This window comes from Helianthus annuus, chromosome 8 (genome assembly GCF_002127325.2).
Source record: "Helianthus annuus cultivar XRQ/B chromosome 8, HanXRQr2.0-SUNRISE, whole genome shotgun sequence".
Classification (NCBI taxonomy): domain Eukaryota; kingdom Viridiplantae; phylum Streptophyta; class Magnoliopsida; order Asterales; family Asteraceae; genus Helianthus; species Helianthus annuus.
In genome coordinates, this window is record NC_035440.2 from 31,662,541 (window position 1) to 31,734,629 (window position 72,089).

At 36.1% G+C, this 72,089-nt stretch overlaps 2 protein-coding genes and 3 long non-coding RNA genes across 16 annotated transcripts; 3 read left to right on the forward strand and 2 right to left on the reverse strand.

Annotated features, from left to right (window-relative positions):
- Positions 1-4,390: 4,390 nt before the first annotated feature.
- Positions 4,391-7,130, reverse strand: LOC110872549. Its single transcript, XR_002554512.2, has 6 exons — positions 6,745-7,130; positions 6,504-6,649; positions 6,233-6,363; positions 5,752-5,878; positions 4,900-5,043; positions 4,391-4,827 (listed from the first exon to the last, which is right to left on the reverse strand). It is a non-coding gene; the product is annotated as an uncharacterized LOC110872549 (long non-coding RNA).
- A 12,850-nt stretch (positions 7,131-19,980) lies between these two features.
- LOC110872550 (ABC transporter B family member 6) lies at positions 19,981-33,923 on the forward strand. Its single transcript, XM_022121364.2, has 11 exons — positions 19,981-20,731; positions 25,202-25,256; positions 25,348-25,523; positions 25,764-25,964; positions 26,054-26,313; positions 27,117-27,427; positions 27,521-27,741; positions 28,656-28,996; positions 29,803-30,587; positions 31,387-31,628; positions 32,418-33,923. Exons 1-11 carry the CDS (start codon positions 20,357-20,359, stop codon positions 33,645-33,647), a joined length of 4,197 nt encoding a protein of 1,398 aa, XP_021977056.1. The 5' UTR covers positions 19,981-20,356; the 3' UTR covers positions 33,648-33,923.
- A 671-nt stretch (positions 33,924-34,594) lies between these two features.
- LOC110872551 (aquaporin TIP1-3) lies at positions 34,595-36,937 on the forward strand. Its single transcript, XM_022121365.2, has 3 exons — positions 34,595-35,079; positions 35,622-35,872; positions 36,432-36,937. Exons 1-3 carry the CDS (start codon positions 34,947-34,949, stop codon positions 36,798-36,800), a joined length of 753 nt encoding a protein of 250 aa, XP_021977057.1. The 5' UTR covers positions 34,595-34,946; the 3' UTR covers positions 36,801-36,937.
- Positions 36,938-39,821: 2,884 nt separating this feature from the next.
- LOC110872552 lies at positions 39,822-43,606 on the forward strand. 12 transcript variants are annotated; one of them, XR_002554520.2, is made up of 12 exons: positions 39,828-40,035; positions 40,211-40,282; positions 40,413-40,465; positions 40,822-40,847; positions 40,951-41,006; positions 41,087-41,127; positions 41,213-41,305; positions 41,511-41,750; positions 42,071-42,131; positions 42,205-42,272; positions 42,439-42,582; positions 42,984-43,606. It is a non-coding gene; the product is annotated as an uncharacterized LOC110872552 (long non-coding RNA). The 12 variants fall into 12 exon arrangements; XR_004864979.1 differs by having other exon boundaries at positions 39,822-40,035; positions 40,413-40,847; positions 41,511-41,760; XR_004864975.1 differs by having other exon boundaries at positions 39,822-40,035; positions 40,413-40,847; positions 42,981-43,606.
- A 26,907-nt stretch (positions 43,607-70,513) lies between these two features.
- On the reverse strand, positions 70,514-71,628 carry LOC110870995. Its single transcript, XR_002553412.2, has 5 exons — positions 71,476-71,628; positions 71,180-71,394; positions 71,016-71,103; positions 70,813-70,940; positions 70,514-70,547 (listed from the first exon to the last, which is right to left on the reverse strand). It is a non-coding gene; the product is annotated as an uncharacterized LOC110870995 (long non-coding RNA).
- Between the last annotated feature and the right edge of the window lie 461 nt (positions 71,629-72,089).

Below are 72,089 nucleotides of genomic sequence, written 5' to 3' on the forward strand. Positions count from 1 at the left end.
TCTATCTTTGTAATCGTTGTTGAAATTAAATTCAATCATTCGGTTCATTGTGTAAAAGATGTTTGATTAAAGTATTACTCTCATTTGATTGTATGCAAAGTTTGTTTCCATTTTAATTCCGCTGCACAACTCATCCATTTTCATCTTAACTTCAAACACAAAATACAATCAAAAAGAAACTCAGATCCAACAGTTTTCACAATTAAAACGAGGATGATTTAAATGATTTTAAACAAGTTAATGATTTGGAAACGAATTGAACATGTCACACCCCAACCGATGGCGGAAACATCGGGATGAGACGAACAAATTGCTCAAAACAACATAACACTATTGTGACAATATGAATTAAATTCATTTCATAAATTTCAAATGAGAATACATTGTTTTCAAGTACATCATAAATTCAAACATAATAAAATGCTATGCTAAAATGGGTTTCTAGTTCCATCCTAGCTTGATTTCTTTATTTCTTGAACATCAACCTGCAATATGTATTAAAATACAATCAACAAAAGCATGTTGGCGAGTATACAAGTTTTCATACATAGCATAATACGTGTTTAAAATGTTGCTCATATCCAAATGTGAAATACAATATCATATTGACAGTATATACTCGAAACGATGTTACTCTACGTGTCCAAACCAAAGTTTAACGCAATTAACGTGCCTACCCAAAAGAGTATGGGTGGTTTTAACATAGATTAACCTAACAATACCCGTTAATATAACGGGAGGGGCGTTTCTCAACCTATAGCGCTACCATTGTTAGGGGAGGCTTGTACGAAGTTAATGAACACATAGTCATGAATGTTTACATTAGCATAACATGTCTAACATGATTAAAATGTATCACATAGGGTAAGGATAGAGTGTGCGTAAAATGTTTGATGTGATTGTGATGTTTGATATAGAATACATATTGCACCCAAAAGTGGAAAATAGAAAATGGGTCATGTATACTCACCTTAGATTGCGTTGCGTTTCTTGGAAAAGAGATTAGGGAGTGAATTGGATCCAAGAGAGTTGTAACAAGCGCAAGAGATTTACCCTATTGTGATTGGGAATTCGTTAATTTAGGTTGGTAAAGTGATAATGGGAATTAATAACAATGTTTAGAATATTATTTTGTTAAATAATATTACTTGGTGTAACAATGGTAATAATAATAATAAAATTAAAAATAAGAATAGTAATAATCATAAAAATTTTAATTTAAAAACAATAAGATATAAATTCTGAATTTATAGTTATAATAATAATGATATTTCTTAATAATATCTTTGATTTAAAACAATGAAAATTCTGAATAATAATATGTATTATTAATAAATTTGATTAATAACATTTTATCTACTATCTTTATTAGTAATAATAAGGATAATATAACAATAATGATAATTCTGATTAGTATATATCTATATTAATAATAAAATTTTGATTGATATAATAATAATAATGGTAAAAATTCTGATTAATATATATATTAATAATAATAATAATTCTGTTAATAATAATTCTGATTATTGTAGATTAATAATAATAATAATCTGATTAATAATAATAATAATAATAATAATAAATCTGATTAATATATAATATTTCTGATTAATTAATATATATTAATAATAATAAAAATGCTGATATTAATAATAATCCTGATTAATAATAATAATAATAATAATAATAATAATAATAATAATATAATAAACAGAATATTTAAAATTTATAAAACAGAAATAAAAAAAATAACAAAGAAGCGGAATCGGAAAACGAGTCGGTACCGAATCGGGTCGTCTTCTCCGGCGACTCCGGCGAAGTTCCGGCGATGCAGTGATGTTTCCGGCGACTGGAGTGTTCTCCGGCGGTCTTCCGGCGATGTCTGCGAGAGAAGAAGAGGCAGTGGGATTCCGACGACAACGGGGTGAGAAAGAGTGGGTGTGGGTTCCAGTTTGTGTGAGTTTCGGGTGGAGAGGTGCCGGGTATTTATAGGAGTCGAAGGATGTCGAAATTCCGGCAACCGAATCATGTTTTATTGCATGATTGGCAATCAACAGCAAATATGGAAGTGATTGGGATGAGTAAACTTGGTAAACAATTCGGTTGTAAAAGGAAAGTCAACAACTGTTGTGGTCGATCCTGTTGGCGGTAAGATTCAAAAGAAAGGAGACAGAAATCGCGTATAAAATTAATGAGTTTCCTTATATGTTCGGATGTGGCATGCCCGGCCGAGTGGTTAAGCGTTCATTTGTTGAAGCGGAGGTTGCGGGTTCGAGACGTGCAAGGGGCCGGTTCCTTAAAGAGGAACCCCCTTTTTTGTTTCTTTTTGATACTAACTGCACTAACTGAGTTTTCTAACTCAGTTAGTTATTTCTTTTACAAAAACAAACCTAGTTAGCTCTAACTAGGTTAACTTGATTATACAATAGGGTTAACTAACCAAGCTAGGTATATACTAACTTTGTTAACCAAAACTATTTTTTTTATAATTATAAAATTTATTAAAATATTAGTCTATTTAATTGTTTAAAATACTAAATTATTTAATTAATAATAATAAATATTATAATTATTTGATTTAACCCAAATTTTGGGTATTTTACCGAATTACGTATAAATTCCCAATTTTTGTACGGTTTAGGGTAATCTCTTGGCAATACTTGCTTCGAGAGCCGAGATTAGGATATCTTTCAATTGTTTTTACGTGTTTGACATAGTTTAACATGCTTTCAAGTGTTTTAACGTAACATTGATTTTAAATAAGTATATGATCAAAACGATGCATTTTTCATTACGATTCAAGTCTCGAAGTAAAATTTGGGAATGATTAGGGTACAATGAGAGTACAACTGACTGAATTTGGAAAGTACAAAACATCATGCTATTATTAGAAAGATCAAAGATACGAGGCGTTACAGAACAAGTTAAACGAATTGGATAAACGATTGGTTTTTGGATAGTGTTTAGATAACGGGACGAGTGTAATGTGATGAAAGCATGGTGGATACGCCGCTGGTACTTCCTATATACAAGTGTTTTCAACGTATTACATACCGTGGCGTTATTTAGTTCACTTGAGTAAACGATTTTGAAACGATATCACACAACGATGTTTTTCTAAAAGATATACACCATACGAGTTTTTAACGAGTTTTTACAAGATGTTTTACGAGTTGGTTTACTAAAACAAATGTTTTTGGGGTTAAGAATCATGGCTACGAGATTTTATAAACTATGGGTATGTTTGGCAAAAGTAGCTGTAAGCTGGAAGCTGGTGGCTGGTGGCTGGTGGCTGGTAGCTAGTAACTGTAGTTTTTTAGATATATTTGGTGTTTGGTAGAGTAGCTGGAGCTTTTAATAAAATGTATAAAATGACCAAAATGGACATAACTAAAAATTTAGAAAGTTGGTGCATTAAAAAGTTCCTTATTTTTAGTGGTTAAAATAGTCATTTTATCCCTAAAAGCTTGTAGCTCCTTCTAAACGCTACTAGTAGTAGCGTTCAACCAAAAGCTTGAAGCTCCTAACCTAAAAGCTTAAAGCTCCTTCAACCAAACAAGACTTTTTATTGAGTATGAGCTTTTTCTTAAAAGCTTAAAGCTAGAAGCTCATAAAAGCTCCTAAAAGCTCCATGCCAAACATACCCTATAACCAATTTGATTTGAGTTGGTTAATTATGTTGCAATACACTTTTCAAAACAAGGTTTGTATTTTGACTCCTGTAGTCTAATAAAGTACTGCAACGTATAAACGAAGCCATGATTCCAATACTCTTATAAAACCTATGTACTCGCCAGCATTTCTTGCTGACTTTGTTTTTACTTATGTTTCAGGTGTTGTTGCTTGATTGATTTCTAGGATGCATGCGTCACATAGGATCTGGACGAGGCCTTAGTGACATAATAACAGTGATAGTCGATATGTAACTTGTTATGTTAAGACAATGTTAATGTTTAATATTATCAATAAAATGAAACACTTTTTGTATCCATGGTTGTGAAACAATAATTCTGTTACAACACTCCCCGACGTTTCCGCCACGATTTGTTGTTTTACGTGGTCGGGGTGTGACAAGTTGGACTCGGTTCAAGCCTACTTATATGAGTTCAATCTAGGCTCACAAGTAAACCCCAAAGCTCGAGCTTGGCTCTAGCTATTTTGATAAGAACCTCAAATGAGTTAAAAGCTCGGCTTGAGCTTGCTTCATTATCGCTTAAACGAGCCAAAGTTTGGCAAGGCTTGAGCTATTTTAAGAACAACCTCAAATGAGTTAAAAGCTCGGCTCGAGCTTGCTTCATTATCGCTTAAATGAGCCACTGTTTGGCTCGCCAATCATTCTTGTGGAGGCTTCAAATGAGAATAAGTTCTTACATAAAGAAATTTCAAACAATAAGAATGTTTTGTTTTAGCTTTATTTAATATTTGTATTTAACTAGAAAAGTGACCCGTGCGTTACGCTACGGGCAACGAAATTAGCCACAAAATGGCGTGCAATCAATCAGATTTAGACCACATCATTTTATCTAAATTTGACCCCTCTAGTTCCGCCGGTGGATTTAATTACCCGCCGCGCGTTGCGGCGGCGAAAACGTGCGAAAAACCTAAGTAATTCAATTGCGATTTGTTTTATTATACAACAACAACCAAAACTAAAATACCGTAGGCTCATGAATGTGTCAACAAAATACCCACAACTCGGTACAATAGGCTCAGAACTTGTGGTGCCCACCCATGAATAAAAAAAGCCCATTCCTTTTACTCGCGATTCGAACCCATTTTCATCCAACCATTGCCCTATTCCTTTTGTTCTACTACCACCTTTCACTACAAAAAAAAAAAAAAACCGGTTTAGGAAGCCTTACACAAGTAACACCGAATGAAGAATTGAAAACTAACAGTATCTTGATCAACTTCTTTGAGCATTTCGCGGATTAATACTGGTAGAGATGGTGTGGGTACACACCGTATCTCTGACCAGTGGCGTAGCTTCTGTGACCACCTTCTGCCAAGTTCAGATACGGATAGTAGCGGCGGCTGCACCTGCAACAGTAATCAATCATACCATCACCAGCAGTGCCAGCACTTGCTCCATAAAATGGATACTTTAAAATTACACTTTTAGCAACTTACAACCCATATGACTCGTTCATTTTTAACGTCTTTCTTTTAAATTCTTTTTACCCATTTGATCTGTTATAGACTTATAATAACCAAATTGGGTCATTCATTAGTAAATGAGTCAAAATTGTTACTTCTAATTCATGCACGATTGCGTTAAGAAAGCCTTAAAGGGAAGCTAGATGTGACACAAAGAGATAGAAGGAGCACTAAGTAGCTCGTCTTAATACTTGTTTCTTAATTCTTACTCTAATCCTCCATTGAAGCATCTATATCATGAATTCTTCCAAATCCTATAAAATTTCACTTATCTTCTACATGTTGAGCCTTCTACATTATATAATAATATAATATAGTATTATAAGATAGTCCTAGGTGAATATTTGTATGGTGTAAAATCAAACAGTAATGCAGCAGGTCATCAAAAAAGAATAGAATAACTAATAGGCAACCAAGTCTCATTAGCAGCAAAAAAAGAAGAGAGCCCAGATTAATGTTACACTTAGGTCAAACAATACAGAATATCAGATATGACCTAATACCTATGAACTCAGAAAATCATAGTTCATAAAAAAACTAAGACTACCAAATAGTCCAAATCCTCTATTTAAAAAAACACAAAAAAATTACCTTTAGCAGAAGCTTTCGCAGCTCGTTGAGGTTCCTGTAAAACACGCCTCTCAGCCTTAGTGGTTTTCGCTTTCAGTGGCTTTAAATTCTTTTGCGATGTCCCTTCGCCAACATCTCCACTTATTATCTGCATCACAAAAACACACGTTATGTTCATCAAAAAAGAAAAAAAAAACATTGCACACACACATGTACATATGTTTATGTACGCATACAAATACATTAACCAATAAACCATACACATACACACATGCACATAACAATAAAACCTATACTCCAAGACAACAAATGTATACAGAAGAGTTATAACTTATATCCTACTTCACCATAGTTTAAATAAGCCAGATTTTCACAAAGTAATTAAACAACGTTATACACTCTTATAACCTGACGCAAGATTAGCAAAACTGCATCATAACCCTAGAATGAATACATGTCCAACGCAACATACAACTATTACTAATTTCAATATTATGTATACCATCATTCAGTGCTTTAATTGCTTGTTTCAAATCAGTTCCTCCAGTAGTAACGACAGCCGGTAATCTTCCAGAACCATCCTTCTTCATCCAATTCACCGAATCCGCTTAAAACTCTCCGTCAATTCCAATCCTACTCGACGGAGATCACGTCGGAGAAGCCGTAAAAACAGAATCAGACAAAGTATAATCATAGATTAAATTTTATTGATTAAGAACTTTGCCTAATCGTTATTTTAAAGGTTGAAACAAACAGGAAGAAAAAACCCTAACATAAAGAATTGAGCAGATTCATGATCCTATTTTGTAGCCAATCGAACTTCTTTATAGCCAATCGCAGCAACATACGTATTTATTCCATTGACATAGCCACCAGCAACAATCATATTTCTCCCATTAACATAGCCACCACCGAAACCCTAACATAAACAATTGAGCAGCATCAGATAAGAAATCGATTGAAAAGTAATAGAATCAGGTAACAATAAACCCTTTTGAGGGAAAGTGAGAGTACCTGGATACAGTCTCGGACGTCAAGCGGAATGACAACGGGTGGCTAACATTAGGTTTCTTTGATGTAAAAAACGAGGTGTAGTTGGATTTACGGAACCATAACCATTGTTTCCACGACCTTGCCACCACCGGAGCAAAAAACAACTCCGTGGTCACCATCAGCGTGAAAAACAACGTAGTCGTCACCATGGCCGTTGCCTCTATCAACCACCATCGTCTCGCCACTACCATCTTTACCGGAGAAGACAATCCCCGTCTCTCTCTCGTCCTCACCCTAGTATGCTTTCCTTCTTTGTTTCTCTATCAGGCTAGAAACCGACACTACCCAATGACGAAAACTGATACACCAAAACTAATACTAAGCACAATATACAACTCTTTATGCATATAAATGTTGAAAATTAGAGTGTGTATAAATGTTATTGCAGTCAACTCGGTCAACGCGGTCAGATTTGGGGCATAGGTCAAGCTCGGTCAAAGATGGGCCAAACTTAGTTGACGAGTCGTTTTTGGTGTCTCGGGTCAAACTCGGTCAACATGGTCAAGGCGGCCAGCTACGGTCAAACTCAGTCAACGGGTCAACACGAGTCTTGGTAAAATTTTAACGACGCGACTTATATTATATTAATTATATAAATATTACTTAAACGCTAAGCCGAGCTCTAAACCGACCCGACTAATGAAACCATATAATAACAACCGAACCGACGTATATAACTCGTGTATATGATAGTTAAAACGGAACCGACGTATCGTGACATAACATATATATATATATATAAATCTATACATTGGACTTGTATTCGACAAAATTTACGTTTTGAACATATGACGGAAAATTATGAATATTGCTGTTACATTATTTGTTGAGTTTTGGAAAATTATCGACAACTTGCATATATATATATATATATATATATATATATATAGAAACGGGATCAGGAGAGAACACCCTAAAGTATGAGAACGGTGAGAACGGTTCTTGGTCGAACACGTGGCGCGCAATATTATCAGGGTGGAGGGGCTTTTTTGTCTTTTTATCTTCCCCTTTTCCATTTTTCGTGTGTCATAATACAGCTTTATTTTTCGCGTATAAGATTTGTTTGGCGTTTAGTTATATTTAATAACTATCTGGTGTTTTACTGGTTTTTCTTATATATGTCTCGTTCAATTAATCGTTCTTGTGTCACATAGATAACAATTTGGGTTTGTGGCGTTCCCAAATTCAATAAAAGTAATTAATAATTCTAACATCTTTGGCATCCATGGTGTTACCAAAATCATTATATACATTTAATAATTTAAACTATACATTTATTTTGGCGTTTTGTAGATTTTATCGATTGAAATAATCCCATATATCTTATAAAGGTAATTTTTTTGGCGTTCATGGTGTTTTTAATAATTCATTAATAATTTAAAAGATTACAATAAGACGAGATCAAAACGAACTAATAGTCTTCTGTGTATGGGATTACATCAGAGATGTACCCATCGCTTTGTTCATCGTTTTCTTCAGATTCATCATCATCGTGATGTGCATTGGCGTATAACGCCATTATGTCGACTCGTCTTTGCTGCAGCCTATACTTAAATATCATAACAACCCTAGATCTTGCATCGTTCGAAGGTGCTAAATCACAAAGTTATTCAAGAAGATGTAATCTCTCTGTCTTCAGCATTTCTTCCATCGGCAATGAATATTCGAACCCGTGTTGATATGTCACTTTAACCGTTCTCGTTTTTCATCCAAACTCCAACTGCTAATTGTTGGTAGACTAGTATCGTCAATATCATCATCATCATTTGCTGTAATTTTCTCTTCAATCTTCTTATTACCTTTTGAGTTCTTTCACAATCGTCGACCATTGGAACCCCAAGGGCCAGATAGCCCTCTGAACGGCTTCATCCATGCTAAGTATGGCCTTGATTGTCTTGATTTTCACCCTTCTCCTGTTAGAGAACTTTAGGACGAAACGTTTCCCCGACCTATCAAACCTCCATGCAATAACTTGAGCCATTTTTTTAAGTTTTTCTAGCGTTTTAGTCAAGGTGTGGCGTGTTAGAGAATATATGGAGTGTTAAGTTTTGTTTACATGTTCTACTTATATAATGGTTTTTTTTTTTTGCCGCCATGTAGGATGCAGTCCTATAACGTTAAACAATTATGACGTTTTTGAAAAGAAAAATAAATTCAAGTACCGATGTAGTGGGTTTTAATTATAAAGTTAGTAATAAATTTTCCGCCGCTTCAGTTTACTGTTTGTTCAGCTTCATCTGTTTTATGGTTGTAACACGTCCCATCTAAAAAAATGCTTGTAAAACCCCAAGATGCCACAAATTTTATTATAATTGTAGAGTTTGGCGTTTGTTGTATCTTGGCGTTTTACAAGCTTTTTTTTAGAGAAATAATGTATTTTTTTGTTGGAAAATTAAAAAACAAACCACAAAAAGAAAAAAATCGAAGCGAAAAAAATAAATTAAAAATCCTAATCGAATTTTTCTTCCAAATATTCACTGTCACCAGACTATTTCTTCTTTGAAACTACACGAACCTGCACAAATATATGGCGTTTTTTACTTTGGTGTGATTTTTGTTGTTGAAGTGGCTTTTTGTGGATGTTTGAACACAAAATGACGTGGGTTTTTTGTTTGGTCTTCATCTTTATCTTCATCACACTCTTCAGTGTCATCGGTCTCTTCATGCCATTCAAATATTAATCAAGAACAAAGCACACAAAATGACAAATGTATGTCATTAGTCTTTTTTTTCTTGAAGATTTGTCCATCTCATGCAGTAAAATGTTATTGAGTTACACCCCTCAGCTAACAATCCATTCAGTGAAACTTCACGCAGAATTATATTGAATATCCAAGAAACGATGTTTGCCATCTTTGATTTTTTAACTTTTTTAGCGTTTAACAGTGAGTGGTATTTAGAAACAATTGCGTTTTTTTTTTGGTTTAATCAATGGAAGGTGCTGAGACGTTTCTGTTTATAGGATATCTTTGGCGCGTAGTTTAGGCGGGATATTATTAATAAGTGCAATTAATAAAATATCCGTCGTTTTCAGTTACTGTTTGTATTTCCTGTTTTGCTCAGCTTTATCTATTAAGTCTGTAACACATCCCATCTTTAGTGGCGTTTTATCTTTAATGACGTTTTGTACTTAATGGCATTTTATTAGTTGGCGTTTTGTATTTAGTTGTCGTTTTGTATTTAATGGCGTTATATGGGAGAAACGATGTTTACCCTTTTTACCCTTAATGAAGCACGTTCCAAATAATACAATTGATGTTATTTACGAAAACGTCACCGCGCCAATCTTGTCCATAGATTGTTTTGATCTGACGATCCATAAGCATTCTCACTGTTCTCACACTTTTCACTGTTTTCCCTAGATCCTGACCCTATATATATATAGGTTAAGGTTCATGCGAGAACCGCGAGAACCAATATGAACACAACCTAAAATAGCTAAAAAAACCTAACCCCCCCAAGCTAAATGCTAAAAACTAAAACCCACAAAAAACCAAACCCCCCCCCCCCAAAAAAAAAAAAAAAAAAAAAAACCAAAACCCTCCCTCCCCGAAGCTAAAATGCTAAAAACTAAACCCCCAAAAAACCTAAAAAAAATCTAAAAAATCTAATTTTTTTTAACTATTTTTTATGTTAAAATCGCTACTTTTAGTAGCCAATTTTTTTTTTAAATTTAAAAAAAAATTTGGCTACTAAAAGTATCGATTTTTTTTATAAAAATATTAAAAAAAAATTGTGTGCTTTTTAGCTATTTTTAGGCATTTTTTGTTGTGTTCACATTGGTTCTCGCGGTTCTCGCAATAAAGGGTGGTTCCTAACGGATCTTTGTCCTATATATATATAGGGGACCGTTAAAATAGAAACCACCCTAGTTGCGAGAACCGCGATAACCACTCTCCACTAATCAGATTATGCCACTTATACACTATTATTTTAAAACCAAAAGGGTATTTAGGTAATTTACTTTATATGTTATTTTCATCTCAGTCTGTCCCTGTCTCTTTTTAAAGTCATTCCTACTTTCTCTTTCCTCACACATTTTTGAAACCCTCAATATCACAACTTTCTCTCTTCATCTCTGATAAAGAAAATCCTCATCTTCATCATCTTCAGCTTATGAACAATCTCTGTTACCGGCACCACACCCACACCGGCGACCCCGAAACACCACACCCTCACAGGCAACCCCCTCGTTTTCTCCGGCGACCCCCAAACACCACCAACAAACATTAGTAACTCACTAGATCATTGAGAAACTGATGTCTCCGGCCACCCATAGGCTTAGTCAAGTTTTAAATTTATAAAACACGACATTGTACTAACACTAAACACACACTGGGGCAAGTGCACCCATCGCGAGCGTAGTATAGTGTTGGTAAGATACCGAGGTCGTCCAAGGACACAAGAACTTTTAGTACCGGTTTATCGTCAACGTCTAATCGATCTAAATTTTTGGAAAAGAGTTTTTAAACATGAAAATAAATCTAAAAGATAAATAAATAAAAAAACAAATAGACAAGATAGAATCACTTGGATTCAACTTATCTTTAATGTATCCTTTGATGATTTTCGCACTTTCGGACTTTTTAAAAGATTATCTTAGTTATAGTAGTAGGCCCCTCTTTTGAAGGTGACGTTACCCTCAACCCAGTGGTTTGAGTCAGCAGTGATACAACCCCAAATGGTCGGAATATTGAAAGACAATTAAGTAAGTTATTAATGCAAAAAGTGGTAGGCCCCTCTTTTGAAGGTGACGTTACCCTCGGCTAAGTGATTTGAGTCAGCAATGATACAATCCCAAGAAGCCGGTTTAAAGTTTTAATAGTAGTTTACATATGAGGGGTTCAAGCTATTCGCACCCCCACCATCCAATACCTTTAGGACATTGAAGGGGGTCCTAGTAAGCTTGAACCAAGTCCTCGCAGGATCTATACACTTAACGAGACAAGAACTTTACCAAACCACCCTCCTAACCCCCTTCCAGGTAGTTAACGCGCTTTATATAGACCGTAAAGACATGAATGAGCAAATCAATGACATTATGAAGAAATGGTAAAGAAAATTCACTTTCAACATAAGAAACTAGTTATTAAAGTCATTAATACAAACCCAATTAAAAAGTGCCGAAAGATTAAAAATCAAAATTAATACATTAAAGACTTGTCTTCACCAAGTGATGTAAGAGATTAGCCAAACATGGCCTTTGATTGACAAGAACTCTTACGATCATTCTTGGATCCCGAGACTACTACACACTCTAAAGATGATAGATGGATGATGGTGGTGGGTGTTGGTGTTGTAGTGGTGGTGGAATGGTGGCAAAGTGGGAGAAAAGTGATTTGCCATGGGATGCCTTTGAAGTGAACCAAGCACCCTTATTTATAGCCAGAACAGAGCCCCGGCCACGAACCCGTGTCCATTGGGCACGGCCCATGGCCAGTCTTCTTCTCTTCCTTCATTAATTGCAGCTGTCAGCAGAGGGCCCCACACGACCCCGTGTCTTCTTGGCACGACTCCGTGGTCAACTCTTCACTGTACTATCAAGATTATGCAAATCTAAGAGTTGACCACGCCCCATGGTGAGCTGGACACGGCCCCGTGGTGGGTGTAAAAGCTTCTGCAGCTTTTGTCTTCTTATGTCAAGGCTGACCACGCCCCATGCCTGGCTGGGCACAGCCCCGTGGTCAGTTTCTGTTTTCTTGTTTTTTCTTTGGGGATGCTGCCTAGGGATCGGGCATGTCACGTTATTCCTTCTTCTTGTATTTATGCTAGTTTTGGCTGCTTATTTGTTTCTTTTTTTCTTTTAAGCTTGTTTGGTTCTGTAAATTCAAAAGGAAGAAAGAAACACGTTTTTTCCAACATTAGTACTAAAAAAGGGTTGGTTTTATGCCTCTATTGATGTAATTTATATGTTGCATTTTGCACACATCACAACCACTGTGAGTGAATCTTACAACTCCCCCTTTTCCATTTTATTTATACGTTTTGGGGTGTATCATGTGTCTCATTTCTTTATCGCATTTTACAAGTTCAAACACGTGCAATTACCATTATGTGAAGTATCTATGTTATGTGTTGTTTGGTTGTTGATCATTTGGTGCATTTTCATTCATTTTGGATATCACATCATCATAGGCTTGTTTGTTCCCCATTACCTAAGAGCGGAACTTGACGTTGCCAACCATACGAGGTCAGCTCCGTTTGACTGAGCTTAGACCTTGCAGCACACCATAATACCGTGCAACATACCCCATTCATTGGCACACCATAATATCGTGCAACATGCATACATTCATTTGAATCATTCCAGTTGGTTTGTTTATCGTTTGAGGTTGTGTTATGAGTTTGATATATAATACACAACATGTTTACTTACATTGATTAATGCACGTTTTATTAATAAATCAAATTTAAACATAATAATTTTTCAAATAACAATAAGGTTCACTCATTAACCTTTGTTAACCCAAAAACCATTTTTACACATGATACATGTGAACAGGCATGAAGAGAAGATTGGACATAGGATGGGCCTTAGTTAACAAGAACGGATAATGTAGCTTAGTGGTTATGACTAATGTCTCATTTGTAATTGTGTATTTAAAATTATTTGTTATGTGAAACATTCAGTTTAGATTAATGAATATTTAAAACACGTAATAGCAAGTCATAAGCTCTTGGGTCAACTCGATCATGCCCCGATCACCTATTCTGCTGCGGGTCGGGGTGTGACATTTGTTGACCCAAAAACCATTTTTTACACATGATACATGTAAACAGGTATGCAGAGAAGATTGGACATAGGATGGGCCTTAGTTAACAAGAAATGTATTAGCATAGTTAATTGTTATGTACAATGTTTCATATGTTTTATTGTTTTAGTTGGATTATCTGTTTTGTGAAAACATTTGTTATGGATAAATGATTATTTAAAACCTATAATAGCAAGTCATAAGCTTTGGATCAGCCTAATCATGCCCTGATCACCTATTCCGCTGCGGGTCGGGGTGTGACAACCACCTACGTGTCCAAATGTCTCACGTGTTCTAAAGTCAAATCTGAACATCAACATCCCTCTAGTTTACTCGCATAACCAGAAGTTCCAGTTTGGAAACGGGAGAGTGTAGCCATGGATTTTATTACCAAACTCCCCCGAACCTTGTCCGGTCATGATAACATTTGGGTAATCGTCGATCATTTGACCAAATCCGCTCACTTTCCCCCATTCGTGAAGATTATCGAGTTGAGAAATTAGCTCGTATCTACATGAATGAAGTCATTTGCCGTCATGGTATCCCCATTGACATCATTTCGGACCGCGATGGTTGTTCAACTTCCCGCCTTTGGCAAACGTTTCAAACCGTGATGGGTGCACACCTTAATCTTAGTATGGCTTTTCACCCTCAAACGGATGGTCAAACCGAATGTACTATTCAAACCCTCGAGGACATGCTTCGTTCGTGTGTAATTGATTTTGGTGGAAATTGAGATGTACATTTACCATTGATAGAGTTCTCGTACAATAATAACTATCACTCCAGTATTCAAATCTTTACTTTTGAAGCATTGTATGGTCATAAGTGTCGTTCGCCTATTTGTTGGCACGAGATCGACGAAGCACAAATCATCAGTCCCGAGCTTATACAAGAGACGACGAACAAGATCCTACAAATCAGTGACAACCTCCTCAAAGCTAGAAGTCGACAAAAGAGCTACGCCGATAAACGTGGCAAACCGTTGGAATTTAATGTTGGTGATCACGTACTCCTCAAGGTATCCCATTGGAAAGGAGTCATCCGCTTTGGTAAGAAGGGCAAACTCGCTCCACATTTTGTAGGTCCTTTCAAAATACTCGAGAGGCTTGGCAAACTGGCGTACTGTCTAGATCTACCTCAAGAACTCAACAACACATTTCACGTTTCAAAATCTCAAGAAGTGCCCAGCTGAAGAAGGACTTTAAGTTCCTCTCGACGACATACAAATTAATGAGTCCCTACATTTCATCGAGAAGCCGGTCGAAATCATGGACCGAGGGACCCGACAACCAAGGCGCAGTCGAATTCCCATAGTCAAGATTCGATGGGAAGGAAAATGTGGCGCTAAATTCACTTGGGACTCGAGAGTGATATGAAGACCAAGTATCCACACTTGTTCGTTGAGTCTTCCCCTTGAATAAATTTTGGGACGAAATTTTCTAAAGTATGGGAGACTATAACGCTTCACATTTTAGTAGTTTCCTTATTTAGAAAGTGTAATTCGTATTTCTATTTTTGGAAACTTGTAACCGTATTGTATTCATATCTCTTTTCCAATCTTGTAATCTGAGACTTCAATCGTAATGGAAATTCACTGTTATACTTATCCTTGTTATACTTGTATTATAAACAATTAAACATAAGATACACATTTTCACGCAAACCGAGACTTATTATATACTTGAGTTATCATCTATACGTTGCACGATTCTTACACGACACTTGCAAACACATTTCTATCCTAAAACAAGCCAAAACAAGAACTTTGGGCATAAAATAACAAACTAATGGAAGTTCGTGGCCAAAGTGTAAAAAAAACGAAACTGGTTTGGCCATATAGGTGCCGCGTCACACGACCCCTATTTCCTTTTGCCTTGGCGTGACGCCAAGGTGGTCAATCCACATCGAGTTGTTTCTCCTTCAAGGATTGGTCACCTTCTTCCTTCCCCAATCACGAAACAACCTTCTTTAACACAAAACCCTACCTCACCATTATAAAACCAAGCCTCCATCACCTCATTTTCACTTTTCCAACTCTCTTACACTATCAAAACACTCCCAAATCAGTTGCAAACATAAGAAAAGAGAGAATTATTCTAAGTTCTAAAGTGAGTCCAAACTCACATTTCTTCACGTTTTCTTCATCTTTTCTTCTACTTGAAAGCTTGGGACACCTCTAGGTGTGTTTCCACAAGTTTACCATGGTAAACTAAGGTGAAATATCACCATTTTGAGGTCCAAACTTTCTGTTTTAAAGTTATATTTTGCAAACTTTTTATAACTTAACTTTCTTGAATGAATCTTGTGCCTATCTTGTTCCTAAACCCATCCATGGTTATGAGGCTTGTTTAGGGATGATTCTTATAAGTTTAGAGGTGCAACACCCTCTAAACTTTCTGTTTTGACAAGGTTTTAGATGACCTACGAGTGATGAAACCATCCAAGCTCACCATCTTCAATATGGTGAGACTTGTGTTTTGGTAAAGGTGTGAACCATGGAAGCCTTAGCTTTCCAAACTTGTTCCACCACCTCACTTGATGTTTTACTATATTCATCCATGTAGCTTCCAAGACTCAAAGTAACACAACCCCGTCGTGCCTCCAACAGTTACCATGATGGGTATGGAACACCCGAGTTAATCTTACTTGGCTACTTGGCAAAAAACTAGTTAGTTGTATTTTATTCTTATTCATCGGGTTATCAACTATGTTGATAACCTTGTGCTTTGGTGAATTCATACAAAGAGGTTTAATGGATGTTTATTATCCTACCTCCATGCTTGATTTACATGATTTCTATGATTATACATGATGGACTAGATAGATAACTTATAATACATGATCATGGGTTATTTTATCTTTGTTCTAAAGGCCTCGTTTATGATCCTAATGGGCAAGTTAGGACCCATGAAATCACATAAAAACTTACTGTCAAAACGAGTATTTAGACAAAGATATATTTTCGCATATATATACTTTTATATTTAAATACCGATTCCGAACTCTCCACAAACTCCGAATACTCATACACCTTCGTTTCCCCAATGTAGGGTAACTTTGATGTTCTCGACTCTCAACGCATCAACTCATGTACATGGGATTTATACGCAAAACCGTGAGTATACTCGATCCCATTTTCCGTTTATACACTTTGGGTACAACATGTACACTTTATACAAATCACGAATCACGTTTAAACTTGTTATAATCATACGCTATCCGTTAAAACATGATACTTATATTAATCTTGTTATCACATGCTATGTATATTTGTGTCTATATGCTCATTAACTTCACTAACCTACCTTAACAATTATAGTGCTATAGGATTAACGCACCACTCGTATTCTTGTGGTATTGTTAAGTAAACTATTTTACAACCTTGTCGTTTCGGTGATAATGGTAAGCATGATTGCGGTACACTTTGGTTTGACTTATAGTTAACACATGCTAGTATGTTAATAACAATGTATGTAATTTACCATGTTGGATATGAGACAACTTTTATTCACAATTATGCTATGTAATTAAACTTGTATACACGCCAACTTTTTGTTGATCATTATTTTAATACATGTTGCAGGAAACTAGTTGATGATGATTGAAGAAACATATTTTGGGTGGATTAAAAACACACCTAGATTTTGAACATATGTATTTTGTTTCATGTTGTTACGTTATTTGTCAAACTTGTTGTACTTTCTTTTCAAGACAATGTATTATCATTTTAGTATCAATGAAATTTGGATTACCTAAATATTGTCACAATTAGTTGTTATGAAGTCTCTTGCAATCTCGTTTTGTCTCACTCCGATGTTTCCGCCATCGGTTGGGGTGTGACACAACATCTTCCGTATTACTAGCGAGAACCATCGCATACCTCCGTTTAGCATTCGAGATCCTGGACGTTGACCACGACGACAAGATCAACCATGAAGATCTCAAAACCTCATGCACCGATGCCGAAGATGATGTAATCCGTACGACGATGACGTAATCGGCACGATATGATTATGACGGTAGCCGATTCGAACAACGGCAGTTACATTTGGTATTAAGATTTCGAGCGCGTGTTGAAGAGTGATGTTGCATGTAACATCAACGTGGTGGAGGAGGTGTGTAAGGCGATAGATGGAAACGGTGACGGAAAGGTATTCTTTGGAGATCTCATGATCTTGAATCTGTTGGATAATTAGAGGTTGATGATGACGAGAACAAAACGATGATCAGGCTAGGTGGAGATGATGATAATGGCAGATTACGTTTGATGGGTTTTGAAAGATACTTGCCGTTTGCATAGAGGATAGCGACGATGAAGATAACGACGCCACTTCGACCAAGAGACACAACGTCCACTGTAACACGTCGTTTGTCCTGTATAAGCCCAAATTCTTCATATCATTAAAAAATCATATTTATTTTACCATCACCAAATCGAAGTCATCTTATATTGCATTCATATGTCCCTGTAAGTTTAAACTATATGTTATTTTCTTCAATGCAGACGTCTTTATGAATCAATAATGTCCATTGAAAAAATGATTTAAACACTGAAATTTACATAATAAGACCAATTAAGATATGAAGAATTATAATTATCACAATAGGTAATATATTTTCTTATATGAATTCCTATTTATATGTATTTTCTTATTTTTTTCATTAGAACCAGTACCTTTATTTTTTGTTAACAAGAATTTAATCCGCACCCAAAACGCCACTTGATAGATTTTCGTTTCTTTGATGTCAAAACAATGATAGATTATGATGATGTTCTTTATTTACCGGAACTTGGACGAAGAGAACAAAGTATGCAAGTGTTTTTTGTTTAATATAAAAATAGTTGGAGACTCAATATTTCTATAAGTATTGTATGACATTAGGCTTAGTTAGTAGCTTCTAAGTTATACACTTAATTTTATTTTAGAAATAAGACAAAATTTGAATGTCTCTTTAATTTCATATATAAATGGTTTGAGAATTGAAAGAGAAAGAATGAATTATACTTCAATCCTACGATTTAAAATTTTAAATTGATTCATCTAAATTTGATGTATATATACCATCGTAGACTTACGAATCTTCATTAATCTCTTCATCTCCCGCTCTGTTAATTTACTAATTTCCTTAGTCATTTGATATATTTTGTATAATTGCTATTATATGCTGAATCGACACTCAACAATTGCGTAATTTCAACACATAAATTGTGATTAGGTTTGCTTACATAATCTTTTGTTTCCGCGATTAGGTTTGTATAAATTGTGATTCGGGATTCCATGATTTACCAATTTTCTTCCTTGTATCTCTTATCTTTAGCATTAGGGCTGTAAACGAACCGAACGAACACGAACAAGGCCTTGTTCGTGTTCGTTCGTTAAGGAAATAAATGTGTTCACGAACGGTTCATGAACACTTACCGAACGAGATTTTATGTTCGTGTTCGTTCATTAAGGAAATGAGCGTGTTCGCGAACGGTTCACGAACACAAACAAACACAAATAAATTTTGCGAACGCGACGAAGGATAAAGATAGATGGCCCAGAGAGTAGCACTCGAACTTAAATCCCTTATTGTGGAATGGAGGTCGATCGTATTCGCCGATGTAAATAATGAGAAATGAAAGGGAAGTAATGCATAAACAAGGTGAAAGTGGGTTTCCTAGTTTCATTGTTAGCTAATAAAATAAATAAAAGTTTAATAATATAAAATGTACAAATAAAATATAAAAAAGTACAAAGATCTTCAATTAAAACACAAACATATGAACATAAACAAACGCAAATCAACGAACGTTCATGAACATGTTCACGAACACGTTCACGAACACCTTACCGAACGTTCACGAACACAATCGAACGAACGAGACCTCTGTTCATGTTTGTTCATTTAACTAATCGAACGAAATTTCTTGTTCATGTTCGTTTGTTTATTAAATGAACGAACATAAACGAACTTCCCGCCGAACGGTTCACGAACTGTTCGCTGAACGTTCGGTTCGTTTACAGCCCTATTTAGCATAACTGTTATGTGAAATTTACGTGATCATTATTTTATAAATTATGATGTTTTGTACTTGAACGATAAGTGTTTCAATTCCAACTTACACTAGAGGCTAATTGGTATCTAGTTAGCAAATGAGAAATTATAATCAACATCCCGCCGTAACACACGGATTGGCGTCTACTCATAGATGTACAAAATTTAAGTTGTGTATAACATAAACATCATATATAACTCTTACATTTGACTATACTTGTAAAACAATCTTTCCATTTCCAAAATTTGACAAGCACATTAAAGTTTTTAAACCCTAAATATTCTTCAAACTTTTACATCTCAACTTATTTCATCCCCCAAAAAGCAAAAGCAAGGAATAATCATAAAAGCACACCCCTCAAACTTTCTAAAACAAACTTAAAGACTCATATTTACCACAAACCCCAAACTCAAGGGACCTATTTGTAGATATTATTCCTCCGATAGACGGCAGCAACCGGCAGCACCTACAATCCCCGACGCACATAACGACGTCGTTTAGCAACTTATTCCGCAGACAACTTCAACAAAATCACCATATGGAATCAAACAAACTTCAGTTTTCGAGTCAACTTTCTCATCTTCATTCTTTCACCTTCAATCTTCACACACACTAAAACACACACTCAAAATCTCACAACAATCACAACAATAATTTCATCATACTTCACCGGATCGATGAACATAACCTCCAAATTTCATAATTTCTAGGGTTTTAAAGCCGTTAATTTCGAATTTAGCGGTTGTTGTTGCGTTAGGGTTTTGAAACAACTGTAAATATGATGCAATCAAGAGGAGGATTGTTCGGCTGGTCGCCGCCGCGGCAGCAGCCGTTAACGCCGGTGTCGGAGGTGTCGGAGCCGCCGGAGTCGCCGTCGCCGTACATGGACGCGAGTGCGGATGCGGTAGCTCCGGATGTGGAGGATGAGGTGGAGGAGATGGAGGAGATCGAGCCGCCGCCGGAAGCGGTGCCGTTTTCGAGGCTGTTTGCGTGTGCGGATAGGCTTGATTGGGTGCTTATGGTGGTTGGATCGGTTGCTGCGGCGGCGCATGGGACGGCGCTTGTGGTTTACTTGCATTATTTTGCGAAGATTGTTCAGTTGCTGAGTCATGGAGAGGAGACTCCGGAATTGCTGTTTCATAGGTTCAAAGAGGTATATTAGAACTTTATTGCTTTAAGTGAAAATATTGTGAGTTACTAAGTTACTATAAGTTTAGTTTGTTAATCGGATTCATATCGTTTTCTGAGGCTAGAAGGTTTTTCGTTAGCTGCTTGATTGACGAAGATTTAGATTCCAATTTGTCGAACATAATAGGCTTTTATGTTAATGTTATGTAGGGTTAATTTGGAAAAAAACATATAGTGAGTTGTAGTTTCGCGGAATGTATTTACTTTTATGGAGTTGAGTAGAGAGTTAAGTACCTTTGCATGAGTGAACTTAAAATTTTTCTATATGAGAGGATGTAAGGAGGTGTATACCGTCAGTGTGTGCGTTATAAATATTTTGTAGAAGTGTACATTAATAGGTTATAGATTTATAACTTGTATTAAGGCACCGTGATGGGGTTTATGCCGAGTTTGAAAGGTTTGATCCATTTTTAGAAATCATTTCCAGGATTAGCAAGTAAAAAGGGTTCAAGGTTAACAGTTAGCAAGGTTTTTGTTTCTTTGAATATGGTGCTCATTGATGTTTACTTTATGGATCATGATTTGCTTCTTTCCATAGCACGTCTTGAGTTGATTTCTTTATGTACTGATTATAAAAGATAGGATGAATTTTTACTTTTTGGCATGGCTATCTATTTGAGTTCTTTTGGAAGCACTAGTAAGCTCGAGTTTATACATTATTGAAAAGCTAACAGTGTGTCACAGTATTAGGTTTCACCTTTCTAGCATCCACGTGAAACTTGTTACATGGAACTTTACGTTTCGGATATTAGTAAACATATGAATGTTTATGGAATTTAGCCAAATCTTTATTGGCATTATGATATGTAATGCGTTATAAGGAGTCGGCATAAGACATGCAGTTTTGGTTTTTTTCGTAGTAATGAACATATATTAAAGACGAAGATGCCTAACAAAAATATAATCTATGTTGACGTATTCCAAGTATGTGGTATTGGTGGAGGAAATTTCTGCAGCTATTGTAACTACCTTGTTATTTTGTGCTCTTCAATGTGAAAAATGTACCTTGGTGCAACACATGTGAAAAACGTATCGTGTTATTGTGCTCTTCAGTGTGAAAAATATACCTTGGTGCAACACATGTGAAAATGTATCTTGTTATTTTGTGCTCTTCGATGTGAAAACTGTGAAAAATGGAACAAATTCGTTCGTCATATAACATGTCAATTAGTTGAATCATGATAGTATGATACTTCTAAGTACTTGTGTGTTTTCTGAAGGGTGGTACGAACCATGCACTCATTGTGTGGGGTGTCTTAAATACAATTACCCTATATAAGATAGACACTCATACATGTGTTTGTGTGCATACACATGTAGTTATGTATGTTAATACGTAATTACATACTCATATACACGTCACATATACCTACATAGATATAGACGTGTATGCTTTAGATTGCCATTAATATGAAATACACACATATGTGTGTATGTGTTCCCTCTATTTATAAATAAAACGTCGCTATTAGGACATTCTGAAAGGGTGACCGTGTTTGCATGGAAGCTCTTTGGTGTTTTGAGGGATGGGGATTGTGGAATTGAGCAGATGTAGTCTTTCCCTTGCATTTGGTACTTTTCGAATATTTGAAGTCAATATTGAACAAAATATCTTTGTAGGGCTGCAGACTTGCAGTTACTCTAGGCTTATCAGCAATGAAACCGCAAGGCATGTAGTGAACTTTCTTTCTTGGTAGAATTTGAGTCCAATAAATTAAAACTGTATATCTTTAAGTCAATTACTTATTTTGATTGGTTGGCAGTTGACGACATTTGAAGTAGATATACCACTCTTAGTAATAATTTTAGAACATCATGTGCAACACGATTTCGGAGGTGTCATTTGAAGTAGATATTCATATACCACTTATAGTTATAGCTTTAGTTAGTTGAAGCTTTATGGATAGGGAGCCATAGCTGCAACTTTATACAAAACTGAGAACTAAAAAATGATTTGATTTTAACCGATAACCCATATTGAAAATAACATAAATTCTAACCTGCAACTTGCAATGAGCAAATCTGATAGGTGATGGCATGAAACTGTATGGTGATTAGCGGGTGGTTCTTTTTAGAAGATGGGCTGGGGAGAGGAAGGAAATGTGAAACGGTTTTGAGAAAGTAAGGTTGGGTGGGGAGCGATAAAGGTTTTTTTTCACTTAATAAGGAGCATTATGCCTAGCCATGACCTGTTTGCCTGTTTTTAAATGAATTGTTTGACCCATCACCCGATCCGCTCATTGTCCACCTGTTGCTAGTTGTTACATATACAACTGTAACAAATACCAGCAAAAAATATCTTTCTGTTCACAGCTACTATTATGTTTCTTATCATTAAATTCTGACCTAAGCGATGTTAAGAAACAACATAAATAAGGTTAGAAATCATAAGTGGAGATATAAATTGTGAGATGGGTCAACTAGATGATGCAAAGACAAATAATCCATACGATGATGCATCGGGATCTGCTAATGAAACTATTAGATGACTCTTGTTTAAGAAATAAAACAGGTCTCTCGTTTTAGTATGTAAAACAGAGACGACTTAGTGAAGAACTAATGTTATCTTTATTAAGTGATTATTACCTAAACTCAGATTTGATCTTCACACTAGTCACTCCTATGGTATATCTTATAAAAATTGAAATATATTTTGTCATAGAGTATCTAATAAGATTCTGCCATGATAAGTCTTTTAAACAAACGTTATATGTGAGATTTGATGGAAAACATGCTTTAAGTAACACCTTTGGTTAATTCAAATATAAATACAGAGACACATTAAGCAAAAAGAACTGAAGAATATTAATTGATTTACTACTATAATTGAATTCTTGAATCTTTTTTTGCTAGTGAAACCCCATCAAAGTAATAGCCTAAGCTACACTACAGTAACCTTATCTTCTGATTCTTTTCAAGTATTATTTTCTTTTCTCACACTGTAATATTGTACAATTCAAATTTAAATTAAATAAAGAGTAAATTACGTTTTTGGCACCTGTGGTTATATCACTTTTACTATATTAGCCCAAAATAAGATTTTTTAACATTTGTGCCCCCATGGTCTCTATAACTAACTATTTTGGCCTCTGAGTCTAACTCCATCTCTTACACTGGTTAAGTATTTGTCACATGCAAGTCACATGATGGGTATTTTTGTAATTTCTCCTCCCCTTTAAATCTAACCCAGATCTTCAAGAACATCATCATCTTCTAACCTAGATATTCAAGAACACATCATCATCTTCAAGAACACATCATCTTCAAACCCAGATCTTCAAAAACATGACCACCTTCAACCATCTTCATCATCCCCTAAACAAAACCCACATTTCAGTTTCAGATCTTCATGAACAAGAACAAATCAAAAAAATATATTAACATCCCGATTGTTATAAATCTGAAGATTCCCCCAAATTAATTATTAACCCACACATCATCTCCGCTACTTTTAACATCCCACACATCATCTCCGCTATAAATCTGAAGAACAAACAAAACCTGAAGAACAAAAAACCAACACATCATCTCCGCTACTTTTAACATCCTGATTCCCCCCAATTAATTATTAACCAACCCAATAATTTGTTTAGTGGGACTTCCATGGCAACATCAATGTCAGATTATTCGTTTCAAATCCTTGATTGTTGGTTATGACCAAATCGATGGCCTGGAACATCAAAAGTAGATTTAGGATTACTTTTTTCAAAGAGTAAATTACGTGGTTCTGTAGTTATTACCGAATCGATGGCCGGCAACATCAATAGAGACGGTTACAGAGAAGTAGGAGAGAGATTGACGGTGGTTCTGTAGTGGTGCTGTGGAGGCGGCAGTTCGGTGGTGATGTTGTGACGGTGGTTCTGTGGTGGTGCTATGGAGGCGGCGGTTCGGTGGTGGTGTTGTCCGTGGCGGTGGTGTGGTGCTCCCTTCTTCTTCGATCCTCTGGGGCTAGGGTTTTGAGAGAGTGAAGAGGGGAAGGATAAAAGAGATGAAGATGATGTTGTGTTCTTGAAGTTAAGGTGTGTGTGATTTGCAGATGATATGATAGAAATTAGTTTTAGTATAGGATGAGAAATTACCATTATACCCATCATGTGACTAATAATTAACCACAGTTTGGGGTTTGGTTAGATTCAGGGGCCAAAATAGTTAGTTATAGATACCATGGGGGCACAGATGTTAAAAAATCTTATTTTGGGCTAATATAGTAAAAGTGATATAACCACAGGGGCCAAAAACGTAATTTACTCTTAAATAAATAAAGTCTCATTATGTCTAAAGAAAGAAAACTCATGTTACATCGCGAGTCTAGATATTATTAAGCCATGACATATATATCTAATTTGTTGCTTGTTTATTTATTCATGTCAAACTTCAAATAGTGTGGATACCTTTTCTTTCATAAAAATTGATAATTTATTAATGATTTCTGCAGCTTGCTCTGACCCTTGTTTATATTGCTGGTGGTGTTTTCGCTGCTGGCTGGATTGGTAAATATTTTTACTTATATTAATCATCATGCAATATTGCAATGTTTATTTTCACTTTTCAGTAATTATATCTAATCTCTCTTGCTTTCAGAGGTTTCATGTTGGATTCTTACCGGAGAAAGGCAAACTGCTGTTATCAGGTCTAGCTATGTCCAAGTACTTCTAAATCAAGATATGAGTTTCTTCGATACCTATGGGAACAATGGAGATATCGTGAGTCAAGTATTGAGTGATGTATTGCTCATCCAGTCTGCTCTTAGTGAAAAAGTAAGTTTAGATTCTACTTGTGAATGGGTCTATATCAGTCTTGTTTACTCAAACAAGTCAAACAGGTCTAGTCGAGTACTTTAGTTCAAAGGTGAACGTGTCAAATGAGTTGAATGTTTCCCAACAGCCCACTCATTTAGCCAACATTGTTGAAATGTCTCATACTCTCATCATACCGGTTTTTGCTTATTGATATAGTTATGTAAAGTTGCGTTATATCTATTTTTATTATTGATGCAGGTTGGTAATTATATCCATAACATGGCTACATTCTTCAGTGGGCTTGCAATTGGATTTATCAACTGTTGGCAGATTGCTCTCATAACTCTAGCCACTGGCCCATTTATTGTTGCTGCAGGAGGAATATCAAATATATTTCTCCACAGACTTGCTGAGAATATTCAAGATGCTTATGCTGAAGCAGCTAGCATTGCTGAACAAGTCATTACATTTTTCCCTCTTCTTAGTTCTTAATATACTTATTTCTTGCTTGCTTGATTAAATTAAAATATTATTTTTATACTTTACAGGCGATTTCATACATTAGGACCTTATATGCATTCACAAATGAGACATTAGCAAAGTATTCATATGCAGCCTCACTGCAAGCTACATTGAGATATGGTATACTTATAAGTCTTGTGCAAGGACTGGGGCTTGGGTTCACATACGGGCTTGCAATTTGCTCATGTGCCTTGCAACTTTACGTTGGAAGAGTTCTAGTTACACATGGAAAGGCTCATGGTGGAGAAATAGTAACCGCTCTTTTTGCTGTTATTTTAAGTGGCCTGTAAGCATCTTCTATTCACTTGTCCTTTTTTGACCTATATAAATGGGTCGGTCTGGTTAATATATAATCTCTAATGGGTTATAATGGTAGTTTGATGAAAAATTAACTAAAAAGGAAACGGATCAGCTGGGTTGAACGGGTCAAAAGTCTCCCAAAGTGTACCAAGTTATTCGAAAAATCAGATTATTATTCAAATGATATGATTTTTGCAACTGTATTTGACAGGGCTAAGTCACTAACTGATCATTAAAGAGGTTGAATATAAAAAAAAGTGTCGGTTCAACTCACCTTTATAAAAAAAATGAATTTTAGAAAAAAATGTTATCTCAACCCGACCATAGTTGTCAATAGTGGCTATAGCGCTCTCTATAGCGCACTACATAGCGATGCACCCATATGGTGCTGTATTGTGTTTAGCGACAAATGGCGACATTTCTGTAATTTTTTTTGATAAATATAAATAGCGATGCCCATTAGGGTTTTTTGTTTCACGATTGAAAAAAGAAGTGTATTTAGATGATTATTTATAGTGTATTTTAACTATTTTTGATAAATATACATGTAGAATATTTCTTAAATTTTCTACTTTTGTATCGCTGAACATGAGATAGCGGGCGTTATTTCGCCGCTATCGCTACGTAGCATATAGGTAGCTTGTCGCTATTTACCGCTATTCGCTCTTGACAACTATGTTCCCGACTCTTTTTACTAGTTACCCAACTTGACTGACCCCACCATTTTTGCCAGCTCTACATGATCCTATTATGCTGATATATTTATCAAATGCTATTTGTTTTCAATAGTGGGTTGAATCAAGCAGCCACCAACTTCTATTCATTTGAGCAAGGAAGGATTGCTGCATATAGACTTTTTGAGATGATTAGCCGTTCATCCTCAACCGTTAAACATGATGGAAACGTTCTTGATTCTGTACAAGGAAACATCGAGTTCAGAAATGTGTATTTCAGTTATCTCTCTCGTCCTGAAATCCCGATTTTAAGTGGTTTTTACCTCACTGTTCCTGCAAAGAAAACCGTTGCACTTGTTGGAAGAAATGGATCTGGTAAAAGTAGCATTATACCACTCATGGAACGGTTTTATGATCCTACACTAGGTATTCAATCACATTCTATCTTCATATTACTAATATATAAGTTATATAATATAACCACCATGTCATATTTTAATATACTATTGTTTTTTTCAGGGGAAGTTCTTTTGGATGGAGAGAACATCAAGAACCTGAAACTGGAATGGCTAAGGAGCCAAATAGGTTTAGTGACTCAAGAACCTGCTTTGCTAAGCTTGAGTATTAGAGACAATATTGCGTACGGAAGAGATGCTACTCTACTTCAAATTGAAGATGCAGCTAAGATTGCGCATGCACATACTTTTATTAGCTCACTTGAGAAAGGATACGATACACAGGTACAAATCAAAGGACTTTATTCTTACAACATATGGCCGTTTTGACTTTTTACTTATGAATGGTTTGACCCATCTTATGCTTTATTTCTAATGGGTAGGGGTGTGCATGGTTCAGTTCGGTTTTATGGTAAAACCAAAACCGAAACCAAAATTTCGGTTTTTGGTTTTTGAAAACCGTTCGGTTTCGTTTTTTCGGTTCGAGCAACAGTCCGTTCTTTTAACAAAATTACATAAGATTAAAAATAACAAATATAATCCATGATTCAATAATATTTCTTAGATGTTTACATGTATGTTAATATATTTAACCTTTTGTTTACATAAACTATCATTCTAATCTATTTTTATGTTTCTCCAAAGTTTTTATGAAGACATTTTCTTTTATAATACTTTGAAAATCATTTATTTTTTATGTAAAATTTTGTTATCTCTTGTAGGCAATGAATAAATCATTTCAAAGATAAATAAATATGTTAATGTTCTTATTATAAATACTTAACATTCAAGAATAAATTTAACAATTCCTAAATCAATATATAACAAACATTAAAAAAATGATTTTTTTGATTATTCGGTTCGGTTCGTTTTTTTTTCCTGAATTTTTGTGCAGTTCGGTTTTTGCGGTTCGGTTAAATCGTTTTTTCAGTTTTCTGCTCACCCCTACTAAATGGGTCAAAAGGAAAGTTTTCTGCGGTGTAATATTTTATGCCTAAAACCTCGTATAAATCAAGTTATCCAAAAAATGAGATTGCTTATGAAGTAAATCAATAATATTACTTTTGTAATCGTATAACACAAATATTCAAATTCTTTGGAGAGAGTGTTTTTGGTCAACCAATACCCGTTTTCTGTCTCCTTCAGTTCTTACTATGTATCCGTTAACCTGATCAATAATGAAAACTATGTAACTCCAGGTAGGGAGGGCTGGTTTATCGTTAACAGAAGAGCAGAAAATAAGACTTTCTGTTGCTAGGGCAGTACTATCCAACCCGTCTATCCTTCTTCTTGACGAGGTCACTGGTGGATTGGACTTTGAAGCTGAAAAATCTGTTCAGGAGGCTTTAGATCTCCTCATGTTAGGTCGTTCAACCATCATAATCGCTAGACGGCTCTCTCTAATTAGAAATGCTGATTTCATAGCTGTGATGGAGGAAGGTCAACTAATGGAGATTGGGACCCACGATGAATTGATAGCTTCTGATGGGTTGTATGCAGAGCTTCTTAGATGTGAAGAAGCAGCTAAACTCCCAAGAAGGTGTGGTATTAAAAAAAATTATAATTGATGACTCCCTGGTGTTGCTTTTAATTTACATTCAAATTATTATTTTATGAATATTTGATGTTGAGGTGGCAAGACGGCAGCTAGGGTGAGTTGGGTCACGGGTCAAAACGGGAAAAGGTTGGAGTGGGTCATGTTTGGTAAGGGTCGAAATGTCGAATCTGGGTTTGGATTGACCTGCAAACACTTTTGTCAATTCTTTTCCACTTATAATAGTTATTGAGTTAATTATGATTACAAAAACAATATAATAAATAATAATAATAATCTGAATCTGAATAAAATGATGAGTAAAGTACACGTATAGTCCTTGTGGTTTACCAAAATTTTGAATTTGGTCTCTAGCTTTCCAAAAGTACATGGATGGTCCCCGTGGTTTGCGCTTTGTAACACATTTAGTCCCTGTGGACATGCTAAAACCTTTAGATATGTTGGCTGGGGACTAATTGCGTTACAAAGTGCAAACCACAAGGACCATCCATGCACTTTTGAAGGGGGTCTAAATAGGTTACAAAGTGCAAACCACAAGGACCATCTGTGTACTTTTGGAAAGCTTGGGACCAAATCTAAAATTTTGGTAAACCATAGGTACCATCCGTGTACTTTATTCTAAAATGATTTTGGAGATTTTATGCATCAAAAGTAGACTCTGTGGATTTTCAACCTGTTTACCAATCCCGTTTTAGCTATGACCCGTTTGAGATATAATGCAATCCAAATCGACCCATTTATAGGGTCAATGTTGTCACCTATGATTTGATGTTTGTTCCATATCATTTTAGGATGCCTGCGAGAACCTACGATCCAGCAACTTTCCAAATTGAAAAAGATTCTTCTGCAAGTCACAGCTATCAAGAATCATCATCCCCAAAATTTGCAAAATCACCATCACTTCAACGAGCTTCCAACCTACATGCATCAGCCCGGTCTCCCGACTCTGCTTATAACTCGCATGAATCTCCAAGAAATCCGAGCCCACCCGAAAGAACATTTGAGAATGGGTCCCACGTAGACGGACCCAACAATCAACCATCCATAAAAAGACAAGATAGTTTCGAGATGAGACTTCCCGAGTTACCGAAAATCGATGTGGTTTCTATTCAAAGACAAACATCTCATGAGTCGGATCCCGAATCACCCATTTCACCGCTTCTAACATCTGACCCGAATAACGAGCGTTCACATTCACAAACTTTTAGTCGACCTAATTCTCACTTCGGTGACGATCCGGTCAAAGTCAAAGAGGTGAAAGAAAAGCGGAAAGAGCCACCAATGTGGAGGCTTGTAGAGCTTAGCTTTGCTGAATGGCTTTATGCTGTTCTCGGAAGTATGGGTGCTGCAATCTTCGGTTCTTTTAACCCGCTTCTTGCTTATGTGATTGCGTTAATTGTGGCAGAATATTATAAAAAGGAGAATCATAAACATATGAGACATGAAGTGGATAAATGGTGCTTAATCATTGCCTGTATGGGTGTTGTTACCGTTATTGCAAACTTCTTGCAGCACTTTTATTTTGGTATTATGGGGGAGAAAATGACTGAGCGAGTTAGGAGAATGATGTTTTCCGGTTAGTAATTCCTTCCCTAGCAACTAGGCCTGTAAATGAACTGGAACATGAACAGAGGCATGTTCGTGTTTGTTCATTTAACTTTAACCGAACACAAACATACAATCGAATACATTTTTTCTGTTCGTGTTCGTTTATTAAGAAAATGGGCATGTTTGTGTTCGTTTATGTTCGTTCGTTTAAAACCTAAACGAACAGTGCACGAACGTAAACGAACATAAATGAAATTAAATGAACATAATTATGTATTTAAATTGAAACGGACATAAACAAATGTAAATAAACGGACAAAAAGGGGCGTTCACGAACATAAATGAACGAACAAAGCATGTGTTCATGTTCGTTTGTTTAATTAAATAAACAAAAATTGTGTTCATGTTTGTTCGTTTATTAAATAAATGAACTTCCCGCTGAACAAGTTCACGAAGAGTTCATGAATAAGTTTATAGTTTTTTTACTTACAAACTCAAGTGGACCAGTTGACCCAAAGTTCTTTTTGTCCAGTTTTCATATTTCAAGTTATGTTTTTTTTTTAAATAATTAGTGTGTCAACTATGATTGAGAATTATATAGATTCAGTGACAATCTACCTATTAAATAAAATGATTTAGGAGATTTTATGCATTAAAAAATAAAGGTGACTTTCATCCAGTTTTGATCATATGACTTTTTTAGCTAACTTTTGTTAATTATACCCATTTATTAAGAGACTAAACATGAACCAAGTCGGCCCGTTGATAAGTAAATGAGTTGAAATTACCATTTGTAATCACTACGTGTGATTTGTCATTTACAACAGCAATGCTTCGTAATGAAGTTGGATGGTTTGATGAAGAAGAAAACAGTGCTGATACATTATCCATGCGATTAGCAAACGATGCAACGTTTGTGAGAGCTGCCTTCAGCAACCGACTTTCTATATTTATACAAGATAGTACAGCTGTACTTGTGGCACTGCTGATAGGGATGCTTCTTCAGTGGCGTTTAGCACTTGTGGCTTTGGGCACACTTCCGGTTCTCACCGTTTCTGCCATTGCTCAGGTATACATCTAGTCAAGTACCCAAAATACCATTGCTTTAAATAATTAGCGTGCCAAATATGATTAGAGAATGATATAAGTTCATTAATAATCTACTTTCTGAATAAAATGATTTAGGAGATTAAGTGGTCCACACTATGCAGTTAATGCGGTAAAAAATCGGATATCGGTCAAGGACCGATATTTGAGATATAATATAGGTTATCGCGGTGGGATATCGGACATTTTAATATCATGTAGTATTTATATATACAACAATTTAACACTAACAAGTAACAATTCAGTATGCTCTCCTACATTAACAAATTAACCTTTTGCAACTTGCAAAACACTAACGATTATAGCAAGTAGGAACTCCTTAAGGCTTAAAACACTAACACTTAACGCTAACAATTAAGACTTAAAACACTAATAGCAGCAATACAAAGAAAGACGAATGGTAGAACTAAGAATAAAGGTGCTGATATCAGGAAAATCGGTGATATATCGGTCAATATTGCCGGTAATATCGGTACCGATATTTGACATGGGGACCGATAACCGACATATCTGTGTTAAACTGCATAGGGTCCACATGAGTTTGTTAGTCAAACCGGCAAACTTATATATGTTTGACCCCTTTTGTTTTTAGCTATTTTTATCGTATCCGTTTGACCAGTTAGTGATAATCCATAAACAAATTCGACGCCACTTGTAATAAAAACTGTTGCTGTTTTAATGAGACTGTAATATATCAAGGGCTTCCTGTTATTTCTGCAACTTTTTTACATTTTGCAATTTAATTCTGCAGAAACTTTGGCTAGCCGGATTTTCAAAGGGAATACAAGAAATGCATAGGAAAGCATCATTAGTCCTTGAAGACGCGGTTAGAAATATATACACCGTTGTATCGTTCTGTGCGGGAGACAAAGTAATGGAGCTATACAGATTACAGTTACACAAGATATTCACAAAAAGCTTCTTGCACGGGATGGCAATTGGATTTGCTTTCGGGTTTTCACAGTTTCTTTTATTCGCCTGCAATGCTCTTCTTCTATGGTACACTGCCCTCACGTATAAAAATCGACATGTGGATCTCCCAACTGCTATTAAAGAATACATGGTTTTCTCTTTCGCCACTTTTGCCCTAGTGGAGCCTTTCGGTTTAGCTCCATACATTCTCAAAAGACGAAAATCGCTGATTTCGGTTTTTGAAATAATCGATCGTGTCCCGAAGATTGATCCAGATGATGTCACTGCTTTAAAGCCGCCAAATGTTTACGGGAGTATCGAGTTGAAGAATGTTGACTTTTCCTACCCAACCCGTCCCGAGATTCTTGTACTAAGCAATTTCAGCCTTAAAGTCAATGGTGGTCAAACCGTTGCAGTTGTTGGCGTTTCGGGATCCGGGAAAAGCACGATAATCTCGTTGATCGAGCGGTTTTATGACCCGGTTGCTGGGCAGGTGAATTTAGATGGTCGGGATTTGAAACTATTCAATTTGAGATGGTTAAGGAATCACCTCGGTGTTGTTCAACAAGAACCGATAATCTTCTCGACCACCATTCGGGAAAATATAATCTATGCAAGACATAATGCAAGCGAAGCTGAAATCAAAGAGGCCGCAAGAATAGCAAATGCTCACCATTTTATCAGTAACTTGCCTCATGGGTATGAAACCCATGTAGGAATGAGGGGTGTGGACTTGACCCCAGGTCAGAAGCAACGGATTGCTATAGCTAGGGTCGTGTTAAAAAACGCACCGATCTTGTTATTGGATGAAGCGAGTTCATCGATCGAGTCGGAATCAAGTCGGGTGGTTCAGGAGGCTCTCGATACACTAATAATGGGGAACAAGACGACTATTCTTATAGCTCATAGGGCTGCTATGATGAGACATGTTGACAATATTGTTGTTCTTAACGGAGGTCGAATTGTTGAGGAAGGGTCCCATGATTCATTAATGTCGAAAAACGGGTTGTATGTACGGTTAATGCAACCTCATTTTGGAAAGGGTTTACGTCAACATAGGCTTCTTTAGGTATTTGGTGGCAGGTTGTGGCGGTGGCGGTTGGGGCAGCGGCATGGTGAGGTTAATGAGGCGAGAAATAGGTTTGTAGATTGCATATTCTTTTGGAGGCAAAGGATTGAATCTAAGCCTTCATGATATATTGTTTTGTTGATTGTAGAATGATAGTTGGTAATGTGTTCTTTTTTCATTTTTGTTTGTTTGTTTGTTTGTTTTTCCCTTACTATCTTGACCTTGTAGATTTGTACATGCTTTTGATTTTGTAAATACAATTAATTAATTAAAGTATTTTCTAGTTATTTTAGAAAATACACATTAAGTAAAATAAATTAATTAGATTAAACCATTAATATTGTAGGACTTTGGGATTAACCGATATTGTGCTGCCGACCAGCATGTTCACTACAAGGTTGAAATCCTGAATCCACTCCTAAAAATGTAGTGGCCGGTTGGACTTGGTACTAGGGATGAGCTTGATACCGTATCAAAAATAGGTAGCGAGTTGGTATTTTTTGGTACCTGGTACCGATTGCTCATCTTTGTTTACTGTTTAAATAATTGGTCTGCTATCTTTATTAACCGGTTGAACTGACTGACAGAATTGATGTGGACCGGATTTTTAGTTTCTACCTTTCCAAAGTTCTATTACTCTTGTTATAGAATACATATTTTGTTAAAATTGGAATCTTACATCTTCCCTTCTATTTATTTCAAGTCAGCTAGTGTTCGGTTTAATTATATATACCATTCAGATACTACCTCTTAATGGTTTAAAACCTCTGAATGAATAAGAGGTAACCTCAAGTCTGAATGGTTAAGAGGTAACCTTTGAATGGTAAATCATCACATGTCACATTCTTCTACCTTGTCAATGGTAAAATTATTAATGGTTCCATTAAGAGGTTGCCTCTTAATGACCATTCAGATGCTACCAAACAGCCCTACTCGATTATGAAAATGATCGAAACAATAAACCGATAGGTTTAGAGCGGTCCAATTGTAAAAACATTAACCGAACCGGTGGAAATTCCGAAACGTTATCCACCTCCGCAACATAATAATTTTAGTCGAAAACAAAACAATTCAAGATCCGAGTCACCACCACATCAACTAATGACCACCATACACGTGTCTTCACCTGACTCTATTCAGCTGCTTCTTAACTGGGCATGCTAATTTACCGGCCACCTGTAATACCGGTTCATTGGCCGTTATTTCTGGCATTTATAAACACAATACTCTTTTAACAATAATACACCCCAACTCACTCATCAGTTATCAGAACTGATTAATTTTTGTGACACCCAAATCATGCCTCTTTACAGAATTACCATCGGAACTCCGGGGGAGGCCAGCCACCCTGATACACTCAAGGCTGGCCTATCGGAGTTCATTTCGACATTCATTTTCGTATTCGCCGGTCAAGGATCCGGCATGGCTTACAGTATGTTATATATACTCTCATGTCTTACTAGAACACTCGATATAAACATAAACATAAACAATTTCCACTGTTTTATTACAGAGTAAACTGCCAAAATCGTCCCTGAGGTTTGGTCACTTTTGCCCTATTAGTCCAAAACTCAAACCTTTTGAATCTGTGGTTTCAATTTTGTTGCCATTTTCATCCAAAATCAAAATCTGGTCAGATTTTTCAATAAACATCCAGTTTTTTTGTCTTTTTCCTCGCAGCTTTTAATGAAGGGAAAAATGGTCGGATTTTTTTAATTTGTTATAATAAAACCTTAAAAGACCATTTTCCTTTTCATTAAATGGGAGGAAAAAGACAAAAAAAGTTGGATGTTAACTGAAAAATCTGACCAGATTTTGATTTTGGATGAAAATGGCAACAAAATTGAAACCACAGGGACGCAGATTCAAAAGGTTTGAGTTTTGTACTAATATGACAAAAGTGACCAAACCTCAAGGACCATTTTGACAGTTTACTCTTTATTATATATACTTAAGGTTTTGTTTTTTAATCAGGTAAGTTGACATATGATGCACCGGCCACTCCATCGGGATTGATCGCGGCGTCACTATCACATGCATTCGCCTTGTTTGTGGCGGTGTCAGTAGGCGCAAATATTTCGGGTGGCCATGTGAATCCGGCTGTCACCTTTGCCTCGTTCATAGGTGGAAACATCTCGTTCCTAAGTGCCATTGTGTATTGGATCGGACAATTAGTAGGGGCCGTTGTTGCGTGTTTGCTCCTCCAATATGCCACCGGCGGAATGGTAAGATTTTAGTTAGAGGTGCTAAATGAGTCGTGTTTACGGGTCCAAATTTATGTTAAATATGACGTGGATATTTGCGGGTTGATGCCAACACACGATCAGTTAAACATGATTTATGTTATTTTGTATTTTTTTTTACATTTTAATACTCTAAAATTTTAAACTAATAACTAAAAGAACAAAGGAATATAAAAGAATATATTTAAATTATAACATTTGTTGTTAAATAAAGCCAATTAATCTTTCAGTTTTATATAGCATAATTACCCAACCATGACATACAATAAAAATTCTAAGAAGTAAATGGGTTAAAAGGTCAACTTACAAACTCATCAGGTTGACCCAAACATAACACGTTTAGCTAAACGTGTTTGCGAGTTTGACCCGAAACTGACGGTGATCACTTAGACTAAGCCCAAACCCACAATTTTTATATTAGCTAGATTCTTGTCATTTTTTCGTGTTGTTACAAAAATTCACAAGGTCTAATTTCAGCTGTATCAAAATAAAATTTTAGAGATGATTTAAAACTTACATAATAATTAAATCTAAATTGCAGGAAACCGCAGCGTTCGGGTTATCAGCCGATGTTACCATCGGAAACGCACTTGTATTCGAGATCGTGATGACGTTTGGTTTAGTGTACACAGTGTACGCCACCGCAGTGGACCCAAAGAAGGGCAATATCGGTATTATTGCACCTTTGGCGATCGGTCTGATCGTGGGTGCCAACATTTTAGTTGGTGGTGCGTTTGACGGTGCATCAATGAACCCAGCGGTCTGCTTTGGCCCGGCCGTGGTGAGTGGGACATGGACGCACCATTGGGTGTATTGGGTCGGCCCGTTTATTGGTGCTGCCATTGCAGCCCTTATATACGACAACATATTCATCGGTGAACATGATCAGCTTCCGGTAACGGATTATTGATTGATTGTTTGGTTCTGGTTATGAAGTAGTGAAATTGATGTTGCCATTTTTGGTAAGTAGGCTAAGGATTTTCAATTGTTTTTAGTGGATTAAATAAGATTTGTTATTTGCTTTTGTTATGAAACATGTTTTTGGTCTATGCATGTGGTCAGGACTCATGTGGTTTATTTTGTTATAGCTAGCGGACTCAACAATATCGTGTTACTTGTGCCAATGAGTGGCGTATCTAGAAAACCCTTATGGGGGCAACATTTCATAGAAAAGGGGCAACGAAATCGAAAAAACGTCAAAATTTTTCAAAATTTACACTACCGTCATAGCGTCAAAGGGTAACGCAGGTTACCCCTTATTAAGAGGTACATCCGCCCCTGGTGCCAAATGGCCAAAAGTGCCATTATGTTTAGAAAAAAAATGCTAGTTATGTTTATCCAACTTTAGGATCATCCAAATCATAAGTATTAGTAAGAGGACCCAAACACCAAATATGGGTCTTCGGTATATGTATCAAGTCCTATACCAGGGAAAGATTGAATGAAAACCTTGGTGAGTTAAGAAAACCGAGGAAACCTCATCTTCACTATCCATTCATTTAATCTATGGTGGAGATCAAATCAAGTACAAAAAGTGTGTTTCAGAATTTGTTACAGTCTGACACAAAAGTGTGTCTGTCTGCAAGTGTTACACAAAAAAGTTCCTGAAAATGTAACATATTGTTACGTGCATTGCAAAACTAAAAACTTTTGTAAATTCTAAAATATTGAAAATTGTAACAGTTAAAGTTCAAAAATGTAACACATTCACACATTCTCTCTCATCTGACACGAAAATGTACTTCAGAAAAAACGTGGCATGTTTTTGTCCACACAAATGGAATTGAATTTGGATGGAATTTGAATTTAGATTCTATTCCTTATGTTTTTGTCCACACAAACGTTGCATGTTTTTTGAACTGAAGTGGCACGTTTCAAAAATGTTGAGGACAGAACTGTCGCAAATTTTTTTTTTAGACTGAAGTGGCATTTTCCACCAAACCATAGGAACGAAAATAACACTTAACTCTTTTTTAATTGTCAATTTCTCACCTTATCTATAAATAATATACACTTTAACCTATTTGATTTGTTTTTTCCTTCAAATACATAGTTGTGTTTCACTTTTTTTTCAAACGCTGAATAGACAGTTGTGTTTAACTTTTTTTCCTTAATATTTCGTTAAAAAATTTGTTGAGAAAGAAGTTGTATTGAGATCAAAGTATTGTTTGGTATCGTAAGATATAGCAAGTGCTAGTACCGTGACAAGCCTAACCGATATCGACCGATATACCGATATCGTTATTATCGGAACCTGTATCGGTAGTTGTTTTTATGGTTTTCTATTCTTTTTGGTAAATCATGACTATTTTTTAGGTATTCTCTTTCTGTTGTTGCATCGAGTGGCGAAACCGTACTAGCATCGTAAAGAACGGAACTGATGGCGACTGAATTTTAAAATTCTGAATATACCAATTATGATATGTTTTTAATCCACGTTTCGGTATAAATTTTCTTTAAAACTGGATTGTCGCAACGAGCATAACCCACTAATTTAAAACATTGCCAAGAAAAACAATATTAAAGCTAAGTAAAAAACAACAAATAGTCATAATTTTAGTCAACTGATTCTTTATGATATTCCAGAATGATATTGATGATATGTTAAGTGGATATATATTAGTTTATTAATGTCACAAGCCAACTAACACTAAGCTAGAAGAAAGGAGACGAAAGACATATCGTGTTATTATAGAAGAAATTAATGACGTGTGGGCTCGGAAGGATGACTAATGCCCGTGACTTTGAAAACACAACATTTTCGCAATTACTTTTTGTTCTTTCGCCATAAGTTTCTTACATTTTATATTGTACGACTTAACTAGTTAACTATGCGTATGCTTGTTATGTATTTATGTATGTACAGAAATATTATGATATCTCATCATTTCAAATTCATCAAACATTCTTTATAAGGCTAGGGGTGTGGTATACCGCCCCTGGCCACATCAGCTCAGTTAGCGCCCCCATCCCCTGCGCGTCAAAGGGGGGCGCCATCGTTGCTCCGCCAGCCCAGTAACGAGCGTTAAAGGGAAAAGCAGGTGGGGCCATTCTTTTCGACCAGTCAAATCTTTTTCTCTTTAATTTTTTTTTTGTATTTTGTTTAATAGGGGGCTTTAAAGGGGATTTAAATCATTGAATGCAAGTTAAAGGAAGGGGATTTAAAAACCCCCTATGTGACATGACACTGATGTAACGTGATAAAGCCCCTAAAGGCTTTATACCCCACCCTTCAGCCTAAGCATAATATGTTTTTATTTAGAGTAGATTGCCATTTTAGTCCCTGAAGTTTAGTCCAAATTGCTATTTTAGTCCAAATAGTTTTTTTCTCCTCTAGGTCCCTGACTTTTCCATTTTCTTGCCATTTTGATCACATTGCCTAGCCCAGTCTAAAAATCTGGTTATAACCAAGTGTATTTTGGCATAACTGTTATGTAGTGATAACCAGGGGTAGTTCACAACATAATTTATAAACCCCATAATAATTTAATGCCAAAAATACCCCTGATTATAACCTGGTTTTTAGACTAAGTTAGGCAATGTGATCAAAATGGCAAGAAAAAGGAAAAGTCAGGGACCCAGAAAAGAAAAAAACTATTTGAACTAAAATGACAATTTGAACAAAAACTCAGGGACTAAAATGACAATTTACTCTTTTATTTAAAACATTTGTAGGGTGGGTTTTAGATCTTATGTTAAAATGTTGATTATATTTAGGTAGGAGTGAGTAGAAAATTAAATTGAAACTGAAAAAATTGAACCTAATTAAATAATCAATATTATTTTCATTAATGTTTGTATATATATGGTTCCCATTAAGTCTAACCATTTTTTGAATTAATCTCTACCGTCGGATCATGCTGAGATTAAATCTCAGCCCTTTAAACTCATTAAATTAACCGCTGTGATGGCGGTTTAGGGCAGTTGCTGACGGTTTTTCAAAGTGGGTGGCTTGCTCCACCTTTTTCTGCCCATGATCTGGTGGTTATCTTCTAATTTTAAGACCCATTATCCCCACACTAAAACTTCTACAAATCTGGGTCAGTGAGGAGATATTGTTATATGATGTACCTACAAACAACAATTTGAATCATTAATTTCAGTAAACAAATTCGTGACACACGCCGTGACAGAGCATATTCCAGGTTGTCTTTGTGAACTTACTTATGGTTTTCCCCCTTTAATTCTTGTCTTCTTCATCAGTTATTATCGCTAAAACCTTAAGATTGTTCATTCTTCTCAAACTAATATCATATTGCGATTTGGATTTGCCTTTTATTTTATACTAATCTCACTTTACCCTTTCAATTTCTGATTCAGACGGGGAGGTACTAATTTTGCATATATGAATGAAACACATGTATGCTGGAGCGTGGTTTTTCTGCCTACCAGGTAGTATTCGATGAAATGTCTACTAACTTTTAATATTGATTTTTTTTTTTCATTTTGTAAGTGTTTCTATAACCTCTATGATGGAAACATTTTTGTTTTTCACATTTCTGACTCGTTTAGAGTTTCAAAGTGAACAGATCGAACATTGGTGGTACAGGAAATAAGGAAGCACCTGAGTTGCTAGTAAGTTGTAGCAAGTTCCTTTGTGTTTAGAATTGTTAAATTAACCATAATATCTAAACTCATACTTTCGATCTTCAAAATACTTTTGATTTTCAAAATGGCTGGTGTCATAGGAGGAACTGGAAGAAGCATTGGGACTGCAAGTATAAGTTTATTGGAAATGAAGAGATTAAAATTGTGTCTAAACTAACTACATAAACTATTTCTGAATATTTACTTCATTGTACATAAACTTGTGGAAGCATTGCAAGTTAGGATAACTAACTTTACATTTGAAGGAAAATTAAAGAGTTAACTTGTGTTTGTATATGCAATTGATCTTATGCACTCTTCTAAAATTTTATTTTGTGGTTAAGCATTTTGAGGAGGCGTTGAAATGCATGTAAGTTCTATTTGTTTTAAACTTTGAGGTTCCTTTATGCCTAATTATGCTAAATTAACTAGATCAAACTCATCTATTTCTTTCAAAATTTGTTTGATGTTAGGAAATTGAAGAAGCATTGGGATTGCCTGTAAGTTCAGGTTTGATGAACATGAAAAGGTTTCTTTCTATCCATGTATTCTAAGTGGACATGAATAAACTCATATGTATCTTATATGAAAGTTTGTTTGGTGGCACAGTTTCTGCAAGTTAATGAAACTAAACCATGCCTCAAATATTGGTACTTTTTCTTAAAAAAGGGTTAGAATATTTAGATTTCTCATTATACAAACCATAAAAATGATACTCATTTGTGGTCAAAACAGTTGGGAACCTCTACAAGTTGAAGAAAGTTGATGTACGATATGCTTTTGGTGGTATTATCTTTGCCCTAGTCTATTGCACTTCCGGTATCTCAGGTATATTATAGTTATTAACCTTGAAAAGATTCTCATAAAGCATGTATTTTGTTGTTTTCTTGCTGTATTTTAACCTTGAAGTTTTCATTTTTACAAAAATTTTATCTAAATTCACATGGGTTCTTCAATATTTATCTTTAAATGAAATGAGTTCTTAAAAATCTTATCTTTTTGCTAAACATGCTTATTATTTGGTGTTAAACAGGAGGACACATCAGTCCCCACCAGTGACCTTCAGCTTACACAACCTTATCTTCACGAATCATGACACCAACATGCAATGGGAAAGGTAAGGGATTCTCGTGGACGTTTTTCGAAAAAGACACTGATTCTTTAAAGAGCACAACAGCTTCCGGCCTTGCCATTTATGTGAATTCAAAGCACGTGCACTCAGAATCCGCTGAAAACACCATGGGTCAAAACCGTAAATTCACATAATTACTAGGTATCATCAGGTAGCTTTGATTTTATCTATATCCCGTTAATATAGCATGACAATAACTTTTTCTTCTAAGTGATTCTATTTGTAACATCAAATAACCAAGATTAGTATTATTAGTTTTAATGCTTACTAAACCATTAACTGATATTTTTTCCTATAAGGTACTCATGTTTCGATTTTAGGGGTCCTTGATATTAGATTTTTCTTCATAATTTACTTACTATTCGTGTTTGATTTAGGTTAAATTCATGTTGGATTAGTTATTTATTAGCATATGTTTAACTTTTGTATGAACTTTTGTTTGACATTTATTCTTTGTTCAGGTGAGTGTTATCAACTCTAGGGATTACACAGTCAGAACTCAAAAACGTTGTTGCTATTTATGTAAGAATGTTGTTATTGTTGTGTTTTTTTTGTATTTTCTAATATCACTGACATCTTCCTCTTTATATGTTAGCGTTCATACATGATCGCAATAATTACAAATCCATCGGAATGATGCTATCTGAGCTGCGAAAAGTGGAGGTTTGTCTTTCTAGGTCTCCATATTATCAACTGTTGTTCCCCTTAATTATTTTTTTAGTTACTATTTGCGTACTTACTACCCAAACTCTTTCTCTGTCAGTAATTTGTATCATTAATAGACCAACAAAAATGAGTCACTTATTTTGTTTCTATAATACTGATGTAGGAGATGCGACTTCAATGGGATGAAGAAAGTTATATTTTGTTTTTACTATTTTTTAAAAGAAGTTGTTGACCTGATGCATTCATTATTATTAGAGAGGCGTATCAAAGCATGATGTCAGAAAAGGGGAACTTGAGAAATGGAAAGGTAAAAACTTTAGCTGCACAAAACCTACAAGAAGTTCAAGATGAGAATAATGATGTGGCTAGATTATGTAAATTTCGGGTCAAATCACTTAAGGAGGGGACTATTGCATATTTTTTTTTAACACAAGCTACTCTCCATCGTAACGCACAAGCGTCATTTGTTTTAATAATTTTGAGGTGGCTATTTCGGCCCATTACTTATAGACTTATAGTTGGGCCGATTTGGTGTATGTTATAATGGGTCAGGCGGGCAAAATGAATGAAATTTAATTAAAAGGAACTTATCAAACGGGTCGCAAATTTTAATCTCTGGCTAATATAAGAATTTATGTGTCACCTTCTTTTATGTTATTCTAAGGTGGTTACTAATTTATTTTGAATTTTCCTTTACTCCCTTAGCAGTTGGATTCCTTTCGCAAGGGTTTTAAAGTTCTTGAAGCACTTGACCTCATCATAAGAATTGTTGTGGAGAAGCACCAGATTGATTACCAACTCGGTGATATAAAGGGAATTCTAGGGTTGGTGATGACATGAACATCTATGCGACAATTGACGATGGGGAACTGAATTTTGATTATAGACAAAAAACGTAAGGCCTTTATAATATTGCCACGTCAACATATCGAGTGGGGGTGATCAGCTTGCAGCACAAAGAACACATGTATCACTTCTAAATCTTACCATGATCAAAATGTACCGGATAATGGAAACTTTTATAAACTATGCACTGTTTGTCATATTGGTTTTTATTTTATTAAGTTGTCACCGCAAACCAAAGGTACAGTCGGATGAAGTATTTGATATATTCACGGGGGACAGAAAATTTTAAGACGGTTGTTGAGCAGTGCTATGGAAAGACGTTTGAACCTGCATGAGAGTTGCTCGAGTTGGAGTTCAAAAGCCATCTAAGATGGCACACACAAGTTCAGTCTATCACATTATCTTCACATAGTTTGGTTTGCAATATGATTATTTAAAATGGTTTTTACCGAGTTCTGTTCTGCTTTTAAGTTATTGGTTGATTACACCGTTTCATGTTTTACTACTCTATCAATTTTGTTTTCTATCGTTTTGTTTTGTTGTTATAAACTCTAGACGATCGTTTTCTTTTATAAATTAAAGAATGGTGTTTTTGTTCGTAATGTTGTTTAAATTTGTGTACACTTAATATAGATTCGATTTTTTTATTACGCTGTTAAATGTAACCCGTCCACCAGACGGGTATTAAACTAGTTTACATATTATTACAATTTATTCTGTGTAATAATAATAAACAAAAATACCTCCAAAGTTAAATAAAGAGTCGTATTCTGTCTGTGTATGTTTTCTTAAAAATCAATTACTTAAGTAAATGTGTTATCATTCTAGTAGTTTTTATATAAAGTTTTAAAGTCAAAACTTTACAATTGACTTTCTCCAAACATCATCATCATATTATTATTACTACATATACATTTAATTTACATGGAGGGGAATAGTTTTGTTTGGTTATTGGTAAAAAATGGTGGCCAATAACATGGTTTTTTTTTTTTTTTTTTTTTTTTTTTTTTTTTTAGATTAGCATATAATAGTTATCTATAACTAAAAAATGGAGATGGAGATAAGTGTTAAGCAGTTGTCTGCCACTTCTTCATTTGTTCTGTCAAATTATAATTTTATTCCCAGCATAAAATTACGTTTTTGCTCTCAACTAAAATTACGGTTTTACTCCCCGTTCAAAATAAAATAATGCTTTTGCCCCCAGCTATAGTCCTGCCAAATTACGATATTATCCACAGTTTAAAATTACGATTTCGCCCTCAGCTCAAAATATAATTTTGTATTGCCCCAAGATAAAAATACGATTTTGCCTTAGTTAAAAATTACGATTTTGCCTTAGTTAACCCTTCAAAATAAAAATATGGTTTTTCTCTCGGTTCAAATTATGATTTTGCCTCAATTTTAAAATTACGATTTTACCGCAGTTTAAAATTCAATTTTGCCATCTTTTTTTTGGCAAAACTATGGTAGTGTTTTATTTTACTTTGTTGGCTCAGTGTAGTTTTTATTCGTGCAAAACAGCTGCCTAGCACTCGCTAATTGCTCCTGACAAATTATTACTTTGCCCCCAGCTCTATATTACATGCTTGCCATCGTTTTAGTTATTTTTTAAGCAAAACTATGGTAGTGTTTTGGTTTAATTGATTGACTCGATGTATCCTTTTTTGAGGTCGTGTTATAAGTAGCATATATAGGTAACCGAAATAAAGGCCTACATGTTATTAAACTAAGAAATATTCGGTTTAGCGCCATGCAACGAGGGCGACGCATAAATGGGCGGCCGACCCTCCCCTATTGGACCAACCAGTTTATTATTTTATACACGCTTTAAAATTACGTTTTCGCACCGGAATAGTGTTTCCCTTCGATTGGTTCAAATGGGCGGCAAGCAATACCCATTGGACCAACCAGTTTATTATTTTATACCCATTTTAAATTTACGGTTTTGCCCCCCGTTAAAAAAATACGGTTTTGCCCCAACTTCAAAATACATTTACCCTTTTGCCCCGAGCTAAAAAATACGACTTCGCCCTCGGTAAAAAAAGACGCTTTTACCCTCAGCCAAAACTATGTTTTCGCCCCAGCTCAAAATAAAATTTTGTTTTTCCCCTGGCTCAAAATTACAATTTTATACCTGTTTATTATTTTATACCCACTTTAAAATTACGGTTTTAACCCTAGATTAAAATTACGTCTTTACCCCCAATTCAAAATATAATTATGCTCTTGCACCCAACTAAAATTTCCGATTTTCCTCTCGGTTCAAAATTACGATATCATCCTCAATTCAAAAAAACGTTTTTGCCCCCAGTGCAAAATAAATATATTGTTTTCCCTTAGCTAAAAATTACGATTTTACTAAAAAAAATATAACTTTGCCTCCAGCTAAAAATCGTGTCAACGAGCTGCCTAACACTCGCTCATTAGTCCTTACAAATTACTATTTTTCCCTGAGCTCAAAATTGCGATCTTGTCATCGTTTTACTTTTTCTTTCTAGCAAAACTATAGTATTGTTTTTTTATTGGTTTAGAATTAATCGACTATCGCCCGCAACGCGGGCGAGGCATCACCTAGTTGTCAATATTCAACAAAATCTATAAAGTCTATATGCAATATTTACTTTGGAAAAATAATCTAAATATTTTATAAATAGTGAAAAACTAGTTTTAACTCCAACTTAATTTCCCTTGCAAGATAAATACATAATTAACTTGTAGTACTTCCAATAAATAGACAACCTTAGTGACAGAAATTAAATAGTTAGATTACTTTCCTATGCGTTGTCTATTTATTCAGCTTTTCTTATCAACAATCTATCTAGCATGTTAGTTGTCTTGTGTAGGTGTGAAATATATAAAGATTAATTTCATGCCAAAGTAAGGAAGAAATGCTTTACGCTTCTTTGGCAGGCGGTTGACTCGTGGTGTTGGATTCTTCAAATTTACAAGTTTTCGGTCAAGGATTTATTGAAACTTCATAATACGTTAAGAATGGGGTGAGATAAAAATATGTTTTTCATGGGATTGTTATCATTGCGTGTTGACGGCTTTAGAAAGTTAGGAATGAAGAGCATGTCTCCAACAAGAAAATCAGGATTGAAGGAATTGTCGAAGATGTCAAATCTCTCAGATATCTTTGATTAACGAATAGGTCTAAAATGAAATGCATAGAATGGTCGAATTGACGTAATTTAATTTGATGTTGTTTGTTTGTCGTGTTGATGCCCACCCTGGTTTTTGGTGGGGTGCTCTTTGTGAATGAAATTCGCCTTTAAAAGAAAAGAGAAAAGAAAGAAAGAAAAAAGAAAAAAAAAACGTTAATCCTTATAACCTTATAATTTGCTTTTTCGTAATTGAACAAACATTTAAGAAATCTTGGAGGTTGGGTTTAGAATGTATTGGCTTTTCATGATGAAGGGAAGAAGCCTTAAATTATAGTTTGTTTAAAATGATGTTAAGCAGGGTCGGCCCTGAGAATTCATGTACTATGTTTGAGCTCGAAAAAACGTGTCCTTAAGCCTTAACAAAATTGGGTATTTGGCTCACTAAAAGTCTAAACCTAATGCCAATGGACTAATAACTAATCTAAACCATAAAAATAGTTTTGTAAGTGGGCCTACGTTGGTGTTTGTATGGGTATACCCTATTAATTTATTTATTTAGTTTTTTAAAAAATAATGTGTCATTCGAAATATCAGGCCTGGCTGGTGGTCCTCCCCGCCCACCTTCAGGGCCGACCATGATCTTAAGCATACTTTATCGGCTATGAATTATAACTTATGTATACGATAAAACCATGGTTGTAAAAGTCGTTAAACACTTCTTAGTCGGAGTTGATAGTACTCAGGAAGTATTCGGTCTAGGTGGAGAGTACTCTGCTTAGATGGAGACTACTCGAGCCTCGACAGGCTACCTTGTAGCGAGTACTCGACCTTCGAAACTTTGTTTTACAATAGTGGCTAAAACACGTGTCTAACAAACGATTAAAAGATATGGTAATTGGTAAATAAAAGAAAATGATGAGAAAAGAGAAAAAATATATCATACATGAAGTTGTAAGGAATGAATTAGACATGTTATTAGGAATATCTTTACTATTACTGAAAGTTTAAACTCGTATTTAGTTTTCTCTTTGGAATAGTTTTTTTGAACGGTGAGAATCTTTAACTTGTTGTGAGAGAGATTTTACACCATCCTAAACAGAGGGCCCTAACCCTACTCTTGCCAGACTATGTTGTTTTAACCGGGTTCACGCTGACGTCAGAGTTTAACTAACGGCGTTCCACAGGAAACCATACTGTTGATGCACGGAATGTCTGTTGACTACGTCTACAAGAAGTCTAAAGTCAAGATTGGTCTATAGGGGGTCAAAGTGTAAATATTGAGTGAAATAGAATTAGGACCGCTTTTGTGTCATTGTTTTAATCTTGAACCGCTTTTAGGACACTAGTGTGGATCGCTTATGTGACAAAGGTGCTGGATCGCTTATATGGCAGGTCACATAAGCGACCCAAGATTTCTATAAATAGGCTGGAGCGGTTCAGATGTTGTAAGGACGTATGGGTGTGCTACGGTGCTGAAACTCTGCTGAAATTTTATCAGAAAGCAATATAAACACAAGGAATTGAAAGGATTAGCTGTTGTTACTTTACTTACGTTGATTCCGCCTTCGTATGTAAAGATGAACTACTTCGACTGACTTTTCGGGTCATAGAACGGTCCAACAAGTGGTATCAGAGCTCAGGACGAGGAGTTCATACTACGACAGCACAAATCTACAGAAATCTCTCTTTTCTACTCACTTTCTCTCATACTTTTTCAGTTTCTAGTGGTTCCTACGGTCAAAATTGTCTGAAATTTGAGTATAACGTGTAAAACACACTTTTAACAAACCCTAGAAAGAATCAGGTAAAAATACAGATTAAAAATGGTTAAAACAAGCTAAAAACTATCGATCGCTTTTTCGGACATCGGATCGCTTATTTGAACCAAACCTGCTTGGATCGCTCCAAATTCACATTTAGGACCGCTCTTTTGGACAACTTTGTTCTCAGGATCGCTCGAACGACCATAGTTTGAACCGCTTATTCGAACTTACTTGAACCGCTCGAACGGACAGTATTTGAACCGCTCGAACGATCATTCTCTGGATCGCTCGAACGTACATACTCTCGGTCGCTTATTTGACATATTGTGGATCGCTCGAGAGGACTTAGTCATTACTGTCTGGTCCGCGTTTATGAACATATATTGGACCACTTTTCTGTCAAACTGTTTAGACAGGATCGCTTTTGTGAACTGATATTTTTCAAAACCGAAATTTTTCTAAGTGTTGTTTGATTTTGCAGGTACGTTCACAATGGATGATATGTTCTTGAATCCATTTAGTGACATGTACGCATTCACAGGAAGTTCAGGAAACAACGATTCGACATCGAACAATACGAACGAAAATCAACCAAAAGAGAAAAAGAAAGAAGCTTGGGAGTCCGAAAGTGCATTTGGAACATTTAACAAACCTCCTAAGTTGATGGCTATAGAAGATTACAGCAGGTGGGCAACAAAGTTTGAAGATTGGTTGATGGCATTCGCCTTTCCCAGTTGGAAGAGTATGAAAACTGGTTATGCTAATGGAAAGAAGAATGGCGAAGCATTGAGATCAGCTGAAGAAATTGATAATTTTGTGGCTGAACAAAAGTGTGTTGCTTTGCTGTTTCAATCGGTTCGGGAGGATATTATCTCTCTAATAGATTATACAAATGCTCAAGATTTATGGGATAAACTCAAGAAAAAGTGTATAGGGAGTACTGAGATTATAAAAAATAAGAAGAAACTGCTTAAAAAGGAGTTTGACATGTTTAGTTGTCTTAAGAATGAATCGGTGTGCAAAATGATTGAACGGTTTGGTCATCTGAAGCTGGAACTGGCACGACATGATATTGAGTATTCTCCGGAAGAACTTGTGGATAAACTGTTTGATTCATTACCAGACGAGATGGATTGGAGATATTATGCGTTGATGTTGAAGAAGACTATTGCTCCTGAAAATTTGAAACCAGATGTGGTGATTGAAAGACTTGAAAGCCATGAGCTAGAGTTGAAGAAAACATACAAAGTTAATCACTCATCCTATCAGCAGAATCTGGATCTGTATTATCCAAAAAGCTTGATCCCGAAAGCTACTTCTCCGAAAACGGCATTTTCTGCTGAGAATGTTTCTTCAACAAACAAAGAAAGTCAAAGCAGTTCAAGCAGCGGAAGCCACAGTGGTTATCACAGTGGATCTACGTCTTCTGCAAATCGTTCTGATGCGAAGTTTTCTTGTAACATCGCGATAGATCTAAAGAATGCACAGAATTTTGATGAAGAGTCGGCCAAGCAACAAATGGTTTTTCTGGCATCTGTGCTAGAGTCCTATGAAGGGTTGGTGGCTGGAAAGATCGGGAATACGAATCTGACGAAGGAAGATTACGATCAGATAGACCCCGAAGAAATGGAGCTGATCGACATCCACTGGGCAATGGCAAGTGCAGTGCGACGTGCACAACGCTTCATGGAGATTACTGGGAGAAAAACGATCGGTGGTCCATCTACAAAGTTGGGGTTTGATAAATCGAAGGTGACTTGTTTTAAATGCAAACAAAAGGGCCATTTCAAGCGAGAATGTCGGAATGCATATGCTGATGAATCGGAGAATCCGTTTCGAGATGACTATTACAAGAAGGCAATCTATCATCAGAATAAATCCGAGCCGCCCAGGTTGAAGCAGCAGGAAGAGAACAGAGACAAATCGAGGGCGTTAGCTGTGATTTATGATGATGAGGGTTACGATTGGAGCAAAGAGGTTTTGCCGGAAGATGATGCTGTAGGTTATGCTTTCATGGCAAGTCATGATGAACCGATTCCATGGAAGGATGATCGTACAGAGGAACAGAAGTATCAATACAGGAAGATGACTGCTGAAACAAAGATTATTAGACTTTCTGGTGTATACTTGGAAGCAAGAAGAGCAAATCGTTGGGATCCAGACAGAGAGTGCTATCTTGATCGGTATGGCAATGTGGCGATTGATGACAAAACGCTAGATATTGAAGCCATCATTCAGGAGTACAAAGAAGAGGATGAATACTGGCAGCATAAGTGGTGGGGAACACCAACTTCGAAGATGATTGAGGAGAAGAAAGAAAAAGAGAGAAAGGAAAAAGAAGAGAGAGAGAAGAAAGAAAACGCAGAGACTGAGAGATTGAAGATGGTTGATACGGGGTTGATCGATGTGACTCGGAAGTTGACAACTGAGAATTTAGAGAAAATGGCTGACAAAGTGCTAGCTGCGAAAGCACGTGAGGTAGATTCTAATTCTGTCTCTGAGTCAAAAGGGAAGGTCAGTCAAAGTGAGTCAACATCCAGGTCAGGTAATAAAGTCGATGGAAATGTTGACTGCAAAAATTGCACCAAACAATGCAATTTTTGTAGTACTGTCACGTATTTGAATGATGAGAAATTGAAAAATCTGAAATCAAAAGTTAAAACTTTTGAAGATCAGATTCTCGATCGTGACACAGAGTTAAAAGTTTCAACTGAACGGTTTAATGAATTAACAACTAAATGTGACAAAATTACAACTGACTATGAAAAGTTAACTCTGGGAAACCGTCAGATCTCCGAAAAATTTGAGAAACTTAAAAGTGTTGTGAAAGACAGTGATGATCGAAACGGCAAAACATTCAAAGAAAACGAACATCTAAGAGCTGTGTTGCAATTAAAAGAAAAATCAATTAATGAACAACTGGATGAGATTGCAAAATTAAAACTTAAGGTTAAAGAAATTGAGATTGAAAATGAAAAAATTCAGTTGAAATTAAACAGCTATAGCTCAGCTAGCTTTGTTTTGCAGCACATCGTTCCAAAACCTATAGGGAAAAACAAAGCTGGTGAGGATGTGTTCTCTGATGGAACGGGTGTAGGGTTTCACAAAGTTCCACCGCCAATTTTAGACAACTACACGAAAAAGCAGTCTAGTTTGGTGGAAATTGAGGAAGAAAGTGTTGTTACACTTCCTGAGAACATTGATGTCACGTTCACGTCTTCCAATGAAGAGGGTGTCCAAAATGATGTGGTGAAAAGTGTGATAGACAAAGTGCTTAAGCCGGATTATGACACTTCTGAGGAGGATGGGTGTTTTCTAGATAAATACATTCCGAAGCAAAAGTCCAAAAACAACTTATATGATGAATCTGATCTTGTCATGTACGAGATGTCGGGATCGGATAAGTTGTTTTCGGATTCTGAGTTTCCATTAGAGAATGTTAATCTGAACAAATTGACAAATGTTTTCAAACTGGTCGAAGTCGAGTTGTCAGCAGTGAACAATCTGAGTCGAAAGAAAGAGAGGGTTTATAACAAGAAAACTGTTTATCCACCACGTTTTTACAATAACAACAGAAACAATTGGTCGGGTGGTTATCAGGGGGGTAAACCATTTCATAAAAGAAATGTTGCAAACAAGAGGTTTGTCGAAAAGAAAAAGTTTGTGAATAGTTCAAGTTCACTTGCTGATGAAGAAAAAGAAATTTTTACAAAATCAAACAAAGAATTTTTTGAGAAGAGAGCTTCACAGGCTCAGTCTGAAGGCACGAGTAGGGTAGCTGATACTCGTACGTGTTTTAGATGTGAACAGGTTGGTCATATTGCACGAAAGTGTACATATGTGAAGCCTAAGACTGAAGCTGTGAAGGTTCAACAAAAGAAAGTTGATGTGAAGGGTAAAACACCGATGTATGTTGAGAAGAAAGTTGTTGGGAAGAAAAATGTTCAAATTGACAACTTGAAAGTAAAAACTGAACCCGTAAAGAAGTTGGTAAATCAAAATGATACACTTTATAAGAGGGTTGCAGTAGTTCAACAGGTGTGGAAACCTAAAATTGAATCTAAAGTTGAGAAGAAAGTTTCAACTTCTGAGGTGAAAAAGGCTGAAGAATCAATTACGGTTGATTATGATGCACAATTTCCACCTCTTAAGTCTAAGAATTTCAAAATTCTAATTGCCAAAGTCACAGTTACACCTAAGGCTGATAAGGCCTGGGTGGACACCATGTTTGACTAAACAATTTGAATTGCCGGAGCTTCCTGGATTGCGAAGCATGAATCGGCATCTTTCTTGAAGTTGTTTAAATGATGATCTGTTATGTGCAGGATCTTCCAAAACTTGTATCCAGGTGGATAATGGATAGTGGAGCGTCAAGGCATATGACAGGGAAGACCGCATTGTTGTATGATGTGAATGACATTAATGGTGGTTATGTGGGTTTTGCGGGTAATCAAGGAGGAAGGATCATAGGTGAAGGAACATTATCTAATGGCATTATCACGTTTGAGAGAGTTAACTACATCGCTGAGCTGGAGAACAACCTGCTGAGTATCTCCCAGATCTGTGACAGGATGTATACTACTCATTTCACCGACAAAGAATGTTTGATCTTGAAACCGGGATTTGTGATACGTGAAGAGTGGATCATCATGAGCGCACCAAGAGTCAACGATCTGTATGTGTTAGACATGAGAGTTGCTACTACGACCACGGGTCAGGCTCATTGTTTTGTGTCCAGAGCAACAGAAAAAGAGTCAAGGTTATGGCACCGAAAGATGGGGCATATTCACCTAAGGAAAATGAATCACTTAGTGCATAACGACTTGGTCACTGGAGTGAATATTAAAGGTTTTCATCTGGAAGGGGAGTGCATAAGCTGTGTCAGAGGCAAACAGAAGAAAAAGTCACACCCTACAAAACAAGTCAATTCAGTTTTGAGACCTTTGGAAAGACTTCACATGGATTTGTTTGGTCCAGTGAATGTTAAGAGTATAACAGGAGATTCCTACTGTTTGGTCGTGACTGATGACTACTCCAGATTTTCGTGGGTCATGTTTTTGAAATCGAAAGACGAAACCTTTGATAGTTTGATAATATTGTTTAAGAAAATTGAGAATCTGTACCAGAGACCGATTTGTAGAATTCGAAGTGACAATGGTACTGAGTTCAAAAACAGTAAGATGGAGGAATACTGTGATGAAAGAGGTATAATGCATGAGTTTAGTGCTCCGTACACTCCTCAGCAAAATGGAGTTGCAGAACGCAAGAACCGGACGCTAATCGAGACAGCCAGAACGATGCTTGCAGATTCCAAGTTACCTATTAATTTCTGGGCTGAAGCTGTTTCTGCTGCATGCTATACTCTCAATAGAGTTCTTACTGTGAAGAAGTTCAACAAGACGTGTTTTGAGCTAATCAATAAACGCAAGCCGAATTTGAAGTATCTAGAACCGTTTGGGTCACCCTGTACGGTAATAGAGCCGAATGGCAAATTTGGTTCAAAGAACTTTGAAGGAATATTTGTTGGATATTCAGGTCCTACACGGCGTGTCTTTGTTCCAAGTGAAAAGCGTATTATTGAAGCAGCAAATGTTGAATGTCAGGGTTATACTATGCCGCCTCAGAATCCTGGTGATTCATGGCGTTTTCATTATGACAAACTTTGGGAATCGTTTGACATGAGAGAAGAATCAGAGGAAGAGGAAGATTTCTTTGATGAGCTGGATATTTTACGAGAGTATGAATCGTCGCTCAGGTTTCCAGCAGAGTATTCTAGCAGACCTCGGGAGACTTCAAATGATGCTGAAGCAGGTCCTAGTAACGCTGGTGAACATGATGATGAAGTTTCTCCTGGTAATCAGTTGGAGGTGAATGATGATCAAGAAGTTGAACATATGCCAGTTTTTAACCAAGGTGATTCAGATCTTGAGGGGGAGCAGATCCAGTTGTCAAGTCAAACAAACCAAGTTGGTGAACAAGATGCAGAGCAAAATGTTACTAATCTGGAAGGAAATGTAGATGTTCCAAGCGAAGTGATGCCGCGAACACTTTCTTATCATCCAGAGGAGTTGATAATAGGAGAATTGCAATCGGGCGTTCGGACGAGACGTCAAATTGACCAGGACTTAACATGTTTTTATTCTACAGTAGCACCTTTACAAACTGAATTTTCATTAAGTTGTTTTATCTCGCAAGTCGAACCGGGAACTTACAAAGAGGCGCTTACTGAAGACTCTTGGGTCATAGCGATGCAAGAAGAATTAAGTCAGTTTGAGAAGTTAGGTGTGTGGAAGTTGGTTGATTTACCGGATGGTCAAAGAAAAATCAATACAAAATGGGTTTTCAAATGTAAAAGGGACGACAGAGGAGTGGTTGTAAGGAACAAAGCTCGACTCGTTGTTCAGGGCTTTAGTCAACAGGAGGGGATTGATTTTACCGAAGTCTATGCTCCTGTCGCACGACTAGAGGCTATCAGAATTTTCCTAGCATTTGCGTCTTGGAAGAATTTCAAAGTATTTCAGTTAGATGTTAAATCAGCGTTTCTTTATGGGAAGGTCAAAGAGGAGGTTTATGTTGGTCAGCCGCCGGGCTTTACTGACCCAATCCACAAGAACAAAGTTTATCTGCTGGACAAAGCGTTGTATGGTCTACATCAGGCGCCGAGAGCCTGGTACGAGACTTTGTCTCAACACCTACTCGCTAACCAGTTCATACGTGGAAAAGTGGATGCCACTCTCTTCACTAAAGTCGTTGATGGTCATCTTCTGATAGTACAAATTTATGTAGACGATATAATTTTTGGGTCGACAAATGAGAAATTATGCAAAGATTTCGAACAGGTGATGAAGCAGAAATTTGAAATGTCTTCAATGGGGGAGATGAAATACTTTCTGGGATTACAAGTTGAACAACTTCCTGAAGGGATTTTCATTCATCAAACGAAGTACGTGCATGATATTCTGGAGAAATTTGGAATGTCAAGTTCTACTCCAGCTGCTACCCCACTTGCGACTAATCATGGAATTCACCCAGATCTCACCGGAGACAGGGTTGATGAGACACTTTATCGATCCATGATAGGTTCTTTGATGTACCTAACTGCTTCACGTCCTGACATCATGTACCCAACGTGCCTCGCAGCAAGATTTCAGTCTAACCCGAGAGAATCGCACATGATTATTGTGAAGAGGATTTTACGTTACTTGAAAAGCACACCCACATTGGGGTTGTGGTATCCTCGCAAAGGCGATTTTACACTCGAAGGGTTTTTCGATTCAGATTTCGGATGCTGCAAAATTAACGCGAAATCAACAACTGCAGGATGCCAGTTCTTTGGTTCAAGATTGATTACCTGGCAGTGTAAGAAACAAACATCTGTGGCGCTATCTACATGTGAAGCGGAGTATGTTTCTGCTAGCAGTTGCTGCTCTCAGATCCTGTGGATACAGCAACAGATGCGCGACTACGGTTTGCAGTTTCTTAACACACCTCTGTTTGTTGATAATGAGGCTGCAATTAATATAACTAAAAATCCAGTACATCACGCTAAAACTAAACATATTGAGATTCGTCATCACTTTATTCGCGATTGCTTCGAGAAAAAGTTGATACGAATTGAGAAAATCCACACTGACGAACAAAAAGCTGATTTGCATACCAAAGCTTTTGATAAAAATAGGTTTCAATATTTGTTAAAACTAAATGGTATGAAATTGCTTTCGGTGTCGGATGGAGTTGTGAGCGTTGATGAGAGTACTGTTGCGGATGAAGATGAGAAACAATCTGCGATGGTTTGTCGATTTTTTTACGTGTTTTGGTATTTAGGGGGAGATAGATAGTTGTACATATTTTATTTTCAGAAAAATACAAAAACAGTAAAAAATGCTAAAATACAAAAACATGATAAAATTAAAAAAGAGCTTGTGTATATAGGGAAAATGATAGTACATCAGCTAGACAATTACAGTATGCTAAAGATTTGGAAAGACAAAATGAGCTAAACAGTCTCACTAATGATGTGTCGGTAGGTTTTCGTACTTTTAGTAGATTTATTCGGGATATAAACCTAAAATTTCAAACTTGTGAAATTCGTGGGGAACACTACTTGGATATATATGTAACCCCTGAAATCTTGTTTGAAAGGTCTCGTATTCTGATATACTAGGTGGTTATACTCTATGATGTCTGGGGTATTATTCCGGGACTTCTGCTGAACGGTGGTTCTGACCTAGTCCCTGGCTAATACTTTTACCAAAATGCTTGAAATATAGCATAAAGCCCTCAGCTGATTAGACAATAAAATTGATAATCAGGTGTTGTAGCTGAAAAGATTCTCTAAAGGGAACACACTGCAAAGTCGAAGCTGATATCTCTCTGCTGAACGGAAGTTCTGACCTGAGATCACTCAGTTCTCGCATACCCTAATTTATGTACAGACATCATTGTAGTATTTTTGCCTGTAAGACTGAATATTGGGATTCTGGATACGGGAGTATATTCAAGAGGTGGGACACATGGATTGATCTAAGTTCTTAAAACACTTAAACAGTATCCTGAATAGATTGAAGTTTGTATGAAAATTTAAGATGGATCAGTATATCGACAATCGAGGTGAATTGTTTAAATCTGAGTATGTAATGTAGCTTAACGGTACTTGTAATCTGTCTGAAAAAGCTGATATGATTCCCTGACACGCTCGCCAAAAACAAACATGTATTTAGTTTATTTTCTACAATTTAAGTTTTCTGTTATTTCATTTTTTAGTTTAGATCATCTTAAAATCCAAAAAGATTTTGTTTCTGCTTTATTTTAGACGAACCAGAGTGGAAAGTTGATTGTCGGATTCTGGAAAGATGAAGCAGATGCATGAGATTCTGAGCTGAAGAATGAGGGGAGCTTACATTGATGGAAATGTGTTTGTTTTCAAAGTTACAAACAAGTTCATTAAGTTGATACTTGGTATTTTCAGAAAGAAAATTGGAAAATAGTTTTACTAAATCAGTTTGATTCGTCAAAAGATTAACCAGGGTCATTAAGTTGAACTTGGTAAATTAATCAAGTATGCAGGGTCATTAAGTTGAACTTGTAAACTTGAGTGGATTTCTAAAACTGATTGAAGTTGTGTTTATTGTTTGAAAAGATAGATTGTAATGTTATTGGTTGAGTAACAGGTTTGGACAATATTTCCCAACGGAGGCAAATTGCAAAAGCTTGAACCAGATATCTCAAGATTCCAGCATAATGAGAGGGGGAGTCAGTGAAAGGGGGGAGTCTGGGTCAACAGCTAATGGGAAGTATGGAGTCAGTTCTAGAACCTGTGAAGAATGCTGATGAAAGATAGACAGAGTTGGTGAAAAGACAAAGACTGAAGACTACGGATCTAAAGATGCTAAAAGACTACGTCAACATCCAAGGGGGAGTCTGTTGATGCACGGAATGTCTGTTGACTACGTCTACAAGAAGTCTAAAGTCAAGATTGGTCTATAGGGGGTCAAAGTGTAAATATTGAGTGAAATAGAATTAGGACCGCTTTTGTGTCATTGTTTTAATCTTGAACCGCTTTTAGGACAGTAGTGTGGATCGCTTATGTGACAAAGGTGCTGGATCGCTTATATGGCATGTCACATAAGCGACCCAAGATTTCTATAAATAGGCTGGAGCGGTTCAGATGTTGTAAGGACGTATGGGTGTGCTACGGTGCTGAAACTCTGCTGAAATTTTATCAGAAAGCAATATAAACACAAGGAATTGAAAGGATTAGCTGTTGTTACTTTACTTACGTTGATTCCGCCTTCGTATGTAAAGATGAACTACTTCGACTGACTTTTCGGGTCATAGAACGGTCCAACACATACCATCCACTGCCAGTGGCAGGGGCTTGCGCCGCCGCAAGAGAGAATCTCTTTGGCGTAATGCACGGTGGACTAAAACATGGGGTGGCTTGGGCTCGAACTCTTGACGTAGGGTCTGGGAGAACTAGCCTTCATTATCTTTATCTACTAAATATGACACTAGTGGGGATTGAATTTGGGTCTCTAAAAAAACACAAGTCTTTCCAACCACTAGATCACAATTCTCTAGGTAATAGTTATTATTTAGAGAAAAACATAGAAACAAACATTAATTTAGAAAAACTTTTAAGTCATAATATGCATTGACTATTAGCTCACTAAAAATAAACATATCTCAAGACTCAAAGCAACCAATTAGAGAATGTCACATAAGTTTAATCGACTTCGAAGGCTAAGATTTATACAACTCAAAATACTTTAAAATTTTCTCTAATAAGCAATCAAAATAATACATGTGTAAATAGCTAAAGTTTATGTATATTAGAAAAACGACAACTAAGGTTTGACCACCGGTAAAGATTTAATCGACTTTTAAACCGCCAGCTAAATTTTACTTGGCTTTTACACATGTATTGTTTTGATTGGTTGTTTTCGTGGACCTATTAGTAGTTTTTAAAGTTTATTTGTGCCAACTATATTTTAGCATGTGTTTTCTCATTGTTGTTTTTGGATGTGTTTGTAAAAGTGAATTTCTATTTTAGCAAAAAATGTTGAGAAGTTCTGTTTAAATACAATGGAAAACATGAATAACATATCTGTGACAGCAGACAGGCCAGCAGAGAATCAAGTCAGAGATGCAGCAATTGAGTTTGACATTCTTGTCAAGATGATCTGATTCCTCCTTAGGGTGTGAACTGATGATGGTGATGAACCGAAACAAGGGAGATTTCGGCTTAGGGAGAGAGAGGGGCGATTATGATGTTGTGTGTTATTAGGTTGTGTGTCTAACCTATAACCTCTTTAATAATCTCCTTATATATACACCCAAGAGGAAACCCAATTAGTTAATAGGTTATTAATATATTTTGATCTATATAATATAAATGATTATATTGGCTACATGATTAAATATTACAACAATAATGTATTTAATCTTACATTCTCCCACTTAGCCGACTAATCATTTATCATGAGTATTAGATGAGCCTGGCCAGGAGTTAACACTCATTTTAGCTTTAAACCAAGAACCGTAGCAGATAAATACAGCCGTTGAATCATTATGCGACTCAGGACCCCCATTAGTCATACTACAACCTCAATTTACAACCTAACAGTTATGATCAAAATACGCATAAGCCCTTTAGCATTTGATTTGTATTTATATTTGTCTATATGTCATTACACCGGCAGAACATATGTTAGAAACATACAAAATCAAACTGAGGAAATTTCATTAGTTAAAACATAAGCTAGTACAATATGTTATTAAATAAGGCATTTAGTAAGTCCCATATTCGAAACATGTTTTTCGAAAACTTTAGGTGGGAGACCTTTAGTCATCGGATTTGCAAGCATATCTTTAGTACTAATATACTCAATACAAAGATTATTTTCCTCAACTCGTTCACGTACGAACAAATACTTTGTATCGAGATATAAACCAGCTCCAGTCGAACTGTTACTGTTCGAGAAACTAACGGCAACTGAGTTATCATAGTAAAGCTTCAATGGTCTAGAAATGGAATTAACGGTTTTGAGTCAGTGATCAGATTTCTAAGCAACATTCCGTGACATGTTGCATTATAAACAACAATGTATTCTGCCATCATTGTGGAAGTTGTGGTTAACTGTTGTTTATGACTCTTCCATGAGATAGGTCTGCCTGCTAACATAAAGATATAGCCCGAAGTGGATTTCTTGTCATCTTGCATTTGGCAAAGTTAGAATCAGAATAACCTACCACTTCTAAGTGATCACTTCTTCTATAAGTGAGTTTATAGTCTTTCGTCCCTTGCAGATATCGAAGTACTTTCTTAGCTGCTTTCCAGTGATCTAGGCCAGGATTAGTCGGATAACGGCCTAGCATTCCAACAATATAAGCGATATCTGGGCGAGTACAGACTTGAGCATATATCAGGCTCCCGACTACTGGAATGAACCGAACACATCTCCCTTAACTACTGGAGTGACTGCGGGTTTGCACTGTTGCATGTTGTAACGTGTAAGAACACGATCTATGTAAGTCTTTTGAGACAATCATAAGATCCCTTTGTGTCTATCTCGGTGAATTTCGATGCCAATGACGTAAGAAGCATCTCCGAGATCCTTCATGTCGAAGTTATGCGAGAGTAACCGCTTCGATTCATGCAACATGTCTAAACTATTACTTGCCAATAGAATATCATCTACGTAAAGGACAAGTATAGTAAAGTTACTCCCACTCATCTTGAGGTAGGTGCATTGATCCATTAATTCTTTATAAAACCTTGTTTCTTCATGACTTCATCAAACTTGAGATACCATTGACGTGATGCTTATTTTAACCCGTAAATGGATTTCTTCAACTTACAGACTAGATGCTCCTGACCTTCAGGTTTAAAGCCTTCAGGTTGTTTCATGTAAACATCTTCATCTAAGTCTCCGTTAAGGAAAACGGTTTTAACGTCCATCTGATGCAACTCTAAATCAAAATGAGCTACTAGGGCCATAACGATCCTTAATGAATCTTTACGAGAGACAGGTGAAAACGTCTCTTGATAATCAATTCCCTCTTTCTGAGTGTAGCCCTTTGCAACCAATCTCGCTTTGTAGCGTTCAACGTTCCCATTCGGATCCAGTTTTGTTTTGAACACACATTTACATCCTACGGGTTTGACACCGTTGGGTAATTCTACCAAATCCGAAATGTCATTTTTCTTCATGGATTCAAGCTCATCAATCATTGCTTTATTCCATTCAGAAGACTGATCACTGCTAATGGCTTCATTATAAGAGATAGGATTATTGAGCTTTCCGGCATCCATTTCAGTCAGGTAGGTAACATAATCATCCCAATTAGTAGGCCTTCGTTGCCTGGATGACCTCCTGAGTTGATTATCGGGTTCAGCGTTGTCTTGGTTTTGAGCATTTGATGTGCCTTCGTTATGAGGTATAATGGGTTCTGATTGTGGAGGTAAATTTTGAGTTGGTGCAGTAGCTTCAGGTGCAGTTGTTGCATTGGGTACAAGAGGAGTAAACTGAGTAATGGTATGCGACGAGTCTCTACCCCCGCGTCTTGTACTTCTTGCAATTCTTCGTAAGGGTTGGTACTGCTCCCACTGACCTTGAAATCCTCCAGGAACGCAGCACGCTTGGTTTTAACAATACGGGTGATGTGGGAAGGACAATAAAAACAATAACTCTTTGATTGATCAAGATACCCGATAAAGAAGCAGGTAACTGTTTTAGGGTCAAGGTTCCCTAGGATAGGATTGTAAAGTTTCGCTTCAACAATGCAGCCCCATACTTTCAAATATTTAAGACTCGGTTTCCTTCCAGTCCAAAGTTCATAAGGAGTTTTAGGGACAGACTTAGAAGGTCTATTGAGTATATGAACAACTGTTTTTAACGCTTCAGTCCAGAGGAATAATGGTAAATTAGTGTTGGCTAACATATTGTGCACCATGTTCATAAGTGTACGGTTTCTTCGTTCAGCTACAACGTTCTGCTGAGGTGTACCAGGCATGGTGTATGGTTCATAATCCACTGGCCCTTACAAAACTCATAAAATAGACCAGGAGCTTGACCCACATCAGTATGTCTTCCATAATATTCACCGCCTCTATCTGATCTCACAACTTTAATTATACGACCTAGTTATTTTTCAACTTCATCTTTATAATCTTTAAAAGTTGTAAGAGATTCAGATTTTTCCTTAATGAGATACAAGTACATGTGACGAGAATAATCATCAATGAAAGTGATAAATGAAGTATGTCCAGTTATGCAAGCGATTTGGTAAGGACCACTAATGTTAGTATGAATGAGTTCCAATAAATTAGAGCTCCTAGTGGCACCTTTCTTATTCGCTAATGCCATTTTACCTTTAAGACATTTGACACATGTTTCAAAGTCAGTGAAATCGAGAGGAGGTAAGACTTCATCCTATACGAGACGATTTAATCGTTCTCTTGAGATGTGGCCTAAAAGTTGATGCCACAACAAGGATGAAGTCTCTAAGTCTCGTTTCTTTTCCATCTTTGTGAGTGATTCATTAATACTATATGACAACAAAGATTTGGAAAAATCATCATCTAGTTCTAATCTATAGAGACCACCATCTAGAATGCTAATACAAGGTTCCGAGTTACCTCAGGAACATACAAGGTGTAACACCCCAAAAATATAACTTTTATATTAGAAATTTAAGAATTTCATAAACAAGAGATAACCATGTAGAAATTTTTAACCTAGTTAAAAATTACAAGTCTTGAAAATAACTTACACTTGGTTAAAACACTAGTATTTAAAAATAAATGATAAGTGAGGGACTAAAGTTGCCAAAGAATGAAAGTTATAGGCTGATTGTAACAAAATACACCAAACACACCATTTTTGGGTGTGCCTGGTCGAACAAGAGGAAGGGGGCGACAGGGGGTTCTCCAAAACCCTAAGTCTCACACAAAAATTCCCAATTGAAGCCTCAAATCCGTTCCAAATCGAGTTTTAAACACATATTAGTGAACACCTCGTTGTAAGGATCAAAAGGTATGTAAAATTTAGTAATTTTGTTACATCACAAATTCTAGGTTAAATGTGAAACATGAAAAATTCAGCTTGATTACTGATGCATGGGTGAAATTAGAAGGGTTATGAGGATTAGGAACAAGCCCTAGATGATTTCATGACATGACCTTGTATAAGACTTGTAGGATTTCACAATCACCATTGTAGGTGATTAGTGAACTTCAAGAAACTTGTTAGATGCTGAAATTATAACTCTTGTTCTAGCATAGTCTGAAATTAGGAAATGAGTTCTGAAAAGATGATGTCAAGATGCATGCAAAAATTGCTAATTATAGTGAAATTAGATGTTAAATCGCAAGACATGAACTTGTTTATGATTGTAGAAAAATCTGACCCATCAGGTGTTTGTTGAAATGCCTAAGTGAAAATATAAATGTTAGAATTGATGTAAACGCAGATTTTGATCATGTCTCATAATGATGTGATTGTGGTCATAAAAAGAGTTCTAAACATGTTATAAACTGAAAATTTTAGGCAAAGAGTCCGGATCGTCAAGCGGACAAGCCGAAAGGAATCCACGGGGAAAGGGTGTGCTCTAAAGGTATGAAACTATTGCTTCGTTACATTAAGGATAACTATCGCTCTTATGTTATAGTGAAAAGCATGGCAAATAGGATAGAACATTGTGTCACGAAAGTGATTGTGCTTCTTAAACAAGTGAACGGGTCAAAACAAGTGAAAAGCATGAAATCTTGCATATCCGTAATGGTGTGTAAGTTTAGCACCCAAACGGGTCAAACAAGTTTTGGTAATAAGCACGAAGCAAGACACTATTATATAACGCGTAAATTACATGATGTGTAAGCCGTGTAGCGAACACCATAATCAAATTAAGAAACTTTGCTCTTAATATAGGAGTTAAGGTTAAGATTTGATGCATGACAATAGTACAAACAATTAACTAAAAAGCCTTGTAATTTAGTGTGTAAGTTAATTCCGTAGACATGCTCGCATAAGAATAGTTGAGTAATATCATAAGCAAAATACAAGTATGGAGAAATTAGACCAGTCGCTTAACAAATTATGTGAAATTAAGCTGTTTTGACGCATAAAAGAATCAGCAAAACTGCATTTGAAACAAGGGAGTTTTGTGCAGGGCTTACCGTAAATTACGGTGGTACCGTAATTTACGGTGGCCTGCAAATCTGTTACGGTGGAATCCTACTGATTTATGGTAGGCTCTAAATTGTCCAGAAGCCACCGTAACTTACGGTATCACCGTAAGTTACGGTGGAACCCAGTTTGATGTGATTTTGTTTTTAATTTCTTGAATACGTGTTCGAATCTGGCTAATTACATGAAATTTTAGAATCATAATGCTAACGCCTGTTTAAAATATTAGTTTTCAGGTACTCAAGTAAGGATGATGATCAAGCAATCGAGTCGAACCGAACACACAATACTACGTTTCCGCACTTGATCTTTTGTTTTGTTTTAAAATAAACACTTGTAGTTTTACTTTGAACATGGTTTGGTAGGTTAAACTTGTGAATGTCGTAACTAGATGGGTCTCAAATCTTGAAAGTTTTTGTAAAGTCTACTTTTGGCATAAATTGTAAGGCTTACATGTTGTTAAAACTGATATTATAAACTGGGTGTTACACAAGGTATCATAAAGTTTAATGCATAAACTAGTTTTCAAAAATAATTGTAATGTTCCTATGGCCTTCTCTTCTAATTCCCGATCATCCCCAACTTTAAGTGTTCTTTGGTTTCTTCCCAGCTTCCGGATTGAAAGGAATCCCTGAGTAGAATTGGTTACATGAACCATAAAACCAGAATCAAACCACCAAGAATTAGCAGGAACATTTAAATTATAGGACTCAAGTATCATGAAAAAATCGTTACCTTTCTTAACCAGCCACTCCTTAAAGTCAGGGCATTCCTTTTGCTTATGTCCTGTTTTTTTTATAGAACTTGCAGTAGGGTTTGCCTAAGGAGTTCTTAGAGCGGGAAGGTGCACTTGCATTAGGATTGGGCTTTTGAACCTTGGAAGCATCCCTTCTTGGATAATTGTTCTTCCTCTTTTTAGAGTTAGAGGTGGTAAAGTTTGCAATATTAGTAGTGCTATCCATCTTCATACGCTCTTCCTCCTGCACGTACATAGCGATCAGCTCACTCATCGTCCGTTTGTCCTTCTGAGTGTTGTTATTGATCTTGAATGCTTCATAGGACGAAGAAAGCGAAGTAATGATGGAGTGAACGAGAAAATCATCACTGATCTCCATATCTAACCCCTTAAGCTTATGGGCTATGTCGTTCATCATCATGATGTGTTCGCGAATGCCGCTCCTCCCATCATACTTAATAGCCACCAGATTGAGGATTAATGTACTAGCATGCGCTTTAGATGTTCCCTTGAACTGCTCCTCCGCAGAAGCCAAGTAGGTCTTAGAATCATCAGAATCAGGAATGGCTCCTATGATTGCATTGCTTATGGACTGCTTTATAAACATGAGAGACATGCGATTGCACATAGTCCATTTTTCATGAGTCATCTGCTTAGCAGCAGTACTTTGAGGAGTAAGTTCTGCCGGCTTATTCTCCGTTAAAGCGTAGTCAAAGTCCAGCAAAGCAAGAGTAAGCATGAGAGAGTCCTTCCATGCAGCAAAGTTATCACCGGTCAAGGGTGGAATCCCGCAATTGGATACTGATAGTGGAAATAAGAATGCGTGAATTATGATACTAATCAAGAAGTCCTAATGTGATCTAAGGGCATGTTATACTAAGGCAGGCATAAATAATGACCATTTTGGATTATGAAGCTGTGATATTGTCTATTACTAACATCAAGGTAATAGACTTGGTTAAAATTCTACTTAAACGAAGACAAATCAGCTTTGGCCAGAAGTGTAATCATTTAAGTATGTGTGCAAAGCAATCATGACAAATCAGCTTTGGCCAGAAATGAGACAATCACTTTAGTTATGCACCTGCTAAGTATGCTAGATATGAATGAATTAAATTAGCTTTGACCAGAAATTAAGACATTCACATTTCTAATGCATACTTAACATAGCTTTTATAATACTTGAACAATAAATAGATGCATCAAATCAGCTTTGGCTAGAAATGATACATTAGAAGCTCATTCAAGTTAAGCTATTTTGGTTTTGTGAAAATTATCTGATTCTGATTAAGTAATTAAGTATTTATAAAACCAAGTACTTAATAGCAAACCGCCTGTTAGCGCGGAACGAGTGATGAGATTTTAGTTCACATTTAAAGCTTAATAAATTAATGAGATTTCGAGTTTATCTTAGATTTCGAGTGAGATCTCGACTCAGTTATGAAGTCTCGAATTAGCTTGAGGTTTCGAGTGAGATCTCGAGTGAGGTTTCGAGTAAGATTTTGACTCATCATGAGTTCCTTTATGATTTCGAGTGGCCCTTTAATCTCGAAACCTTGAGATTTCGAGTCCCTTCATGCCAGTCGCAACCTCACTTGAAATCTCGAGGTTTCGAGTGACTTATGAGATTTCAAGTTCATTATGAGATTTCGAGTCGCAACCACCTGATTGCGAGTCGAAATCTCAGTCGCAATCTCAGTTGTCCTCGTATTTTAGTGAGATTTCGAGTCATAATCTTAGTCGGAACCTTAGTTAAAACCATCTAATTCTCGAAACTTATTCTCCAAGTTTCGAAATCTGCTCATCAACAGCTGTTAGTGGAAATATAATTGAAATTCGAAATTTTAGGGATTGTGGGATAATGTTTCCTGTTTTAGTGCTGATCTAAACTTACCAAAAATTTCAAAAAATTATAATCTGTTTATCTTTTAACAGTTTCGAAATTCTAAGAGATAAAATTCAGATCAAAACAGTAAAACACCCATAAATCCAAATTACATTCCAAAACATAAAGGAATTTTTGAATTTTTTTCTAAGAACATATAATGAACCCTAAAAATAAAAACATAATTCCGGAAACCCGAAACCTGAATTTTAGTGGTTTTGTAAACGGATTTCAAAACAATAAGTTTTATCCATTATGATTTCGCGTCAACTATTAAACATTCTTTTCCGAATAACAGTGATTTCGGGACATTATAAAAGACTCGAAACTGACTGTTTATAAGACTTTCAAAATTCTGTTTCCCAGATTTCAATCCCAAAATTAATGGATACGAAAACAGAACTGATTTATCAACATATGATCTGATACCATATGTTGATCAGTTCTGTTTAAACATAATGGAAAACATGAATAACATACATGTGACAGCAGACAGACCAACAGAGAATGCAGTCAAAGATGCACCCATTGAGTTTGACATTCTTGTCAGGATGATCTGGTTCCTTCTTAGGGTGTAAAATGATGACGGTGATGAACCGAAACAATGGAGATTTCGGCTTAGGGAGAGAGAGGGGCGATTATGATGTTGTGTGTTATTAGGTTGTGTGTCTAACCTATAACATCTCTAATAATCTCCTTATATATACACCCAAGAGAAAATCCAATTAGTTAATAAGGGTAATATGGTCCATCAACAATTGTCAACTAATTATTAATAGGTTATTAATATATTTTGATCTATATAATATAAATGATTATAATGGCTACAAGATTAAATATTACAACAATAATGTATTTAATCTTACAAAAAGTTGATTAAAATATCTATTTTCATGAAAGTTAATGTATATTAGAATGTGATTAAATAATTATGGGAATAGTGTATTGGTGTTGTGCGGATGTAAATATAACAAGTGGGGTCACAACCACAGGCTGAATCGTGGGGTTGAGTCACGGGTACAAACTTGGCGATGGCTCATGGTTTTACCAAATCAACACTGACTTATGCATCAGGGCACGGTCCACCAGGTGCGGGGGAAAAGGAAATCGCGTGTTGTCACATGTACCTTTTTGTCTTACACACGTTACTCATCATCTAGGCATTATCCTCCCCGTGTTCCAAATCCTACCAATCATTCATATATTTTAATATTGAAACTCATAATGTAATACCAAGTTTTATTATTTGGATATATTTTGAAAATGGATCAGAGCTAGTAAAATAATATAAGTTCTATATGCGAGTTGCAAAACGAGTGGAGTAACAGTTGGAAAAAAGTTTGGATATAATTGGGTTCGGGTATTATATAGATCGCTTTGGAAAACAGGTTTAATAGGTCAAAACGACCTAGATCATAGCGATGGTGGGTGGAGGTGGGTGGTTGCGTTAGTGGCTGGGGGTGGTGACAACGGTGGTAAGGTTGTGGAATTGATGACTATTCATAAGTGTCATGATGGTGTTGGTGCCGAAAACAACTTATAAATTGGGAGACGTCTTTGTATTTCTAAAAGTTACTGTTTCAACTCATGCCATAACTAACATGGCAATTTCGAGTTTGACCAATTAACTCCATTTGAAATTGATTTTTTTTTCTGGTTATATTCGTTGGTGTTAATTGGTCAAACTCGAAATTGCCATGTTAGTTATAGCATGAGTTGAAATAGTAACTTTTCGGTTTCAACTTTTGTGAGCTTAGAAGTGAGCCATGGTTTCATTTTTAGAATAAGAATTTATGGAAGAAGAATCTCATATCACAAAATACTAAAAAAAAATCGGCTTGAGAGGAGAACTCTCAAACATATACAATTTCTTATTTTTCCTACAAAACCTAAAATATTAAATAACTCGGTCCAATGTTGGGGCGAGAGTCATCCCCCACATTATAAATATTATTTCGCTTGTTGTACCCTGAGAGAAAGACGCATTCGTCTAAGAAGAGAAACATAATTAGTTTTAAGGGACTTGTGTAAACACAATCCTCAATCACAAGTCCACAACAGTCAACGACAATTTGTTTATTCTTGCATCGGAGGTTCGTACAAAATGCTATAGTTAAAGTTTTTCTCAAGATATTGGTTTGAATGATTTATTTACTTAATTTTGTAATTTAAATTTAAGTTTATTCGTTGGTGTACTATTTGAATTTCTCACGAATAATGAGAGCATCGTTATTATATTTCTCAATATTATATTTAATCAAATAGTGTGTAGGTAGTATTTAGAATGTGACACAACTTCTCTTAGGGTATGAGTAGTCATAAAGCTCTATAATGCTTTTTTGTGGAGTTATGTGATAAGTGATGAAAAAGTGCAAGAGGGGGCTTTATGAGATGTTATATCACAAGAGAGTGTAGTGGTAAGGGGGTTATATAACCCCTTTAATTATACACAAGGGAGGACTTAAGACTTGCCCAAGGTGGGCGGGCGCACCCCCGGGGAAAAAAAATTTAGTGCTAAGTTCCGTCGAAAATCCCGTCCGCACCCCTTGAAATTTTTCGTCCGCACCCCTTGGAATTTTCCGTACGCACCACTTAGATAAAAAGTGTTATAAATTTATTTTTAGTAAACTCTTATTTTTTTTTTAAAACACTACTTAAATTATATAACTTTTAATACCTAAATAACTAAACTCAAATACCCAATACCTTTAACTAGCCCACTACTAAGTCTTAGCCCAATAAACAAACCCAACAAATCAACAATATTTCAAACTAAAATAAAATAAAATAAACAAGCCCAAAACCCTTACATATTCTCTCCCGCTCTCTATCATCCCTGCACGCACGCCAGCAATCAGAACATCAGCGAAAACAACAGCCGCATACCACTGTAATCAGCCATCATACCACCGCCGATCGAACACGGGTAATTTTCTTTGTTATTTTTTAATGATTTTTGGTTGATTTTTTGGTTGATTTTTGGTGGGTGGGACGGAACCGGTAGCCACCGGAAGTGATTTTTTGATGGCAGGAGATATGTGCTTTTTGTTAGTGATGATATTTTATTTTGTAGTAGGTTATATATTTATATTTTGTTAGTGATGATGATGATATTTTGTCTTTTTTGTGGTGGGTTATATACGATCAGACCTGATGTTTAGGTTTTTTTTTTTTAATGGTGTATATGATGTTTAGATGATTTTTAGTGTGATTTACATTATGATTTCTAGTGTTTGAATACTTGATACATTACGTAATATGTTATGGAGCCATGAACTTATAGATCAATTTGTTTGTGATAGCCGATATGAACCATGAGTAAGGACGCTATAGCGCGATTTCTCAAGAGGAAAGTTGATACATCTTCCGAATTCGTTGATGTGGATACTCTTCCTTCGGATCCTTATAATCGCAAGCCGATTGAATCATATAACGTGAATCAACTAGATGAGATTAGAAGGACATATCTACTAAGAGACAATATCAACCATTTAGTTTGATGTTCTTTTGTTTTATATGACCCGACCCGACTTGAACCGACCCGATACGAACCAAACTTATATACCTTGGGGCCTAAAATTTTTAAAAATGTTCTGCACCCCCATAAAAAAAATTTCTAGGCACTACTAGAAAAAAAACACATTTCTTGACATGCATTGCGTGTCATAAAAGGGTCTTTATGACACGCAAATGCGAGTCGTTGATTGAGGAGTCATAAAATTAACATGACATGTATTTGTGTGTCATGTTTTTATGACACACATTTAATGACACATATTTAATGACACGCATTCATGACACTCATTTTATGACACTCATTTTATGACACATTTTAATGACACACATTCACGACACTCATTTTATGACACTTTTTAATGACACACGTTCATGACAAGCATTTATGACACATACGTATGACATTCATTTACGCGTGTCATGTTTTTAATTGTATAATTTTTTTATAAAATTACTAATTTGCCCTGGATACATGTATAATAACAGAAAACAATAAATCTTTTTCATAAAACAAATACACATATATAAATGCCAAAACAATCCATTACATAATCATTTGTCAAGTATACTACAAATATTTTAACGTTAACAAAAAAAGAATTGTTTGTCAATACATTATCAACACCTAAAATACGATTTATAATTAAAAAATAGAGTTAACCGCATAAGTCGACCAATCTTCACAAATGCCATCAATATCCGCAGCCAAGTATTCTTCTACTCCTTTCCCAACCTGAGACAACAATTAAATAAACCAAATCTTAAAAATCAGAATTTAATCCTAATATATGAATTTAAGCATTTGTTTGGATATATAAGTACATATTTCTCTAAAGAATAAGTAAACATTTTCATGTAGGAACACCATTAATGTTGCCACTCTTTAGACTTTGTTAGTTAAGCTTAATCAAGATTCAAGAATTTGTTGTGAGTGACAACGTTTTTTTATTTAATCAGTAAACAAATTCGTCTTAAGTTAAGTAAGACATAAAGAGTACAATTCTATCAACAATCACTCGGACATCTTTCTGGAAACCTCCTGTTTTCAATACTCTTGCTTTTTTCCACAACGTTGCCCTATCAATCTCCTCTTCTGTCTTGCCGGTTTCTTGCATCTAAATGTTCACTGCTAGCTTGTAATTACACCAAACTTAACATAAGTCAACTATTACATAATTCATAAGAAACTAGAGAAACATACCTGAGAAATCATGATGACATTACCTCCAACATCTTTAACAGCCGCAAAAATGGCACTTGCTGTACCCAAAACACCAGCCATTCCAGTTCTATAAAACCGTTACGTAAACGCAAATCACAAAAATAAACAAATAGATAGGTGGAAGACAATGCAAAAAAACCCACCCCTCGACATTTACAAGGGCCAAGTTGTCTATGGTTCCAAAGCCTTTTACATAAGCTACCGAGTCCTGTTTTACTTCAGCTTCAATGATGGGTGCCCTGCAATTTTTTGTTCCAGGTGCAGAGAGGTTGAAGATGTTTCTTATAAGGATCGGAATGTCATATTGCATCACTGGAATGATAGTTCGAGGGTATAAAACATTTGCCCCAAAATATGACTGCATTAAGCACATTAGATTAGTTACAAACAAAACCGAGAAAGCTTCACGGTATAAGCTGAAAGAGATTAATTTGTTTACCATTTCCCATGCCTCTTGATAAGATAAGGTGTTCGGTACAACCGCCTCACTAACTTCAAAACATTTTAATCTTTAGAAAGCTAGTGCAATAACCTGGTAGACTTTTGCTCCTCTTGCTCTCATCTTGTAGTAGCAAGTGTCGTTCGTTGCGTGAGGACAAAGTTGGTTCCATTCAGGTTGTAAAGTTGTTTTCCAACATTAAAAATGTGGACACATGAGAGCTGGGTTCTAATTTTGTTTCTGCGTCTTTTTATCATGATACTCTTTTTTGGCACTTCAGCTTGTTTGACCCGACATGTATCACATATTTGACTCGCCAATGCCACTTAATTTCCCAACTTTGCCATTTGTTTCAACCATGTACTTATCTATGGAAAAGCATACATCTAAAGGGCGTCCACACACAATGGAAAACAAAAAAACTTACGTGAATGAAAATGAGTACTATAATTAGTTTTACTATTTCTCAAATCAAATTATTTAGAGAAGCAATAAATAAATGGACTTCGATTCCTGCTACGCCTTATTTACGGTCTTCTACTCATAGATCTAGCACCGCCATGCACCACCCTCCATACATTGCCTAGATCCTTACTAACCAACATTTTCAAAAA

Bases quoted from the DNA above. Each gene is read 5' to 3' on its own strand.
- LOC110872550 (XM_022121364.2), top strand. From the start codon at position 20,357: ATGATGCAATCAAGAGGAGGATTGTTCGGCTGGTCGCCGCCGCGGCAG. The intron at 20,732-25,201 runs GTATATTAGAAC...TGATTTCTGCAG, and splicing joins TGTTTCATAGGTTCAAAGAG to CTTGCTCTGACCCTTGTTTA. The intron at 25,524-25,763 runs GTAAGTTTAGAT...TTATTGATGCAG, and splicing joins AGTCTGCTCTTAGTGAAAAA to GTTGGTAATTATATCCATAA.
- LOC110872551 (XM_022121365.2), top strand. From the start codon at position 34,947: ATGCCTCTTTACAGAATTACCATCGGAACTCCGGGGGAGGCCAGCCAC. The intron at 35,080-35,621 runs GTATGTTATATA...TTTTTTAATCAG, and splicing joins AGGATCCGGCATGGCTTACA to GTAAGTTGACATATGATGCA. The intron at 35,873-36,431 runs GTAAGATTTTAG...TCTAAATTGCAG, and splicing joins AATATGCCACCGGCGGAATG to GAAACCGCAGCGTTCGGGTT.